At 34.7% G+C, this 72,089-nt stretch overlaps 1 protein-coding gene and 1 long non-coding RNA gene across 4 annotated transcripts; one reads left to right on the top strand and one right to left on the bottom strand.

Annotated features, from left to right (window-relative positions):
• Positions 1–8,466: 8,466 nt before the first annotated feature.
• LOC139518007 (uncharacterized) lies at positions 8,467–30,444 on the bottom strand. 2 transcript variants are annotated; one of them, XM_071309630.1, is made up of 6 exons: positions 30,392–30,444; positions 29,537–29,652; positions 26,494–26,621; positions 12,967–13,104; positions 11,893–11,974; positions 8,467–11,579 (listed from the first exon to the last, which is right to left on the bottom strand). In XM_071309630.1, exons 2-6 carry the CDS (start codon positions 29,598–29,600, stop codon positions 11,296–11,298), a joined length of 696 nt encoding a protein of 231 aa, XP_071165731.1. In that variant the 5' UTR covers positions 29,601–29,652; positions 30,392–30,444; the 3' UTR covers positions 8,467–11,295. The 2 variants fall into 2 exon arrangements, with proteins under 2 accessions (XP_071165731.1, XP_071165732.1); XM_071309631.1 differs by lacking the exon at positions 30,392–30,444 and adding an exon at positions 30,267–30,369.
• Positions 30,445–44,793: 14,349 nt separating this feature from the next.
• Positions 44,794–49,055, top strand: LOC139518008 (uncharacterized). Of its 2 annotated transcripts, none has more exons than XR_011663258.1 (3): positions 44,794–44,830; positions 46,089–46,196; positions 48,897–49,055. It is a non-coding gene; the product is annotated as an uncharacterized lncRNA (long non-coding RNA). The 2 variants fall into 2 exon arrangements; XR_011663257.1 differs by lacking the exon at positions 44,794–44,830 and adding an exon at positions 44,838–44,960.
• The last annotated feature ends 23,034 nt before the right edge of the window (positions 49,056–72,089 follow it).

Consider the following 72,089-nt stretch of genomic DNA (forward strand, 5'->3'; position numbering starts at 1 on the left):
AATACCGGCGAGTTTATCGGCTGAGCACAACTTTAGTGGCATTAGTTAGTTGCCCTGGCAGTGTGCTAACTTTCTGCCGCTATTTATAGGGGGTCGCGTGTATAGTTTGGCCACAATTCATTAAACGGAAGCGACTTTCCAGACTTTCATAGATTTCCGGGAGTGTGCTAAATGCCGAAAGTTGTTACAACAATGCATACATCTACTGGTATGAATTTGTTGCCCTGTTCCTGTGCTACAAGTCGATATCAATTTTTCATATGTGGCCCAAATATTATGCCCGCAACGTCGGTCAACCTAAGGTGTGCGTGTTTACGATAACGTTAACAAAATGACACCTCCGCTAACGCTATTGGGTCTAATCGTTTTCTCCGTTTTTTCAAAAATACCGGCGAGTTTATCGGCTGAGCACAACTTTAGTGGCATTAGTTAGTTGCCCTGGCAGTGTGCTAACTTTCTGCCGCTATTTATAGGGGGTCGCGTGTATAGTTTGGCCACAATTCATTAAACGGAAGCGACTTTCCAGACTTTCATAGATTTCCGGGAGTGTGCTAAATGCCGAAAGTTGTTACAACAATGCATACATCTACTGGTATGAATTTGTTGCCCTGTTCCTGTGCTACAAGTCGATATCAATTTTTCATATGTGGCCCAAATATTATGCCCGCAACGTCGGTCAACCTAAGGTGTGCGTGTTTACGATAACGTTAACAAAATGACACCTCCGCTAACGCTATTGGGTCTAATCGTTTTCTCCGTTTTTTCAAAAATACCGGCGAGTTTATCGGCTGAGCACAACTTTAGTGGCATTAGTTAGTTGCCCTGGCAGTGTGCTAACTTTCTGCCGCTATTTATAGGGGGTCGCGTGTATAGTTTGGCCACAATTCATTAAACGGAAGCGACTTTCCAGACTTTCATAGATTTCCGGGAGTGTGCTAAATGCCGAAAGTTGTTACAACAATGCATACATCTACTGGTATGAATTTGTTGCCCTGTTCCTGTGCTACAAGTCGATATCAATTTTTTATATGTGGCCCAAATATTATGCCCGCAACGTCGGTCAACCTAAGGTGTGCGTGTTTACGATAACGTTAACAAAATGACACCTCCGCTAACGCTATTGGGTCTAATCGTTTTCTCCGTTTTTTCAAAAATACCGGCGAGTTTATCGGCTGAGCACAACTTTAGTGGTATTAGTAAGTTTCCCTGGCAGTTTGCTAACTTTCTGCCGCTATTTATAGGGGGTCGCATGTATAGTTTGGCCACAATTCATTAAACGGAAGCGACTTTCCAGACTTTCATAGATTTCCGGGAGTGTGCTAAATGCCGAAAGTTGTTACAACAATGCATACATCTACTGGTATGAATTTGTTGCCCTGTTCCTGTGCTACAAGTCGATATCAATTTTTTATATGTGGCCCAAATATTATGCCCGCAACGTCTGTCAACCTAAGGTGTGCGTGTTTACGATAACGTTAACAAAATGACACCTCCGCTAACGCTATTGGGTCTAATCGTTTTATCCGTTTTTTCAAAAATACCGGCGAGTTTATCGGCTGAGCACAACTTTAGTGTTATTAGTTAGTTGCCATGGCATTGTGCTAACTTTCTGCCGCTATTTATAGGGGGTCGCATGTATAGTTTGGCCACAATTCATTAAACGGAAGCGACTTTCCAGACTTTCATAGATTTCCGGGAGTGTGCTAAATGCCGAAAGTTGTTACAACAATGCATACATCTACTGGTATAAATTTGTTGCCCTGTTCCTGTGCTACAAGTCGATATCAATTTTTTTAACAGTCAACAGAGATAAACTAAAAGTCAGCATTGATATTATTACAGTGAACAGTGACAAAATAAGTCAAGAGAGACATCCATCCCCACTACCAACAGAGACATCATAACAGTCAACAGAGATAAACTTACAGTCAGCATTGATATTATTACAGTGAACAGTGACAAAATAAGTCAAGAGAGACATCCATCCCCACTGCCAACAGAGACATCATAACAGTCAACAGAGATAAACTAACAGTCAGCATTGATATTATTACAGTCAACAGTGACAAAATAAGTCAAGAGAGACATCCATCCCCACTACCAACAGACACATCATAAAATTCAACAGAGATAAACTAACAGTCAGCATTGATATTATTATAGTCAACAGTGACAAAATGAGTCAAGAGAGACATCCATCCCCACTGCCAACAGAGACATCATAAAAGACAACAGAGATAAACTAACAGTCAGCATTGATATTATTACAGTCAACAGTGACAAAATAAGTCAACAGAGACATCCATCCCCACTACCAACAGACACATCATAACGGTCAACAGATAAAAACTAACAGTCAGCATTGATATTATTACAGTCAACAGAGACATCCATCCCCACTACCAACAGAGACAGCATAACAGTCAACAGAGATAAACTAACAGTCAGCATTGATATTATTACAGTCAACAGATACATCCATCCCCACTACCAACAGAGACAGCATAACAGTCAACAGAGATAAACTAACAGTCAGCATTGATATTATTACAGTCAACAGTGACAAAATAAGTCAAGAGAGACATCCATCCCCACTGCCAACAGAGACATCATAAAAGTCAACAGAGATAAACTAACAGTCAGCATTGATATTATTACAGTCAACAGTGACAAAATAAGTCAAGAGAGACATCCATCCCCACTGCCAACAGAGACAGCATAACAGTCAACAGAGATAAACTAACAGTCAGCAATGACATTATTACAGTCAACAGTGACAAAATAAGTCAACAGAGACATCCATCCCCACTACCAACAGACACATCATAATAGTCAACAGAGATAAACTAACAGTCAGCATTGATATTATTACAGTCAACAGTGACAAAATAAGTCAAGAGAGACATTCATCCCCACTACCAACAGAGACATCATAACAGTCAACAGAGATAAACTAACAGTCAGCATTGATATTATTACAGTCAACAGTGACAAAATAAGTCAACAGAGACAACCATCCCCACTACCAACAGAGACATCATAACAGTCAACAGAGATAAACTTACAGTCAGCATTGATATTATTACAGTGAACAGTGACAAAATAAGTCAAGAGAGACATCCATCCCCACTGCCAACAGAGACATCATAACAGTCAACAGAGATAAACTAACAGTCAGAATTGATATTATTACAGTCAACAGTGACAAAATAAGTCAAGAGAGACATCCATCCCCACTACCAACAGAGACATCATAAAATTCAACAGAGATAAACTAACGGTCAGCATTGATATTATTATAGTCAACAGTGACAAAATAAGTCAAGAGAGACATCCATCCCCACTACCAACAGAGACATCATAACAGTCAACAGAGATAAACTAACAGTCAGCATTGATATTATTACAGTCAACAGAAACATCCATCCCCACTACCAACAGAGACATCATAAAAGACAACAGAGATAAACTAACAGTCAGCATTGATATTATTACAGTCAACAGTGACAAAATAAGTCAACAGAGACATCCATCCCCACTGCCAACAGAGACATCATAACGGTCAACAGATAAAAACTAACAGTCAGCATTGATATTATTACAGTCAACAGAAACATCCATCCCCACTACCAACAGAGACATCATAACAGTCAACAGAGATAAACTAACAGTCAGCATTGATATTATTATAGTCAACAGTGACAAAATAAGTCAAGAGAGACATCCATCCCCACTGCCAACAGAGACATCATAAAAGACAACAGAGATAAACTAACAGTCAGCATTGATATGATTACAGTCAACAGTGACAAAATAAGTCAACAGAGACATCCATCCCCACTACCAACAGAGACATCATAATGGTCAACAGATAAAAACTTACAGTCAGCATTGATATTATTACAGTCAACAGAGACATCCATCCCCACTACCAACAGAGACAGCATAACAGTCAACAGAGATAAACTAACAGTCAGCATTGATATTATTACAGTCAACAGAGACATCCATCACCACTACCAACAGAGACATCATAACAGTCAACAGAGATAAACTAACAGTCAGCATTGATATTATTATAGTCAACAGTGACAAAATGAGTCAAGAGAGACATCCATCCCCACTGCCAACAGAGACATCATAAAAGACAACAGAGATAAACTAACAGTCAGCATTGATATTATTACAGTCAACAGTGACAAAATAAGTCAACAGAGACATCCATCCCCACTACCAACAGACACATCATAACGGTCAACAGATAAAAACTAACAGTCAGCATTGATATTATTACAGTCAACAGAGACATCCATCCCCACTGCCAACAGAGACATCATAAAAGACAACAGAGATAAACTAACAGTCAGCATTGATATTATTACAGTCAACAGTGACAAAATAAGTCAACAGAGACATGATAACGGTCAACAGATGAAAACTAACAGTCAGCATTGATATTATTACAGTCAACAGAGACATCCATCCCCACTACCAACAGAGACATCATAACAGTCAACAGAGATAAACTAACAGTCATCATTGATATTATTATAGTCAACAGTGACAAAATAAGTCAAGAGAGACATCCATCCCCACTGCCAACAGAGACATCATAAAAGACAACAGAGATAAACTAACAGTCAGCATTGATATTATTACAGTCAACAGTGACAAAATAAGTCAACAGAGACATCCATCCCCACTGCCAACAGAGACATCATAACGGTCAACAGATAAAAACTAACAGTCAGCATTGATATTATTACAGTCAACAGAGACATCCATCCCCACTACCAACAGAGACAGCATAACAGTCAACAGAGATAAACTAACAGTCAGCATTGATATTATTACAGTCAACAGTGACAAAATAAGTCAAGAGAGACATCCATCCCCACTGCCAACAGAGACATCATAACAGTCAACAGAGATAAACTAACAGTCAGCATTGATATTATTACAGTCAACAGTGACAAAATAAGTCAACAGAGACATCCATCCCCACTGCCAACAGAGACATCATAACAGTCAACAGAGATAAACTGACAGTCAGCATTGATATTATTACAGTCAACAGTGACAAAATAAGTCGAGAGACATCCATCCCCACTGCCAACAGAGACATCATAACAGTCAACAGAGATAAACTAACAGTCAGCATTGATATTATTACAGTCAACAGTGACAAAATAAGTCAACAGAGACATCCATCCCCACTACCAACAGAGACAGCATAACAGTCAACAGAGATAAACTAACAGTCAGCATTGATATTATTACAGTCAACAGTGACAAAATAAGTCAAGAGAGACATCCATCCCCACTGCCAACAGAGACATCATAAAAGTCAACAGAGATAAACTAACAGTCAGCAATGACATTATTACAGTCAACAGTGACAAAATAAGTCAACAGAGACATCCATCCCCACTACCAACAGACACATCATAATAGTCAACAGAGATAAACTAACAGTCAGCATTGATATTATTACAGTCAACAGTGACAAAATAAGTCAAGAGAGACATCCATCCCCACTACCAACAGAGACATCATAACAGTCAACAGAGATAAACTAACAGTCAGCATTGATATTATTACAGTCAACAGTGACAAAATAAGTCAACAGAGACAACCATCCCCACTACCAACAGAGACATCATAACAGTCAACAGAGATAAACTTACAGTCAGCATTGATATTATTACAGTGAACAGTGACAAAATAAGTCAAGAGAGACATCCATCCCCACTGCCAACAGAGACATCATAACAGTCAACAGAGATAAACTAACAGTCAGAATTGATATTATTACAGTCAACAGTGACAAAATAAGTCAAGAGAGACATCCATCCCCACTACCAACAGAGACATCATAAAATTCAACAGAGATAAACTAACGGTCAGCATTGATATTATTATAGTCAACAGTGACAAAATAAGTCAAGAGAGACATCCATCCCCACTACCAACAGAGACATCATAACAGTCAACAGAGATAAACTAACAGTCAGCATTGATATTATTACAGTCAACAGAGACATCCATCCCCACTACCAACAGAGACATCATAAAAGACAACAGAGATAAACTAACAGTCAGCATTGATATTATTACAGTCAACAGTGACAAAATAATTCAACAGAGACATCCATCCCCACTACCAACAGAGACATCATAACGGTCAACAGATAAAAACTAACAGTCAGCATTGATATTATTACAGTCAACAGAAACATCCATCCCCACTACCAACAGAGACATCATAACAGTCAACAGAGATAAACTAACAGTCAGCATTGATATTATTATAGTCAACAGTGACAAAATAAGTCAAGAGAGACATCCATCCCCACTGCCAACAGAGACATCATAAAAGACAACAGAGATAAACTAACAGTCAGCATTGATATTATTACAGTCAACAGTGACAAAATAAGTCAACAGAGACATCCATCCCCACTGCCAACAGAGACATCATAACGGTCAACAGATAAAAACTAACAGTCAGCATTGATATTATTACAGTCAACAGAGACATCCATCCCCACTGCCAACAGAGACATCATAAAAGACAACAGAGATAAACTAACAGTCAGCATTGATATTATTACAGTCAACAGTGACAAAATAAGTCAACAGAGACATCCATCCCCACTACCAACAGAGACATCATAACGGTCAACAGATAAAAACTAACAGTCAGCATTGATATTATTACAGTCAACAGAGACATCCATCCCCACTACCAACAGAGACATCATAACAGTCAACAGAGATAAACTAACAGTCATCATTGATATTATTATAGTCAACAGTGACAAAATAAGTCAAGAGAGACATCCATCCCCACTGCCAACAGAGACATCATAAAAGACAACAGAGATAAACTAACAGTCAGCATTGATATTATTACAGTCAACAGTGACAAAATAAGTCAACAGAGACATCCATCCCCACTGCCAACAGAGACATCATAACGGTCAACAGATAAAAACTAACAGTCAGCATTGATATTATTACAGTCAACAGAGACATCCATCCCCACTACCAACAGAGACAGCATAACAGTCAACAGAGATAAACTAACAGTCAGCATTGATATTATTACAGTCAACAGTGACAAAATAAGTCAAGAGAGACATCCATCCCCACTGCCAACAGAGACATCATAACAGTCAACAGAGATAAACTTACAGTCAGCATTGATATTATTACAGTCAACAGTGACAAAATAAGTCAACAGAGACATCCATCCCCACTGCCAACAGAGACATCATAACAGTCAACAGAGATAAACTGACAGTCAGCATTGATATTATTACAGTCAACAGTGACAAAATAAGTCAAGAGAGACATCCATCCCCACTGCCAACAGAGACATCATAACAGTCAACAGAGATAAACTAACAGTCAGCATTGATATTATTACAGTCAACAGTGACAAAATAAGTCAACAGAGACATCCATCCCCACTACCAACAGAGACATCATAACAGTCAACAGAGATAAACTAACAGTCAGCATTGATATTATTACAGTCAACAGTGACAAAATAAGTCAACAGAGACATCCATCCCCACTGCCAACAGAGACAGCATAACAGTCAACAGAGATAAACTAACAGTCAGCATTGATATTATTACAGTCAACAGTGACAAAATAAGTCAAGAGAGACATCCATCCCCACTGCCAACAGAGACAGCATAACAGTCAACAGAGATAAACTAACAGTCAGCATTGATATTATTACAGTCAACAGTGACAAAATAAGTCAACAGAGACATCCATCCCCACTACCAACAGAGACATCATAACAGTCAACAGAGATAAACTAACAGTCAGCATTGATATTATTACAGTCAACAGTGACAAAATAAGTCAACAGAGACATCCATCCCCACTGCCAACAGAGACAGCATAACAGTCAACAGAGATAAACTAACAGTCAGCATTGATATTATTACAGTCAACAGTGACAAAATAAGTCAACAGAGACATCCATCCCCACTGCCAACAGAGACATCATAACAGTCAACAGAGATAAACTAACAGTCAGCATTGATATTATTACAGTCAACAGTGACAAAATAAGTCAACAGAGACATCCATCCCCACTGCCAACAGAGACAGCATAACAGTCAACAGAGATAAACTAACAGTCAGCATTGATATTATAACAGTCAACAGTGACACAGAAATCATTTACACTGAATTAAGTTAATGAAATTAAGAGGATGCCAAGCAATGTCAAAAAACTGGATCTATTCATATTTGAATTCTGATTTATTGTCATACTAGGCAGTAATGATGCAATGACTGAACTGACAGGATACCATACTGTAATCTTCTTTGAAACTAATACTATATGAATAGTCTAACATCAGCTCTGTCTTTTTTGGTAGGAATATTGTTGGCAAGTAGTAATACATTATCCTATTAACTTTGTAAACAAAAAACAATTAATTTATGAATCTTATTTTTTATTTCAGTATATATCATAATTAATAGTGAAATTCAACAGTAAAGAGTTAAACAATTATTTAACCTATCTACGTGGTAAAATATACTTTAACCTAACTACATGTAAAATATTCATACAAAATGTTCATAAAACACATCACATTATACCCTGGAAGTTAATCAATATCAAAAAATTTTGATTACATTTTGGAAAGCTTTTAACACAACTCATTGTTTGAAATTTGAATCAAAATCCTTCTTGCCTGTTTACTTCATTGAATACGCCATACATCAAATATAGTTCACCAATAGCTTAAAGTATCTGAGAAACAGGCCTTACTAAAGTAATAGAACTTTGACCAATGAACCATAAAAATAAGGTCAATGTCAGATAAACACTGCTAGACAGACATGTTCACCATACAAACAATATTTCTTTCAGTTTGGAATAACAGATAAAACCATGAAAACTTAGAATTGACCAATTAATCATAAAAATTATGTCAACATCAGATAAAACTAGTAAAAACAGTTTCTGAACCATGAAAATGAGTTCAAGGACAATGGACATATGACAGACAAAAATATAACATAATTTGATTACATGGCATATGCATACAAGGTATGAAGCATCCAGGTCTAATTACCATTGAAAAACAAAGCTATGTACAAACAGTTTACATTGTCGCCACCTAATTGTAATCCCTGTCTTCCATTTTGACTTTCATGGCAGGCGAGACAAAAAATAATGCTTTATTAAAAAAATTACGATGCCTTTTCAAATCATTTTAAAAAAAAAAAGGAAACCATCTTGCCTATTTAAACCAATAAATGTTTGAATTTGCTTATATTTTGAGAGCATACAATGAGAAAAAATATCAAACAAGTACAAGGCAGGCAAAATGTTGGCAAGTTTTGTTGGAGGTAATTTGAAAACTGCCTGATTCTGGTATTTACAACATGTTTAACAGGTTTCGTGCGGTTAGACATTTTACATAACACAACCATGACATTTCATTCTAACAATAAACACAACCATGACATTTCATTCTAACAATAAACACAACCATGACATTTTATTCTAACAATAAACACAACCATGACATTTTATTCTTATAATGAATCTTTGATAAATAACAGAATACGACACTAATCTTGATATAAATGGGAAATATGCAAATTAAGCTGGCCATAAATGTAAACTTCTTTGACAAAAATGTTTGAATCAATGGTTATCTATGGGGACTTTTAAATATGTTTTATGATTGTAGTGTGAAAACTGCTGCCTGTTAATATCTAGTCTAAGCAAATTAAATATATAGAAAAAAAACATTTTTTTAGAAATATTCATGTTTTATAAGTGAATAATTAACCAAAGGGGTCCTATAAATAAATGTATCAAGCTCCCTGAATTCAGTATATGTACAACCCATTCACTATATGTATTTGTAAAAAAATATAAGCTGTGCTATGAAATAAATTTATTTTTCATTCAGTTCTTATAACACGGCCAAAATCACTCATAAGACCAGTATACAAATCTAATCTTAATCGATTATATGATACAATGTATCTTGGTGTCTAACTAAAACAATCTTGTTCAAATTTGAATTTTGGATTAGGTTCAATTGAAATTCCTTCATAACCTTAAAAAACATGATTACAAAGTAATTAAAAGTACCAGGGAAACTTTTTACAAATCCAGTCTGCACATAGTCAAAAATGATTTTTTTTTAATACAAAAGTTTAAGCACTTCCATGGCACTATCTTCAGTATTGCACCAAATATAAATCTAAATATACATTCTTAAAATTAAACATTGTAGCCAAATCACCATAAAACTGAAAAATAAATATGCATATGTACAAAAAAAATCATTTAAATCAATTAAGTTAACTTATCTTATTACACTGAACCCATGTTTGAAGTGTTACACATTTGAGCAACGGTAATTGAAAATAAAAGAAGTCTATACACCTTACACACAATATTTGTCACAATTAAAGAACAGTAAATATGGAGTACATTTAGGAAATAACTCTGCTTCGTGTCACTAGGTAAACTCAATTGCTAAAGTAAAACCTACATTTTACATGGATGAAATTTAATATACAATACAGTTATTGTCATTTTAATACAAATTAAAGACTTCATTTGGGTGAAAAATAGCATCGCTGGAAAATTCTGTGAAACATTGTTCTCTTCTTTGGAATAGTATAACATCGTTGTATCATGTATGCTTTTGGTATCAAATGTAAATATGACATGAATAAGCATTATGTTATAATTTAGAAGAAAATAAAATTTAACCAACAGAAATGAGTTTAAGGTGAGATATATGTTAATTGTGTTACTAAGTGAAAAAATCACAGAAATTCAGAGATTCAAAATGGCAGCTTTCGATTTTTACTGACCAGTTAACATGGACTTTACCCTGACCCCCCATCCCCCTGAAAATACAAAAGGTAATTTATTTAAAATTGTGACTACATTATAATTCAATTAAAATGAAATATTGTTTCCTCTTTAAACAGATTGTTTCCTCTTTGTAAAAATATATAATACACCTGTACTGCTGCATCATGAATAAATGTAATCTTATTCCTTAATGTTAAGTATGAGATTCTTAATAAAATGTTTTACCTATAACTACTATTACTATATCATATAATTCTACAGTATTGTGTGTTATATTGTTGAAAAAATAGGATATGTATCGTAATAAAATCTGTACTTTCACATTTTACAAAATTATTTTAAACTGCCATTATGGTAAAGTACTTAAAACATCTTTGTAATGATAATGTAATGATTACAACAATAAATAGAAATTAGAACCTCTGGTGGTCATTTCTGGTTAGACCAGAATAAGTGACCATGTCTTGAAAATCAGGTCTGTTTTGATAGGTTGTCTCATCAGACATGCCACCATGCATAGAATTAGCATGAAATGTATTTTCTGGGTGCTCTGCATTTTCTACGAGAGGCGGTGTTGATAGGTATGATAATGCTCTATCTCTTCTCTTCTTCAGAATAATCACAACAATAATACCGATGACAGCAAGTCCAGCTAATGTTCCTAGTATTGCTACAGCTATCTTTGCTCTCTCATTTACTGAATAATAAACAGACATTATAATAATATACAGCTATCTTTGCTCTCTCATTTACTGAATAATAAACAGACATTATAATAATACCAAGACAGGGAAGTAAAATAACTATATAGTTAGAATCAGTGTGGAATAAACAGGATAAAAACCATAATTATACAGTGCAGAAACATATGATCTGGACATTCTCTATTATTCGTCCTAAATATATAGAACAATATTTTTAAAAAGTAATTTTTGTGAAAGATATTTTTTATCATGAAATAGATCTTTAATAGGCATAAACCTTTTTTAAATTCTGTATAAAATACTTACAGACAGAGCAGCTCTCTCCATAAAGCTTTAATGTGGAATTCATTATTTCTACATTTTTAAATTTTTCTGATAGAACTGTTACCTGTAATATATTATATAAATATCATACACTTTTCTAGTAGACCTGGTACGTACCTTTAAAGTTATATAAGCAACATACTCAGATTGATTAAAATATTGAATGAATGAATGAATATTTTATTTGCAAAAGCATATAGAACATGCTATGGCAATACATAATATATACATAATGTGACAAAAGACTGGTAACAGAGTATTATATATACATGTATACCTATAATAACCTATTCTAACATAGGGCTCACTTCATTTAAACTGAGTTTTACTGTGCATGTTGCTGTGTGTTTGTTTATAATTGTACATTGGCTAGAGGTAAAGGGGTGGGCTGAGATATCACAAAACATATTCAACCCTGTTGCATTTATGCACCTGTCCCAAGTCAGAAACCTCTAACCTTTGCTAGTCTTAGGTGTTTTTTGTAATTTTGGTTACTTTTATATGTTTAGGGGCCAGCTGAAGTTTACATGCCTGAAAGCAATTTTAAAGCCAATGCAAGAACTACTTTTGGTTAAGCGTGAAGACTGCAATCAACAGAAACAAAAAATGTATTTAAAAGTAAAATAGAAAAAAAATAGCCTGATCAGTGGGTGTAAAATCTATGTCAAAGCCATATGACATATACAAACAAAAGTTTTATATGATCCAAACAGACATTTTTTTTAATTTTCTTCAAAACAAGATTATATTTAGAAACATGCAATTTACAAACTCTTTTGAAATTCTTTTTGTCAATCTCTCCTTTAATGAGTTATTTGAGTTGTCGTTATAACTTTTGAAATGACAAAAGTATGTAATTTAAAAAAAACACCACAAAATTCCTGAAATAGACTTAGAATTGTGTAATAATTAAAGAAGAAAGCATGGTGACAACAACACCGTAGGAATATATATTTTGTGTTATACAAATAACTATTCTAACATTTTCATCCCTCAACATTAATCTATCTTTTGTATATAAAACCATTTTTTTTATGTAAACATAATTTTTGTTACCTGAATGCCATATTTCTTAGAATTTGAAGAATATTGTTGTTTAACCTGTAGGTAAATCTTCTGCCAATATCCTGGCAGTTCCTCTGTATCTATGGCACCTGTAAATGTTCTGCTCCAATCAAGTTTGGGCTTTTCACACTAAAACATGTAAAAATCATTAATAGATAGTGTTTTAACATTTTGGCAGTCTTGAAATTAATATCATCAAAAACTCTTTGATTGGTAAGAGCCCTAGGAAAACTGCTTTCAAGTCATTCAAGATAAAGATTTAAACTGACAATGATAAAGGGTAAAATGATGACATTTTAATAGAGGATATGAAATAATAATAATAATAATAATAATAATTCTTTATTTAAAGAGGGTTACACAGTTAGCTATAAAGCTAATCTTCCCTGAGGCCCTCATGAAATACAATGAAATATAACAAACAATTACAAAATATCAAACAGACACACATACATGAATAATGAAATAAAAATTTGTTATGAAATATTCATTTTTCAAAACAGGTAAAAATTACAAATTCATATAAAAAACACACAGCTTCTAAATGTTCCATCAAGTAATTTTTTAAATCTTTTTTGAATGAGCTTGTACTTGAAGTTGATTTTTTCAGGGATATTGGTAAGTTATTCCATAAAATAGATCCTGAATATATAAAATATTTCTTATAAAGCTCTGTTTTGGCTTTTGGAACTTGTAAGTTTTTGCAAGAGGCATTTCTCAAACAATATTGGTTTATTTATTGCATTTCTTTAAATTTTTCAGTGAGATATACAGGGGCTTCATTCTTAAAGCATTTATGCATCAAAACTGATTTGTGGTATGAGATTCTGTTCTCTACTGTCATCCATCCAAGCTGTTTAAACAGTGGAGCTGATGATGAAAGTGGATCAGCATCTAAAATAAGTTTGATATTTCCATTATTCATTTCGTGTAGCCATTTATCAATAATATTAATGAGGGTAGTTTGACATGAATGGTTGGGTCTAAAACCAGACTGAGAAGGGTGTAAAATTTCAAATTTTGTAAAATATTTATACAGATGTTTAGATACATGTCTCTCAATTAATTTTGATAATGTTGGCAAAACAGATATTGGTCTGTAATTGCCAGCTACATTTTTTTCACCAGATTTGAAAATTGGAGCTACTTTGGCATTTTTTTTTTAAAACAGATGGATAAATACCAGTATCAATCATTCGATTAAAAATGTATGTTAAGGAAGATGCTATGAAAGGAACACTAAGTTTTAAAATCTTTGGACCTATATTGTCAGAACCAGAAGATGTCTTAACATCTAGTTTAGTTAAAAATAAAGTTAAAGTGGTGGATTTTCAAATTGCTTAAATTGTCAAGTTACTGACTTTTCCATTCATAAAACATAACTACTTTCTTTCTCATTTTTAATAGAATAACTCATATATAACAAAAAACTTATTATAAAGTGTTATATTTTAAAGCTTAGTTTCAGTTAAAGGAGAGATAATCCAATATTTCTCTAATGCATTCACTGCAAACATAAGTAATGATGTTTGACAATCTAAGATATTACATTCCTTCATTTGTTGAATGTATGGACTTTTCTTTTTGTTTCTTCTATCAATATAACTTTAGCAATTTCTTATTAGAAAATTATTTTTTTTGAGAATTATCTTATTTGAAATAAAATTGAGAAAGGAAATGGTGAATATGTCAAAGCGACAACCACCCGACCATAGAGCAAACAACAGCCGAAGGCAACCAATGGGTCTTCAATGTAGCGAGAATTCCCGCACCCGTAGGTGTCCTTCAGCTGGCCCCTAAAATATGCATAATAGTACAGTGATAATGGACGTCATACTAAACTCCGAATTATACACAAGAAACTAAAATTTAAAATCATACAAGACTAACAAAGGCCAGAGGCTCCTGACTTGGGACAGGCGCAAAATTGCGGCGGGGTTAAACATGTTTATGAGATCTCAACCCTCCCCCTATACCTCTAGCCAATGTAGAAAAGTAAAAGAATAACAATACGCACATTAAAATTCAGTTCAAGAGAAGTCCGAGTCCGATGTCAAAAGATGTAACAAAAGAAAATAAATAAAATGACAATAATACATAAATAACAACAGACTACTAGCAGTTAACTGACATGCCAGCTCCAGACCTCAATTAAACTGATTGAAAGATTATGTCTTCATCATATGAATATCAGGTACAATCCCTCCCGTTAGGGGTTTAGTATCATACTATCATAAAATATATGAGAAGAACATAACCCGTGTCATGCCAACAACTGTTTTTTATAGAAAAAATGTGTTTAGTTCCGATGCAAAGACCCTATCAGTGAATCAATGTTAAAGCCAAAATATGCAATCTTTAATGACCTGACAACAGTATCGTAACTATATCCCCTTTTAATAAGTCTATTTAAAGGTTTTGTTAGTTTCTGAGGAGAATACTGACATTTTTGTGCTTTATAAAGAATATTTCCATAAAATTTTGGATGTGAAATACCTGAACGTATAAGATGTCTGCATGTTGAGTTATATTTACGAATTATTTCCTTATACCGGTGATAAAATTTAGTAAATGTTTTGACCAGTTTGTGATATCGAAAACCCTGGTGTAATAATTTTTCAGTAATACATAAATTTCTCTCGCTAAAATCTAATACATTGTTACATACACGAGCGAATCGTACAAGTTGAGATATATAAACACCATAAGATGGTGACAAGGGAACGTCACCATCTAAAAATGGATAATTAACAATAGGAAATGAAAAATCATCTCTTTTATCATAAATTTTTGTATTAAGCTTCCCGTTTATGATATAGATATCAAGATCGAGGAAAGGGCAGTGGTCATTGTTATCATTAGCTTTATTTAAAGTAAGTTCTACAGGATAAATTTCTTTAGTATACATACTGAAGTCGTCATTATTTAGAGCCAATATATCATCCAAATATCTAAAAGTATTGTTAAATTTTTGTATCAAATGTTGTTTTGATGGGTCTTTGCTAATTTTAGTCATAAATTGTAACTCATAACAATACAAAAACAGGTCCGCAATAAGTGGTGCACAGTTAGTCCCCATTGGAATTCTAATAACTTGACGATATACGGAATCTCCAAAGCGAACAAAAATGTTATCAAGTAAAAATTCAAGTGCATAAATAGTATCAAAGCATGTCCAATTGACATAGTTCTTTTGTTTATTGCTACTAAAAAATGATCTAAAAGAGTTTGAACATATGTACTCGCATTCCGACTTTTTAAATGCCCAGTTAATTAGGGATGTGAATTTTTTCTTAATAAGAATATGAGGCAAAGTGGTATATAGGGTAGAAAAATCAAAACTTTGAACAGATTCAAAATCACCAATATATGCATGCAATTTATCAAGTACTTCCAACGAGTTTTTGACACTCCAAAAGTAATTAATTCCACTATTTTCAAAGGCCTTATTTGAACAATTTATAATCAGGTTTTTTATTGTACCAAGTGTACTAGTAAGTAAAACAGACAATTTAGTAGTTGAACAATGGCTAGAAGATGAAATAAATCTATATTTGTAAGGTTTTTTGTGCAGCTTCGGAAGCCAGTACATAGTTGGGACTTTCATTGTGTTTGGTTCTGCTTGTAAAGAAGTAGCTAAAAGTTTATGTTTGTTACAGATGTCGTTTTCTGAAAATGAAGTCAGTTGGAATGTTGGTGAATTCGTGATTTCCCTTTGCAGAACCTCTATATAAAATTTACGTCAAACAATAATGATATTATTAGCAGCTTTATCAGCCGGGACAAAAACAAATTCCTTGGCTAGTTCTGTTAGTTTATTTTTGATACGCGAAATAGGGTTTTTATAGTTTTTGTTGAGGGTAAAATATTCTTTAAAATGTTGTATTCGAATATCAACTATCTTCATTACTGAATTAAAAAAAGAGTCCAAAGATTTTTTGTCAGCTTTTTCCCGTTTTACCCATTTCAAACAGTAGGCACGGAGTGAGTCGTTGATGATATTACGACACTCATTCCAGTTAATAGTATGCATGTAAAAAATTTTGCTAATTTCTAATTTCTTAATAGGAAATAATATAAAATCATGTGTGACTTGTATTTAATAAAAAAAAAAATAACAAGTTGAGACAATAGCATACAGACATGCATTTTTAACGGATCTAGATTTCAAAATAGCACATTATTGTATTTTTACCAATTCTAAACTTATGACTATGAAACTTATAAATTACAATGTATGTGATGTCACGGTGGGTATGGTTGTCCTGCGAGAGAACGTACTGTGCTGGTGATTTGGTCCTGACGGGTGCTGGTGATCAATGAAAAAATGTAAACAAAGACGAAAATGATGATTTTTGACGTTTTCACTCATAAAAAATGGAAGAAAACAGTTGAGATTTTTCAATTTTGTTTCTTATGGGTTCATATGTAAACCATTAAAAAGTTGACCCTCTAAACTGTTTCAGTAAGCGTAACACAAAAATGCTCAATTTCAGAAAATCTCGAACTGAAAAAATAAAACAAAAATGCTCGTAGAGACCGCTTTCTATACCGCAATCCACACGACAAAACTATTTTGTGAAAAAAACATTGCAATTTATTAAAATTTAGCATTTTCTCAATTTATTCATGTCCTGATACTGTGCTGGTGGGTCCTGTCATTGTGCTGGTGGGTCCTGATACGGTGCTGGTGATTTTGGATAAGAAGTTGGTCATATTTGAAACAAATGTTACAAAATCAATAAAATTGGGCAGATAATTGTTGTCAATAGGATCTATGACTCCTATTTTAGCTCTTGTGCATCCACTTGGCTGTTTAATGTGTGTTTTCAAATGATTGTAACTTGTATTAAATAATTACATAAAAGGGCAACATCTTTCGTCCAATATCAGATAACAATATATAGTATCTAAAATAAGAATAGTTTATTAAGATATTAAATGCCCCTTACATTGATGCTTCAACAATGATCAAAGCCCATGCCGCATAGACATGTTTGTTAGCGCTCCGCATACCCCTCCCCACTTCCATCCAACCAATCCTCCTCATTTCCTCCTTCATTGTTACAGTGGTGTACCAACACAACAATTTATTACATAAAATAATAACACAAAGACACACATTATTGAATAACGAATGCTTGCAGGTACTGAAAGCTAGTTCAAAGCTGCATTTTCAACTAATAGATAAACCATGTTCTCATATACAAAAATCCCAATCGTGTCGATGAAAAAAGTCTCAAAACTTAAGTTCACATTTCAATGTTTGATAAAGCAGAACTTTAAAAATGTGCAGTGAATCTTGTGCTCACAACATTTATTGTCATAATTATGTTTACATAAGACTTATAAAGGAATTAAGCAGGTACCAAGAAATATTTTACAGTTCAATTTAATGATCATGAATGGAAGGAAATGGTATGGAAGTTACATAGGACAAAAAGAAATTGATAGTATTTTTGGGCGAAAGACTTAAACGCTTCTTTGCATTATATAGTACAGCTCTTCTATAAAAGCATGCAAAAAAACTTTGATTGACTTGCATGCTATGTTTGCTTGGATGTTTTCAAACAATAGGTAGGCGGAGTTTCAATACATACTGGGATTTGATTGGACAAATACAAACTGACAGGAATTGAAGTTAATGTTTATTGTCCAAACAAATTTTAGTATATAGTAAACAGACTACTTACCTGTCGTTTACAAACATCCAAACAATCATAGCAAGCAATTTAATCAATGGTTTGCTTTGCATATATTTATAGAAGAGCTGTAAATTCTAAACTAGAGGCTCTAAAGAGCCTGTGTCGCTCACCTTGGTCTATGTGCATATTAAACAAAGGACACAAATGGATTCATGACAAAATTGTATTTTGGTGATGGTGATGTGTTTGAAGTTCTTACTTTACTGAACGATTTTGCTTCTTACAATTATATCTATAATGAACTTTGCCCATTAGTAACAGAGAACTATATTTGGTAAAAATTTACATAAATTTACCAAATTAATGAAAATTGTTAAAAATTGACTATAAAGGGCAATAACTCCTTAAGGGGTCAATTGACCATTTAGGTCATGTTGACTTATTTGTAGATCTTACTTTGCTGAACATTATTGCTGTTTACAGTTTATCGCTATCTATAATAGTATTCAAGATAACCAAAAACGGCAAAATTTCTTTAAAAATTACCAATTGGAGGGCAGCAACCCAACAACCAGTTGTCCAATTCATCTGAAAAATTCAGGGCAGATAGATATTGACTTGATTAACAATTTAACTTCTTGTCAGATTTGCTCTAGATGCTTTGGTTTCATAGTTATAAGCCAAAAACTGCATTTTACCCCTATGTTCTATTTTTAGCGGTGGCGGCCATCTTGGTTGAATGGCCAGGTCATCGGACACATTTTTCAAACTAGATACCCCAAAGATGATTGTGGCCTAGTAGTTTCAGTGGAGATTTTGTAAAAGATTACTTAGATTTATGAAAAATGGTTAAAGATTGACTATAAAGGGCAATAACTCCTAAAGGGGTCAACTGACCATTTTGGTCATGTTGACTTATTTGTAGATCTTACTTTGCTGAACATTATTGCTGTTTAATACAGTTTATCTCTATCTATAATAATATTCAAGATAATAACCAAAAACAGCAAAATTTCCTCAAAATTACCAATTCAGGGGCAGCAACCCAACAACCGATTGACCGATTCATCTGAAAATTTCAGGGCAGATAGATCTTGACCTGATAAACATTTTTATCCCGTGTCAGATTTCCTCAAAATGCTTTGGTTTTTGAGTTATAAGCCAAAAACTGCATTTTACCCCTATGTTCTATTTTTAGCGGTGGCGGCCATCTTGGTTGGTTGACCAGGTCACGCCACACATTTTTTAAACTAGATACCCCAAAGATGATTGTGGCCAAGTTTGGATTAATTTGGCCCAGTAGTTTCAGAGGAGAAGATTTTTGTAAAAGATTACTTTAATTTACGAAAAATGGTTAAAAATTGACTATAAAGGGCAATAACTCCTAAACGGGTCAACTGACCATTTTGGTCATGTTGACTTATTTGTAGATCTTACTTTGTTGAACATTATTGCTGTTTACAGTTTATCTCTATCTATAATAATATTCAAGATAATAACCAAAAACAGCAAAATTTCCTCAAAATTACCAATTCAGGGGCAGCAACCCAACAACCGATTGACCGATTCATCTGAAAATTTCAGGGCAGATAGATCTTGACCTGATAAACATTTTTACCCCATGTCAGATTTGCTCTAAATGCTTTGGTTTTTGAGTTATAAGCCAAAAACTGCATTTTACCCCTATGTTCTATTTTTAGCCGTGGCGGCCATCTTGGTTGGTTGACCGGGTCACGCCACACATTTTTTAAACTAGATACCCCAATGATGATTGTGGCCAAGTTTGGTTTGATTTGGCCCAGTAGTTTCAGAGGAGAAGATTTTTGTAAAAGTTAACGACGACGGACGACGACGGACGACGACGACGACGACGGACGACGGACGCCAAGTGATGAGAAAAGCTCACTTGGCCCTTCGGGCCAGGTGAGCTAAAAAAGAAATTTTGTTGTCGTAGATGGTTAAATCCTCAGTAAAATCTCAATAACTTTGTTGGAACGAGTAAAGGTTTTAAATCAAATTTTCGTGGACTTTTTAGCTTCCACCCTGACGAGGTATGTTAGCTGTTCTTATGCTGTTGCACCTGACGCACGGAAACTTTCCGTTTCCATCTTCTTTTCTGAAATATTTTACCCAGTTCATACTTGACAGGATTGTTATCCTAGTAAAAGGTGTAACCAATGAATTTTATGTGTCAATTTGTTTAGAAAAAAGTCGAAAAGAAGAGAGTTTTTTTAATGTCATGACTATCTGCCGCTTTCTAGATCTATGCTTAGCATTTATTTCAGATGACATGGACTACTCACCCTGGTGACCCTGCTGCCTTTCATAACTTTATCCGTATACATGTATTAATAGATAAACAAAAGGCTGCAAATGGTATTTTTGTATTTAAAATGATTCGTTGTAACGAGAATATTTGTGGTGAATGGAAACTGTGAGGGTCAAAATCTTAAATTGCTTCTAAATGTTGCTGGACCCAGTTTCGTTATCTGATCTGAATTTTCTGAAATGTGCAAGGTAGATAGACATTTTGATTTTTTTTACTCGGTAAGTTTTGCCCTAATTACTTGAACATTTGCAATATTAAAGCCGATTTCAATGAGTGTGTAGACAAAGGGAATATCTTTGGTTATCTTGCTTGCTGAACAGAAAAGTCATTGTTAGGTTATGTAAACTACCCTACTTTAAGAGTAGACTAGTCCGACAAGTGACACATCTTTCTGTCTGTAGGACCAGGCTACTTCGAAAGGAGGGTAATATACCTTACCTAACAATGACTTCACGGTTTAGCTAACAAGCAAGCTAACCAAAGATATAACCTTTGTCTACATACTCAATGGAATCGGCTGTAACTAAAAACTCGAATACATTTTAACAGACAGTGGTCATGTTTGTTGATGAATATTGTTTTTCCTAGATTCACTCTTGAAAAATCATTTGGTAACATTTAGTCAAGTAAATTGTAATACGGACGCCAAGACAATACATGAACCTCACACGACCCCTCGACGCAGGTGAGCTTATATATGATCTTATAGCGATTCGGGTTGATAATCAGTTGAAATTAAGCCAGCAAGGCCGTAACTAGGCATCTTATTTTAGTAAGGCAAAATACTTGAGCCGAGCGAAGCGAGTCGAAATTTTTTTTTGGAGGGTATGAAATGAATGGTGGAAAATCCTGCATTTTAGGCATTTTTAGAGAGTTTGATAATGTTTTGAATTTGGACACTTTTTATATAAATTTTTCATATTTTAAGACTTTTAACTACTCACATCAAATTTTTAACAACTTTATTTAAATTTATATGTAAGATAATCATCCAAATATCACTGATTTGAGTCTGCTGCCAGAACATAAAACAAATATCGATTCAATAGAGTTTGCCAATTTGTCTAAGGCCGGTTCAGTCAAATCGTTTCAGAATCATAATTTGGTCTACTGATATCCTTATCGCGATGAACATGGAGCATGGCAAGACCGCACAATCTCTCGCCACTCATGCATGCTCTTTTCCAAGTTTTCAGTCGTTTCGGGGCAGTCTGTGTTTCTAAAGGTAGCACATTATCATCAACACAATGATCAATGTCTTCTTCCAATTCCTTCTCCATCAGCAATTCGGTAGCAGCATCGGTAGAAACAGTTTTGTTTGCAAAAGGGAATTAAGCTTTCCTGTAAGCACCATCATACAGTCGCAGTTACAAAATATTAAACTCGCTTTTACGCTGACAAAGAGTAGACAAACTAGGGATAGAATGAGATAAGATACATGTATATGATTCTATCTATAGAGTAAGTATATATGATAAGGGTACAGGGGAATTGGAATTGAGTTTTTGACGTTTACATGTAGTTCCGTAATTTCAAATTATTTCTGAAAATAGTTGGTGGTATTTTAGTTACAGAATCTATAAATTTTTTGGTTAGGGGTTGGGGGTGTCCGATTCCGAAACCCCGAATATAAAGAAACGAAATTCCGTAGTCCCGAATAAGTAAAGACAAAATCCGGTGTTCAAGGTTCTGCCATTCCTCATTAATATCAAATTGGAATATGGAATATTCTTTCAATTTTTAAGGTTAAAGAAACATGGATAAAAGCTAATCCATGCATGCAGTCATGTTTCATATTATTAATATTTTATTTATCTGTAAAGAGAAAAATTAAAGTTCGTGAAATGATTACGTAGACAGGACTGCCCCCTTCCGAAGACCAGTACTTGATTTGTCAGTCTACTTATCATAATGAAGTTATATGCAATACTCAAACTCTGTTCCCAAAAAAACTAGTTTACTTGAATTATTCCTTCTTTACCTTCAGTGTCGCTTTTCCTTTTTCTGCAAGAGCCTGTTTTTAAGTAAAGATCCATGATGATTATCGTTACTAGGTTAATGTAATCGAGAAACATCACCCGTTGAGATGCTGAGTTATATCCAGGAAGAATAGTTAAAAAGGAATGATGACAAGTTATAGAAATTACGGTTGAGACAGAACAACAAATGACTATTATATTTATATATTATGTATAAAAAAAATAATCAGTGTCGAAATTTTAGTGAGGCTAATTGCCTCACTTGCCTCAAGGGTAGTTACGGCCTTGGCCAGTTGTTTGTGTGTGTAGATTTGTATTGTTGTAAACTGTTATGACTTTTTAAAGTTAAATCTAGGTGTTTAATCTAAGAATTTCTTTTTTAAACTTATATACTTGTTTTATACTCAATTGGTAATATGAAGTTACGAGATATTTTAATTTTTGAAATTGAAGGCACAATTAACAAAGCAAACGTTAGTTTCAAATACTTTTAAATAGATTTTTAAGGATAATGTACCCTTGTGTTGATCCCATGCTTTAAACATAACAAAAATCTCTGTACAAAGGTCTGTGAATTTTCTACAAAAATAGTGATTTTATTTTCACCAAATTCTCTTTTTCTACTAAATACAATAATGAACTATAAATAATAATGCTTTGCAAGAAGTTTCCCCTTGATACATGTAAATGTACAAAATTATATCTCTAGTATTCATTGTCTGTGCTGTTTTGATACTATTAGTTTGCACATTTTCGTAATTGACAGGCCACAGGAGGGGGAGATAAACCATAATCGAAAATATAAAATATTGATCTAAGTACTTAATTTGCATCTCTGAACCCCTATCCCGGCCTGTTTTTTAGGAGGGTGTCTAAAAATGGTTGATTACAGACAGTCGAGTACGCATTTTACTTTCCAGGCGTGTTTACGTTGATTGTTAAAGTCCTGAAAACGGATAGATGGAAACAAAAATGTTTGATTTATCTGGCTTTAGATTCAGTTTTTTTAAATATAAATTAAGGCTTCATTTTAATATAATAATACTAAGAATTCACAATATAAAAAAATGCAGAAAAAAAATGGAGAAGTGAAATATCTTAGTAAGGAGTCATTACTACAGAGATGGTGTGTTTGACACACAAAACTTAAAAGCTTGGTGATATTACCAATATTAAGATAAAAGTGTATTTTAGGTGGGTATTTTTTCCATTTACTCATTTTCAATTATACATTTAATTAAGGCACATTTGATTTTTATTCATAAAAATATTTAAATATAGAAAAGTAGGACACATTGTTCACTTCCTCCACTGTAATTCTTTATCAAAAATATTTATTTATGTTGGAATTTTGAAATGAAAAAGCTAAGAAATCTTAGTTTTGTTAGTGTTCTCTAGGTTATCTCGTCTTCATTCTCTGACATATTCTCTGGCATATTCTAGTCTGCCCTTTCATAAAATAGTGAATTTTTTTTAGTGTTCTATCGAACTTTCGAAAAAAAAAAACCTGATAACCGTTCAGACAAAAAAAATATGTTGAAAACATCTTACAGATACAGCAAGTGATTCTTAATAGCTGTAAGATACATTTTTCTTTTAAAATACAACTTTTAAATCTTACGGGAAACTATTCAAAGCTTAACACTTCCACTGTAACCTCGCTCTAACTTACCCACATCCCCTCCAAAAAAAACACAAACAAATCCGCAATACTATTGTCATTCTTATAGTCAGCACTCAATTGTTCACAAACAAATGTGTTTTAAGCTGCTAAAGACATATGATTCAAACGCTCAGAAAGTCCTTTGTTTTATATTTTTTGCTCTCCATTTTTATGCAAAACCTTTTACATTTTTATTTTATGGGTTATTGTTGAAGGTCGTACAATGACGTATGGTTGTTAACACATATTTCCTTTGGTTTCTTATGGAAATTTGTCCATTGACAACAAACATACCACATCATCTACTTTATATAAGTATTGTATAAATTACAACGTATTTTGGTGATCTTGCAAAATGATCGTAATCCCGAAAATCGTAAACATATTTTCTTATCTTCAAAGGGGGCAAGAAGGGTTCCATTAACAGGCCAATAAATAAAATTACAGTTAATTTTAAAAAGAATAAAAAATAGGGGTAATTTTTCTCTCATAATAACAGTAAACAGATTCATAACAATGTCAATTTCAAGAAAGCAGACAACAGTTAATTAGTCAATAACAGTACAGCATCAATGATCTTGAATATATGCCACTTTTAACTAAAATATAAAGGCACAGAACCAGGACATAGGAGCACAGAACCAGGACCGTTTTTCTTATCACCAGCACATCGTCAGGACAATTCCGTTTAACGAACTTGCACGACTTTTGCAATATAATATTGTTGTAATATACTTTGCATGGTACTTATGACGCATCAGAGAAAAATTAAGCAACAAAACAGTCGTTTTATTGCCGTTCTGATACAATGTAAACAAACCCACCAGCACAGAATCAGGACCCACCAGCACCCGTCAGGACCGAATCACCAGCACAGTACGTTCTCTCGCAGGACAACCATACCCACCGTGGATGTATGTGAAAATGAAGTAGAAAATGTCACTCATTTATTTTTATTATGTTCTGAATTAGTAGAATTTCACCTGTTTATGCAACAAAAGTTGTCAGTTTTATTTGATAATCTTGATTCTGACAAAATTGATAATATAGTGTATGAAGAGGTATTTATGTTTGGTTTATTTGGAGCTATCAAAGGCATAAATGTAAGTTTTGTCAATTTGCGAGATATTGTATCTTCATAAGAAGGAATTACTTAAAAATTTAAACAGTAATGTTGATCTTATTAGACTATTTAAATACACTGTAAAACATTATATAACTTACCTGACTGTATGCAAGATGTATGAGAAATGTTTTTGAGAAACACTTTTTAAAGAATAATATTCTGGTACAAGAAACCGAAGGTGTCATAACATTTAATTTCTAATTATTGTGCTAATTATATATGTTATTATACTTAAAAACATTGCCTTGTGATATTTTTGACAGATATGCAATATATCTGTTGAAGAATTGAATAAAGATAGAAAAAAAACAAAAAAAAAAACATGCATTTTTACAATAAAATATGGTTTATTTTAATATTGATTATGAACAAAAAAAAATAACCATGTAAGGGCTTCTTTGGTCTAAATTCTAAAAAGACAGACCTGTACATTTATTAGCATCAGTCTGTATTTATAGATCATTACATTTTCCATATTGGCCCTGGTATCAGACCAAGTCTCTCTTATCAATCCAGAGGACTTAGTCAGATGGCTGATATAATCAAATGGCTAATACCAGGGTCAACATGGAAATGCCATGTAATGATCTATCTAAATGTATCACATTTTTTCTTTATTGTTTTTAATTGACAAATTTACTGGAAGTTAATTTTTTGGAACTCAAAATAGGTATTTGATTGCATATTGGACCCATGGACAAATAAACAACTTCCTTAACTCCTGAAAAACAATGAACTGAACCATAGTATACTGAAGTATAATGTATTATACTTACTGATATTCTTAACGTTATATCAACTGGGTCATTACATTCATTGATTGTGGCCTGAATTCTGGACATGGCAAATCCATCCAGTCTGTAATCACAATCTGATTTCAGATGATAAAACAGACATATTACACCTGAAAAATAAGGACAGGACATAAAAAAACCTACAACACCTGTGCAATAATTAGGATAAATGATAAAACAGACATATTGCACCTGTCATTCATATCTTTATTTCCTCTTTACAGAGATTACATGAATTATATAATCATGAACAATAAATTAAAACATTAATAACAGAACATATAAATGATAAAGTTGTGAGCAATACGCAATATACAGTTCAAGAGCAAAAGAGTTTATATCGCGTGCTGTCGATATTACATGTGCTAGAATTATACTATATTTTTCAATTGACGATTGTATTCGGATGCAGATTTTGTTACATGTGGATGTAGCAAAGTCGCTTGAATGACTCTAAGTCGGGATTCACTGAGCATAGTTGAAGGGTTTTTTCCTAGACAGATTGTATATAAAGATTCATCATCACTTTCACTTAGTTCAACATAGAGGTCGAGACAAAAGTTTTATATTATTAAGTCCATCCAAGTGCTGTGCATATTTGATGTACTCATTCAGCCAAAGCATGCATGTACGAAAACGTCAGTGAACGGACGGTCACAAATTTCACAAAATTTGAAAAACATGGTTTGGAGCGGTAGATATAAGTTTTCCGATAAACAAAGCAGTGCGAATTTCAGAGCTGTTCAAGTGGAATTTCCACACATGAGCTGCAGATACGGATTTATGAATATATTTGAACCTCTTAAAGTCATTGTCCGAATTAATGTGAATCAGCCATGGAGTCATTATCATGTTTTGATTCAACTGCATTTACAACAATGCGTTTCCATTGCAGCTTATCAGTAAAGTTGCCATCACTAATATAGGTGATAAGCAATTCATACAGATTGTACTTACATAGAATGTTTAATATGTCCGGAATAAATCCAATATGGTTTCGTCCATCTAACAGGCACAGAAAAGTCTTTGAAGAAAGATTTGTTTTGCAAGACAAGAGTTTTTCGTTTTACAATGTTTTCCAAAGACTTAAGGTTACGTTTTTCAATGTCACAGGTTATATTACGTAGTCCAACCATGCTTTCACACATATCTGATCTTGTTGACGTCTTAAAACTTTTGTATGTGTTTTACAACAAAATGCTGAAGTCTATTCAGTTATGTAATATCTTGGTTCTTCAGGTCACACTAAACTTCACAGCCATATAAAAAAGTAGGAATTACTACTGACTTGTACAGTTTGACAAGAACTAAAGGAATCGTACTATCACCTCTTAAGTTGGCAATTGCAAAGTTCGTGTTTCTACTCTTCCTACAAGGTTTTGTCGTTCGTGCAAGTGTGTTTAATTTTCCATTTAGTTCAATACCTAGATGAATATGACTGTCTTCAACAGGTACAGATTCATGGTTAATTTTCCAGTCATAGTCTGTTTTTATTGAGGATTTTGAGAATTGAATCATACATGATTTCTTTCCGTTGAACTGAAACCTCCATTTATTTGAATAGTTTGTACATATATCCAGCATGTGTTGTAAACGCTGTGGTGTTGTAGCAATACATGTAATATCGTCAGCAAGTGAGGGTGCGCAACATTTTATACAATTAACACCAGTGACTCTATTATATCTTTCCAATTCATTAATTAGTTCATTAATAAACACTAAGTATAAAAAAAAACAGACAATACCCCTCCTTGTCTAACACCTTCTTTGACTACAAAGTTATTTGATTTTCATTTATTTACAACAACTAAACCTTGTGTTTTACTATACATATCATTAATCAGGGACCATGCTTTCCCTTTGACACCCAAATTGAATAATTTAAACATAAGTGCTTTGCGCCATACTGTATCAAAGGCCTTTCTACTGTCTAAAAACGCTACAAAAACTTTGCTATTTTCTTCTATGTTATGGTAAATTGTTTCAAGGAGGCAAAAGGACGCAGTCAGACATCCAAGACCTTTTTGAAATCCATGTTGGAGAGGATTAGGAAACGTCTCTGGTAATATGACAAATGTTTGTAGACGGATAAGTACTATCTTTTCAAAAAGCTTTAATACACTAGATAATAAAACACGGGTCGATAGCTGTCCGGGCTCAACTCAGACTTATGGCCTCCTTTAAACAAGGGAACAACCAGTCCTTTCTGCCAGTCACTAGGAACTTGCTGTTTCTCTACAACAATATTCAGGAAAATGGAAAGACATTCCAAAACTTTTGGTCCACCATATATCAAGTGTTCGTTTTGGATCATGTCATTGCCACACGCTTTTCTACGTTTTAGTTGTTTAATAACAGAGCTATCATCATCACAAGAAATAATTCCACCAGGTAAGTATAGGTCTTCATCAGCTTTGCATACACGTTCAAATTCGCGGTAAGCTTTATTCATTTCATTAAGCGTCGGATCATCGAACATTAACATATCAGCTGGTGTATACAGATCTTCGAAATAATTCGCAAATGCATTACAAATCGACTCAGGTGATGCATGAACAATGTTATTATGTTTAATTTGCTGACAAACTTTTGAATGTAAAATAAGGACAGGGGATAAAAATCAGACATACATGTACATGACACGTATATAATTATCTTACCTGGGACAATTGACACAGAATTATCTTACCCGGGACACTTGACACAGTATTACAAAATGTATCTTACTTGGGACAATTGATCATACACAATTATTTTACCTTAAACAATTGACACACAATTATCTTACCTTGGACGATACACAACTATCTTACCTTGGACAATTGACACAAAATTATCTGACCTTGGAAACTTGACACAGAATTATCTTACCTGGGTATTAACACAGTACTATCTTACCTGGGACAATTGACCCAGAATTATTTTACCTTGGATACTTGACACACAATTAGCTTACATGTATCTTGGACAATTGGCACACAATTATCTTATAATAACTGGGTCAGTTGACACATAATTATCTTACCTTGGACAATTGACACAGAATTACAGAGTATGATCACAAAGAAAACTGAAAATGCAGGAGACATATTTATTGTAGTTGTCACTTCTGCTGATTACCACTTGACTCAAGCTCCATATCTGAAGTAAAAGCAAGTACTTAATTATGATAAGAACATTAGTAAATGTTATGGCTCAAACTCAAACATAGTGGTACAGTGGCCCAAATTAAATTTGACAGAATTGGTTTTCTGCTTAAAATGTTGAACAGCAAACATATATAATAAAACAAGTGTAATTTTAAGCAAAACTTATGACCTAAATGTTGTCTATGAGATGAATAATCCCTTTTGTGATTATAAATTAAGTCCTCTAAGGGTGGCCGATTGCTCAGGGCTTTGATTTCCAAAAGGGATTTAATCATTTCTACATGAACATCTACATCTACATTCTACGTTGATCTGTCAAACTTAATCAGTACTCAACGCTTCCGGGTGGCGCAAGAAAAGAGTAATTTTGTAAGATACAAAAGTAAAATAACAAAAGTACCGAATATAAACATTTTTTGGTAGAGGGTAACGTGACGAACATCAATAAAACAAATTGAACAGCATCAAATATCTGCATGTTATATTCGTTTAAAGAATGACAAGCGTGTTTAACCAAAACAAAAGGCAATAGTAAAAATCTGAAAATATGTTGTCCCATTTTTGAAAGTTTCGTCTGTCAATACAATACAGGACGCTTTACATTACTTCATGGTTACACAACAGTTATATCTTTTTGGGGGACATTAAGTGTTAAAACTTCTACAATACGGATAGCATTGTGTGTTGAAACACTACAAACAAAAATGAATAAACGAGATGAAGCTACTTACTTTTTGTTTACGGAAATGAATTTTCTAAAATTAACTCTTCACCGGAAAGGATATGAGATATTTTCGGAAATTCTACTAAAATCCATCTTAATGAAGCATCATGAACCTCCGGTTTTCAGTTTGCATTATGATATTGATAGAGCAAGGATTTGCATAGTTATTAACCATTTAATACTTGAATGATACATGGGGACTGTGAGGAGAGTTCCCCTTTTTTCCTAAAAAAACGGCCACTATATTATTTTCGATCTTCTTCTTCTTCTTCTGGAAGTCCACCCTATCTGCAGGGTCACCGCATTTAAAAATTTTGTTTATTTTTAAAATTGCGTTATTTAAAATTCTATCTACTGGTTAAAATTTAAAATAATAGTAACAGAATTAGAATAGGATAAAATAAAAAAAATAGTTAAAAACAGGAACTTGTATGTACACTACATTTTTTTTCTTCTTCTGATATACAGTTACAGCTTCATTGCTTGAAGATTACGAACTTCTTCTTCTTCTTCTTCTTCTTCTTCTTCTTCCTTGCTTAGGACTGGATTCTTAAAAGAATGTTACAAGTCCACAAGACGGAGAATGAGACAGCAATTCTCCTGTAACTAATTACAAATAAAACGTTCCGAATATATACAATTTAAAACTATGTACACTTGGCTGCTGTCTATGGTGTTGGTCTCTTGGGTGCACTATTGTTGGCTAGTGCACTCTGGAACCCCTCTATTGTCAGAGCTTCAGTTGTAACTGTTGGAAGGTGGTTCCACTCTTGTATAGTCCGTGGAAAGTATGAGTACTTATATACTCTCTGGTTTGCTGGTGGTTGATATAGGCGTTGTTTGCCTCTAGTACGCCGATCGTTTGGACGCAAGATGGAACTGGCATCAATGTCCACTAGCTCATGCTGGATCTTGTAAAGCATGACGAGTCGATGGTTGCTTCGTCTGTTAGCTAGTGGTTCCCATCCTAGTGTCTTAACCATAGTTGTCACACATCCAGGTGTTTTATCAGTGTAGTTGTTGTTATAACGAGATTTCATGGTGACGGACGTGTTTTTATATGGTGGTGGAAAATTCTACTTTTATCAACTTTTATCTACAGACAACAGTTGCAGAATATACTTTTATGTCATGAGTGACCCTGCATACACCTAAATATTCATTTCTGAACAACGGTGAAAACGAATTTTACCTTTTATTGAGAACTTTTTATCCGAGAAAGTGAAACACATGTGGCAGCCATTTTGAAAATTCAACAAACTTTTTAAGAAATTTTATGATACATCACTAGCAACCTATATTCATGAACTAATTTCGAAGGAAAGATTAAATATATATTATTTGATTATAATCATCCTGTACTTTTAACTTTTTACACATTACGTGAATATTTCCGAGCTGTGAAGGACCGTGTGTAAATAAATATCCTAGCACAGTGATCAACCACAACACGATTTTACTCATTTTAATATATTATCTGGATTAAACTTGAGTCACAAAATATTTTTAACGCTGTAATAGTACATCAACAGCAGAAGGCATGGGATATCCAAGCCACGCTGCTTGCTGATGGTACTATTTACATACGAACTCTGAACTTTTTATCTTGAAAGTGCGAAACAACTTAGACAAATCATTTATTATTTTTATATAGAAGCTTAGTAGTGGCACAGCTTACTTAGACTATATATATATATATACTGCATAGATAACTGCTTAGCTTGTATAAACCAACTACTTATCCACTAACGCACACTAGCAATATACTATATCTTATCAACCATTCATGACCGAGGCAAAATTGATTAAATACTTACAAATTCCACGCAAACCTCTAACTGGTACACAACATTTAGCGCCAATCATTATATCTGACAGCAAAGGTTCATACTTAAGAGATCAGGTTGTACATTCACTTGACAAAAATATACACTGGCAGTGTAAATCAGGCACGACTATCCAAGATCAATTAAAGTGGCTTAAAACAAATATAAACAACAAAGTCAAACAAGTCGGTGATATCAGTATATACATATGGTCAGGTACCTGTAACCTCACTACAAGGGACAAGAATGGTTACATCTCTCTAAGATCTACAAGTGATGATACAGTTCAACTCATCTTAGACAAATTTCATGAGTGCATTGATATTGTAAAGAAATATCCACATTCCAAGATCACAATACTTGAAATACCACCATATTCCATCATTAAATATAATCAGAAAATAGCCTCAAAGATCAACAATAAAAAACAAAACAACCACAAGGACAGCAATAACAATCACACCGACTTAGTGGCACAATCAGATATTATAGATAAATATACAGAACAAGAAACACAACTTCAACAACAAATAGTCAAAGTCAACGACGGTATTAAATATTTGAATAGTACTCTCGGAACAAAATCTCCCTGCTTCTCTATCCATCTACAAAGTAGGCGACAAAGGTCAAGAGGGAAAAGTAAACCGACTGAAAAATACATAAACTACAATTTATATTCTGATGGTATACATCCAAAAAGACTACTCGCTAAAGCCTGGCTTGGTCAAATTTCAGACTTAATACAGAAAGACTGTTGGTATTAATATCATAGTTGTAAAGCAGACTATAAAAACAGAAGGCATGGGATATCCAAGCCACGCTGTTAAAATATAGTTCTGATTACAACCAAAAGTGAATAAAAAATAACCCGACACGATATTCTTTAAGCAACTACTCAACTTAAGGTAAATAATAACCTTGATACATCATGACAAGCATTAGCAAACAGGGAATACATACAAGTACCAACCCTAGAACTGAAAATTTACGATACAATGACTTTGAGCTAAATTTAGATAGGGCGATTGCTCGGAAACTTCAAGCTGCAAAGCGTCAAGCAAATATCATCTATAAATTTACAGGGGGAGGTATTACAGGAGAAGCTGATGCTGTTTCTTTCGAACTATTAAAGAATGCTTTGATATACTATTATCAACAACTCAATAGTGAGAATAACAACATTACTGTAAAAACAGTACAAGACCAGGATAAAAAAGGTCTTGTTATCAGCATGATATTTCGTATGTACATAGACCAAACCCACATCTATACATTGTCAGCATACTACACGACGTGCCGCTTACTAGTCAATGGGAAAGATACAGAGAGGTTCATGAAAACCGACCTACCTAATATACATAATACCATCAAAAATGTAGTCCTAAATGGTAACCGAGTAAATCTTCAAACACTCAATAACCAATTAGAAGAACAATTGCAACAACTATCAAATATGAGGAACTCGCCAACAAACTCCAGTCAGGACTCTAGCATTAATACCTCCCATACTGCAGTCACAATTAAAGATACTGTAATATCTAAACAAAACAGTGAGACAATCTCTATTAAATGTGTAAAATGCGGACGTAACGTTCAGACAAGAGGGGTTCTTTGTACTACTGGTAAACACTGGATTCACTACAGATGTGACTATTTAAATGAAGATGACATTCACAAAATAGAAAATAATACTAGTGACAATACCTACACATGTAAAAAATGTACAGAACCATGTGTTAGTAAAAATAGAATACAAAATCTGATGTTAAAGCCTCCTCCAGAAATTGAATGTTTACACTCTGCAAGGGACATTCTAAACGAAGAGCTACAATTGGATTGCTGCATATGTAATCTACAGATAGATGGTGTTATTATCAACTGTGAAGTATGTACCTTACCCTGTCACCAAATGTGTATTACACGTAACAAAGAGAGCGATGATACAAGCATATGTACCAACTGTATAGGCAATATGGATCAAAGAACTGACTCGTCAAACACCAATGAATCAGATGTTGTTGATATTAGTACTCCAGCTACTCCGCTAAATGTTAATTCTACAAGGAATGATGACGAAGAAAATACAACTGTGAAAAATACATACAGTAGCAACAACACAGCTGTAACACAGAAAGAGAACATCGTAGATCCAAAGGAAATTAAACAAGCTGAATTGAGGCAAAGAGAGACTAAGTTACGTAAGCGTGAGGAAGAGGTAAAACTTAGAGAAAGAATGTTGGAAGAGACGAAGAATGAAAGAACATGGTTTCAATCTCACATACATAAATTAGAAACTAGAATCAAAGAGCTCGAGAGATCAAACGAGATATTACGAAAAGATGTACAATTAATACATAGAACGGAAAGCAGCAACCCGACAATAGTACACACTAACCAAGATGATCAACATGTTAGAAGTACCCCAAAGGATAATAATTTCCTATTAAACAACCTGCAAGACAGAGTCTCCAACTTTATTTTACGTCAAATAGATACACAGTTATCCAAAATGGAAGGAAATTTTAACTTTGAAAATGAAAAGTTTGATAAATCACCACCTAAGGCTACACAGGCACCATCATCAGGTCAAAACCAAAATGTACATATACCACAGCAAAATATAGCGAAACCATCCGTCCAAATTGATACAGATGTGAACTTTGAGGAGCACAACACTCCCATACTACCTAGAAATGGCCATCTACCACAATATACCGGCCCTTTTAATATTCAAAGACCAGAAACACATCATATAATGGGACAACCAATATACTTCCAACCACCTCCGAACATCAACCATCCGCCTCCGAACATTAAACATCCTCTAAAGAAACAAAACATACAGCATCATCCTGCTCAAACCATGACCAACTCTAATGCAAGTCAGGATTACCTAACGACAACTACCAATTCTTTTTTAGAGTTGAATCGCATGGTAAACAGACTGACCTAACCTCTAGTCACCGAGAAAGAAACATAGAGTGCAACAACAACAATCAAGACACTCTAAACATTCTATCGTTTAACTGTAAAAACATAAAAACTACAGGTCAATTCTTCCAAGAAATAGAGAAATCCATAGATATTATATTAATTCAAGAACACTGGCTATTTCATTTCGAACTAGAACAATTAAAAGAACTACACCTGAAATTAGTAGGTGTCGGAAAAGCAGTAGATTCAGATAACCCAATTGCGGCCTCTCATGTGCCTCGCGGATATGGTGGTGTAGCAGTGCTTTGGCAAAAATCAATAGACCGTTATATTAAACCACTGCCTGACGGAGCAACTAGATTACAATGTATCGAATTAACCATAGATAAACCACAGATAATTATATCAGCATACCTTCCTACAAAATCCTCAAATGATAGCTACGACATATTTTTAGACTGTTTAGACCAGATTTACGAAATTGTACAAAAGTATGGTGGGACCCATGAAATTATAGTCGGAGGAGACCTTAATGAAGATCTATACAATCCATCCAATAACAGCAGACGCAAACATAAACTCAACGGTTTAATGGTGGAATGTAATTTGAAAACTAACTCTAAAGGCCTCACTTTTATAAATGTAAATGGTATTGATACATCTGAAATTGACTATTTTCTATATACTGATCCAAAGTGTGAACCATCGAAAAGACTGATTGATTTACCATCTAATGTATCAGACCATCATCCTATATCAATGCGAATCAAATGTAACATTACTCGAGAACAACAATCAAGGAACTCTGAAAAACAAAAACACAAAATTAGATGGAATAAGGTACACAAATCTAGATATGAAGAGACTATCAGCAGAAATATTGGAGATTTTGTAGAAAGGTTAAACTCCGATAAGGTTAATATAGAAGTGATTACCCTTCAAGCAATGGACCTCTTGTCTAATACTGCAAAACAGCTGGACCAGAAGAAAAAGTATGGGAAAAATAAATTAAAACTCAATGTGTGGAACAAAGAAATTTCGGAATCATTAGAAGCAAATAAATTGGCATATAAAAACTGGAAATCAGCGGGTAGACCCCCAAATATTGATAATATACTTTTAACAGAAAAGAAACTCACTAGAAAAAACTTCAGGACAGCCATTAGAAATGAAGAAATCAGAAGAAAGCATAACGAAAGAAATGACATTATTAATTACAATCAAAATGATAAACAGAAATTTTTTAAATTAATACGGAAACAGAGGCAAAACGGAAACACCTTTATCAATGATCTACACGTTGAAAATGAAATATTTGAGAGAAATGATATACTAAAAGGCTGGAACCAACATTTTAGTAAACTTGCAATTCCATCTGAACATCCTGACTTTAACTATCAACATTTAGCACTATGTGAAATGGATTATGTCTCTATAAAAAGGATAAGTGAACATTATGCTACCAGATATGTAGATTTAGACACTATCGAGAAAGCTATAAAATCAATCAATAAAGGAAAATCTGAAGATGTATTTGGTATATCTATTGAAAATGTGTTATATGCCGGACAACAATTTAAAATATTTTTGCATAAACTGATAAATCGAATGTTCCAAGATAGGGTACTTCCTGCTATCATCAAAACAGGGTTATTATCACCAGTATTTAAAAACAAGGGAGACAAAAACGATGCCAAATATTATCGTGGAATAACAGTCCTTCCCATACTTTTGAAGATCATTGAATTTATTTTACGTATAGACCTAAGATCTGGCTCTCTAAAATTACAGTCCATACTTCAAAAAGGCTTCACGGCAAATACATCGCCTTTGAATGCTGCTATTATTTTAGAAGAAGTGTATAGGGAATATATGGACAAAAAATTACCTTTCTATATAGTACTATTGGATGCAAAGTCAGCTTTTGATGTTGTTGTTCTAAAAATGTTATTAAGAAAAGTATATATATCAGGCACTGATCCATCATCTTGGCTACTGATCGATGAAATCCATAAGAACACAGAATCTCGAATAAAATGGTCAACCGAAATCTCAGAAAAATTTTCAGTTCTACAAGGAGTTAAACAAGGCGGTTTATTGAGCGCAGATCTATATAAGGTATATATCGAAGATCTTCTTAGTACATTTGAAAATACTACATCTGGATGTGAAATAGGTGAAACGCTAATTAATGCAGTAGCATGTGCTGACGACGTAGCAATTGTTAGTGAAAACCCACATGAACTACAATACCTTGTGAATATTGCTGCACAATACAGTGAAGACCATAATTACCTCTTACAGCCACAAAAAAGCGTAGTTATACAAGTACAACCCTCAAACCGAAAAAAATCTGAGGATCCAGTAAGAATATACATAAACAACAATGCAATGCCAATTTCAGATAAATCTCCACATTTGGGCATCTTAAGATCAACAACCAGTCAAAAAACGCAAGATGCTACCGTTGAACAGAACATCACCAAATCAAGAAGAGCCGCGTACAGCTTAATGTCAGCCGGTATGCATGGAGAAAATGGACTTGATCCTAGTACTGCTATTCAACTATTCAAAACCTTCGTACAACCCATCTTAACCTATGGTCTCGAAGTCATACTACCAACTTCAAAAAACCTACTTAAATTAGAAACATTTCAGAAGAAAATATTAAAACAAATTTTATCCGTTCCTATATCAGCTCCTGATCCTAGTGTTTACATCATGTCTGGCATTTTACCTATAGAAGCTCAAATTGATCAAAAATCATTAAATTTATTCAACAACATCTGTAACCAAAATGAAAACCATTTAGAAAAGAAAATAGCAAGGAGGCAATTAATAGCAAAAAATCAAGAAAGTAATAGCTGGTTCATAGCGATCAAGAGGGTACTATTCAAATACGATCTACAATCACCAATCGTACTTCTAAACGACCCACCAACAAAATATTCTTGGAAGAAATCCGTTCGTTTAGCAATTGACCATTACTGGAAAAATGCATTAATACAAAAGAGCTGTACTTATAAATCTCTGAAATATCTTGGGACCTCGAACATTTCACCAGGAAAATGCCATACATTATTATCCATTGGAAATACAAGTGACCCAACGAGAGAAGCTGTCCGAATATCTGTGAAACTAAAGGTTATTACTGATACGTACATTTTACAATCTCATAGATCAAGATATAATCTAAATGAGACTCCTACTTGTAAATTATGTGATACAGATATCGAAGATCGTTCTCATTTTTTGCTTACATGTAAAATACTCCAATGCATTAGAGAAAGATATCTTAACCAAATCGATGAAATTATCTCTGATTTCTTGAACTTTAGAATGAGGGACATACCAACTGATGACCAACTACAAATTATCTTGGACTGCACCGTGTTACTTTCTCGGTATACAAATGATAATACAGTACTTCAAAGGATAGAAGATTTATCAAGGCAGTTGATTTATGCTCTTCACGTTGCTAGATATAGAACGTTGGACATTAAGAAGAGATAATTGTGCGTCTTTAACAGGAAATAAGTATATTGTTAGTGTGCCGGGAACATTTAGTGCTAATTTTACCGTGATCGATATTGTGTTTATATATGTTGTATATATATAGTGTATATAAATGTGGTGATGGATATTATTGACATTATTGTGATGACGGATTACTGTTGTCTGTAGATAGTGAAGAAGGAAAACTGTACTCGATTGAGGTTGTCCCAACGTGGACGGAAAAAGAATACCAGAAGAAGAAGTTGGTTACAAACCTGGCGGCCCACCTTTGCACTTGTTCTAAACGGTTAATGTCCTCAGTGGTATGAGGGTCCCATGCCGCACTAGCATATTCTAGTGTTGGTCTGACCAGAGAGATATAGGCTGCATTTCTTACATTCTTGCTGCATTCTCGAAGGTTACGCCTAAGGAATCCGATGGATTTGGATGCTTTTTTGGCAGTAACGTCAACATGATGTTTCCATTGTAGGTCCTCACTGAAATTTACTCCTAAATATTTGCTGGTTGGTATAGTTTCGAGAGTGTGGCCATGTAATTTGTAGAATGTCTCTTTTTTGGATTTACTGTTGGTGCTAATGCGGATGACAGTGCATTTTTCTGGGTGGAATTTCATCTGCCATTTGGTTTCCCAGTCTTCTAGTGCTGAAAGGTCCTGTTGTAGTTTGGCTTCATCCTGGGAATTCTTGATATGGTGGAATAGCAGGCAGTCGTCAGCAAATAGTTTGACAGTTGAATGTTGAACTGTTTCTGGTAAGTCGTTGATGAATATTAGGAAGAGTAAGGGTCCTAGCACAGTCCCTTGTGGGACCCCTGAAAGTACATCTCCCTGTGTTGACTTACAGCCCTCGACTACAACTTGTTGTTTCCTGTTTTCTAAAAAGGCTTGTATCCATTTCAGGTTTTCGTCTCTAATGCCATAGTGGTTCAGTTTGTTGAGTAATCTGCAGTGTGGGACTTTGTCAAAAGCCTTAGCAAAGTCGAGTAAGATTACATCCACTTGATCTTTCCCTGATTTTAGTTGTTTGGCAATTCCTTCTATTGTTGAAATAAGTTGTGTCTCACATGATCTCCGAGCTCTGAAACCATGCTGGATGTCTGTCAAGATGTGATGTTTTTCCAAAAAAGTGATGACTGAACTGTGGATGATATGTTCCAGAACTTTGCAAGAAATAGAAGTTAAAGAAACTGGTCGATAATTTGCTGCTATATGTTTTTCTCCTTTTTTGAATAGTGGGACTATTGTTGCTTCTTTCCAGTCGTTTGGTATTTGCCCGTTGTCAATGGTGGTTTGGTAAAGATGGGAAAGGATAGGAGCCATCTCATTTGCTGCTTCTTTAAGTATAAGTGCTGGAATGTTGTCGGGTCCTGTAGCTTTGTGTTGTTTAAGGTTCTTTAATAGCTTGTATACTCCATTTCTATTTATGTTGATTTTACCCATGGTGGGATATGGGCTTGGGCCTTTGCTTGGTATACTCGTCATGTCTTCCTTAGTATAGACCGATTGAAATTGGTCGTTTAGAATTTCAGCCTTCAGAACTGTTGCATGCGCGGAGTATATGATTAAAAATATGAACAAAAATATATCTTTAAATTTGTCGAATACTTGGTGATATTTACATGTAAGAAAACAACAAGTGATTTAAAAATATGTACATTGTTATTTATAGAATTAAATTATGTTGTGGAGAACAGTTGGTGTCTATATGTTTAAATGGTTTGACATGCTGCCACAACTTGTGGTAACACGTTCCATTGGATGATTGTTTGCGGAAAGAATGACCATTTGTAGCTGTCTTTAGAGATGGATATTTGCCTAAATGTTTGAGTATGTAATTTTCTTGTTCTAGTATCTGATGGTATGAGGACTAGTGATGGGATGGCCATGAGTCCATGGATGACCTTGTAGAACATGATAAGTCTGGTTTTGAGGCGGCGCTCAGTGAGTGAGGGCCATTGTAGTTCGTTTAACATGGATGTAACACTACTGGTGTTGTGGTAATTGTTACATACATATCGGGCCGCACGCCTCTGTACCATTTCAAGCTTATTTTTATATTCTGCTGTGTGTGGATCCCATAAACTACAGGCATATTCAAGTTTTGGTCTCACTATTGATTGGTAAGCACGGGATTTGATACTGGTGTTAGAAATTTTTAAGTTTTGCCTCAGAAAGCCAAGAGATTTATTTGCATTTGATATGATGTTGTCGTAGTGATTGTTCCATTTTAAGTTAGACTGTAGGGTTACGCCGAGATATTTTGCAGATGTTACTGGTTCTAAAATATGGTTATGTAGGATGTAATCGTGTTTAAATGGTTTCTTTTTTTTGTGTGATGGTTAAGATTGTACATTTTCCTGGATGGAAGGCCATGAGCCAATCAGCTTCCCATTTAGCTGCTGCATTAAGATCTTTTTGTAAATTTGTGCAGTCTTGTTGACATGTAATTTCTCGGTATATAATACTATCATCAGCGAAGAGTCGTAATTTGCTGTGTTCGAGGTATTCTGGAAAATCGTTGATGTAAATTAAAAAAAAGTATAGGTCCAAGGACGGTTCCTTGGGGGACCGACCCCTGATGTTACTGGTGCTGTATTTGATGTTATTCCGTCTATTACCACTGTTTGCGTACAATTTTTCGACACATAAGTCTCTCTGCTGAGACACAGTTATAAGGTCGTTCCTAGAACAGTCAACCAAGAATTCTAGAAGATCCTCATCAGAATTAATTATACTGCAATAGTGGATATGATTAATTCTGATGAGGATCTTCTAGAATTCTTGGTTGACTGTTCTAGGAACGACCTTATAACTGTGTCTCAGTAGAGAGACTTAGAACGAATCTGCAAAGACTGGATCTATGCATTGCATGCTAAAAGAACCCAACTTTTGGAAAACAAATGAACAATCAGTTGATCCTTTTGTATTTTTCTGTGCCAAGTTATCATTACATTATCATAAATTTATTAAAAACAACATGTCCTTTTCAATTTGCTATCTAGGCACAGTGCTGTTTTACTTTAATCCACAGCGGTCACTAATAAAATATCAAGGTGACCGGCGTCATGGCCGGATATTCAGTTAAAACTAGAAATTGATAGAAAATCGTTAACTCGTTATATTGTTTCTTGTAAATTTATGTAAGCATCACACATTAGAAAAACAAACAAGAAAATAATTGATATGAAAAAAAACCCACAGAAAACGGGGTTGGAAAAGGGGGAAGGAAAACAAACTTATTGTCCCGTCCCGAGTACCTGGAATATTAGAGAAATAACGAATAACCGTACTCCGAAATTACTCTCATTATTCAATACACTATTGGGACTGATATATATGTACTGGTAAGCGATATGTTTCTAGCGAAAACGGTCGGCTATTTCTGAATTGCTATTTTCGTTCAAAGTAGTCAATAGACAAGTTCCTCTTCCAAATGGGATACTGGAAAAATATATACCAACAAGAAACAATGAAAATTTCATCGTTAAGAGATACAACATCACATGCCTAAACAAGCACATTATTCTACTTGAAAAAGTGTAGGGGGGGGGGGGGGGGGGGGGGGGGGGCTGCACAACAGATTTTTAGGCTAGACAAATAAAGACAAAAATATATACTCAAACGTGTATGTCTCAAGAGAAAAGTTTGACCCAAAATTAAATCCATTGGTGTGGACAGTGAAGATCTGAAACATTTAATCCTATATTGTGCAGAACTAGAACAAATCATATCAAAATACTGCTATTAGATCAAACATAGGCGGATCCAGGGGGAGCTGGGGGGCCCGGGCCCCCTTTCGTTGGAAAAATTTGGTTGATTATATAGGGAATCACTGAAGCATGACTGGAGCGTGCCCCCCTTAGGTTAGTCAGAGCCCCCCCCCCCCCCCACCCCCTTAGGAAACGTTCTGAATCCGCCACTGTCAAACCATGGACATATCAATATATCAAACGGTAAACATTATAAATGATGGCAAACTCCGTCAGCTTTTTATGGACTGTATAGACTTGCATGTCATACAAAATACTAGAAATGTGTGATTTGAGATAAAAGGATGAAATATGACCAAGAATGCAATACACGAGTGAAAAATGTACAGGAAATTTCAACATGAACAATATAAATGATTAGAATAATAAATTCTATATTTCAAAAGATCATAGTTGTGATTTTTAAAAAAACCTTTGATTCAAAAAATGTTTAAATTATCTAATACATGAATTTTAAAACTTGTGAGACTCCATACATGTATAAATTAATTGCATCCAACTTCTTATATACACTCATCACGTGTTTTGTTTAATTTCTTACGATGCAAATCACAGTAGCTCTAAAAAATGAACATATTTTACATGTGCGACATGCTCAGTCAACCTTTGTAACATAATGCACAGTTTGAACTTTTATGTTTAATTACTCTTAACTGAAGTTTTACATGGCCATTTTTCATTTTAATTGTGTTTCAAACAGGTGTTGCCTTTATTGAAGTTGTCTCTTTGACGACACAATCTAATTAATAAGTCCCATAGTGCACTATAAAACAACTAAAGGTTTTCGCTTGACAATATTTACATGTCATTTTTTTATGATAGAAAATATCATAAATAAAACCCATAATATAATAAATAGCTTAAAGAATATGGTTGATCACACACATGAGGAAACCAAATACTATGCTCTTTTAATCAGCCGCTATTCATCATTAACTCCCTATTGTATCGGATCTCTCAATTAAGCACAATTTTCACGCCAATACAAGGCTCTGGGATATAAGGTCAATACGGCCCTAAATAATTTCCTGTACCAAATCATTTTTTTTAGTAGAACTCATTTTGTACTCATGAACCCCTTACTACAATTTTGAAATTTCTCACATGCTTATAACCATATAATACTATTGTGACCATTTTTTTTATTAGAACCATTTTTGTGTTTCCTTTAGCATGTCATAGGTATGCCACAGGACACATTTATATCTTACATGACTTGATGATATTTCCTTAAAAACTTCACCATATATAGTGCCAATTTTGTGTTTGTTCTCAATCATTTGTAAAGTACTACTTTACACATCCTTGCCTTTTCAAAGCATTTACTTTGCATAGGGCAGTGGTATCATTTTTGTGAGAGTTGTGCACAGTGCTACTAGTTGTTTATGTTTTACTGATATAATAGTATGTGTATTTAACATGCAAGTTGCAATAACTTATGTCTAATTCTACTATAAAACATCATTACATTAATGGTATGCGTGCTTGAATGTTCGTGCTCAAACTTACAACTAAAGCCTTTCTTTGTTTTCTTTGTTTTTTAATTTTCTTAAACAATTATAAAATACGTTTTACACGTACATTAATTAATTGGTATATGTTTTATGTCATTTAGAAACTGTAAAGGCGTTTAAAAATGACACAAGAAATGCAATGTAGTTTATATATTCTCAAGGTTAGTCATTGTAATTAACGACAACGATAAGCATATAGGGAGACGTAGGGTAGTATAGATCCATACACAAAGGAGACTGCAAGGATATAGGGAGACGTAGGGTAGTATAGATCCATACACAAAGGAGACTGCAAGGATATAGGGAGACGTAGGGTAGTATAGATCCATACACAAAGGAGACTGCAAGGATATAGGGAGACGTAGGGTAGTATAGATCCATACACAAAGGAGACTGCAAGGATATAGGGAGACGTAGGGTAGTATAGATCCATACACAAAGGAGACTGCAACCAAACGAAATCAAAATACCGACTTATTAAACCAGTGACATATCTTTGATAGAGGTCAACAAACAGCCTTCAAAACTGATACATTTTCTTTTGCAGTGTGTTAAGCTCTCTCAACAAGGTAGGCACTTAAAGTTAACCATCGAGAGACGTTAACCACCGAGAGTCGGTTTTTAGACCCGCCCAGTGCACCTAAGCACGCCTACTTTTGAAGCTCTTTAATATGAAGATAAGAAAAATATACGAAATTACGGAACTATGTACCCTGTTTTATCCTTGTTGTTGGTGTTTCTTGCGCATGCGCACAAAGCACGGTGATAGTTACGGTTACTGACTCAGGAACCTTGTATATTATATACCTCGGTTTACAGACGTTTAATAAACTGGATCACTTATCGATACACTACAATGGAATTACGGACCAGTTTAACATAAACATGGTACAGCTGATAATCATAATTGATTAAGAAATAACCTGGAAGAAGAAATGAGTTAACTATTGATTATAACAGAGACGACAATGCCACCGTGTTTGTTCTGCTAAAAAAAGCAGGAACATTGGAGTTTATGGTTAGATTTTAAATATTTATTGTCTCCAAACTGGGTAAATTTGATATAGTAACAACCCCCCCCCTTTTTTTTAAATAACTCGAGAACCACACATCGCGCTCGCTTAACAAAGTAACAATAAGAAATAATAATGGTTAGTTTCAAGAATAATTGATCGTCAAAACTTTTCCCCTCCCCGACATCAAAGGAAGTTAAATGTCTTAAATGTATTATCCCAAAATTAGACCAAATTATTGTGATATAAGGACGTCTTGACAGGCTATTATTTTATTTTGTTTTGTTGGGTTTTTTTTTTGCTTTGACGTCTTCCTCCTGTATGAAAAAAACATAATAGACCCCCCCCCCCCCCTTTTCCCCCATAATATAGCTTTTTAAGAAGTCATAATTATTTGGACTACCCCTGAATATATTTCAGACAGACTCTTCTCTAAAAAAATGTAAACATGATTTGAGAGAAATCTTTGGAATAGTTTTTTAAATGATTTAATTATTATGTCATGTATATAATTAACATTAACATAGTTATAAACTGAGACTACTAGTATAACACATAGTGTTATAGTAGTCTCAGCTATAAACTTTCCATTGTATTGACCAATATGACTAACTCATATGCTCTTTCCCATAAATGTCACAATATCAATATATTACAGTAAAACTGATAGTTTGATGACATTGTTTAAGACTATTGACCTCAGGTCAGCCTAAACTGAGTTTAAAACTGTAATTTATTCATTAAAACAGTTCAAGACATGTACCTTCTGAAATGTGATTGCATCAAAATTAATCCTAAGGCATAACATACTTAGTGTGCAGGAAGTGCCACCAAATAAATACTGATTTGTAAAATTAGATGATGATATTTGTGAAGTCAAAGATATTATAGCTAGTTATAACTGGTTTTAGATATAAATCTGAGTAAAAGGTTGATTTATATGTGCTCTTTCATGTTTAGATTATAATTTAAATTTAATCTTTTGAATTTTTTTTTATAATATTAAGACATTAAAATCACAATTATTTATTTATACACAAAAAAATAATTTTTGTCCTTTTTTAGTTGAATGACTGTACACAAACATTATACACACATAATTTTGATAATTCTGTAATGTTTTTTTTCTATAGCCCCAGAATGTGACAAAAGACTTATTAATCCAGATTTACAAAAAATAGAAATAGTTCAGCTACCATAAGACTGCTATGACAAAAATTCTGCAGTTTCCAGAATTTGAGGTAGAGTATAGTTAGGAATAGTTTGATTATGCAGATGCTTAGTTTGCCATAAACAATTATGCCCTTGATACAAAAGCAGAGGAAACAAAAAAGTATGAAAATAGTTGAAAAAAGTAATCATTATTACCTAGTCATATACTGTAAATAGAAAAAGAGAAAAGCACTGGTTATGATTTGGTATTTTTAATAGCATTATCATTTGTCCATAACTTGGAATATATACTGGATTGAGCTTGACATTTATTTAATATCATTGACACATGGTTGCAAGAAATGAAAGATGGTAATTTAAACCTAGCAATTTTATTAAGATTTAAAAAAAAGTTTTTGATTTGGTAGAATATGACTTTCTTTGTTTAAAGCTCGACATGTATGGATTTAGTGAGACTACTGTTAGTTTTTTTAAGTCGTACCTGAATAACAAAAGGTATACATTTGTAATGTTAACTCTGAACAACAACATGTAAAATTTGGTGTTCCCCAATGTTCTATACCTTGTCCTCTATTGTTTTTGCTATTTATAAATGACGTTCCCTTATGCATTAAAAATTGTGAAACAGACCTATATCGTTGTATATGCTGATGACACCACTATTCATAAATCAGGGGGAAACATCTAGAAAATATAAATGATGATGTTCAAGAAGATTTATACAGGGTTGAAGAGTGGTGTAAAATGAATAACATGTTCATAGATGCAAATGAAACAAAATGTTTGATTACTGGAACAAAGCAGAAACTATTCAGACTTTTCAACCAAACTTGATAATAAATTAAAGTATTACAAAATTCTTCATGTGAAAAAATATTAGTTTCAAAATTGACAGCCCACTAAGTAACTGGAGAAATCAAATTGACCAAGGTTGTGCTAATATATCATCCAGAATATACCATCTTTCTTAAATACATTTTTTTTTATATATAACTGCAAGAAAACATAATACAATGGGTGTTCTGCCCCTAATTGACTACTGTTGTATTATTTGGGATGAATGTAAAAATTGAGGGATAACAAGAATTTTAAAAATCCAAAAAAAGGGCAGCATGATAAATTCTAGATGCAGATCCGTTATCCCTCTTGGTATATAGGAGCACTATATTCTATGTTAACCTCCGACAGTACTGTAGGTATAAACAAATACTGTTGATAGACGGTATATAGGAGCACTATATTCCATGTTAACCACCGACGGTAGGTATAGACAAATACTGGTGATAGACAGTATATAGGAGCAATATATTCTATGTTAACCACTGACGGTAGGTATAGCCAAATACTGTTGATAGACGGTATATAGGAGCACTATATCTTATGTTAACCACCGACGGTAGGTATAGACAAATACTGGTGATAGACGGTATGTAAGAGCAATATATTGTATGTTAACCACCGACGGTAGGTACATGTATAAACAAATACTGTTGATAGACGGTATATAGGAGCACTATATTGTATGTTAACCACTGACGGTAGGTATAGACAAATACTGTTGATAGACGGTATATAGGAGCACTATATTGTATATTAACTACCCACAGTAGGTATAGATTAATACTGTTGATAGACGGTATATAGGAGCACTATATTGTATGTTAACCACCGACGGTAGGTATAGACAAATACTGTTGATAGACGGTATATAGGAGCACTGTATTGTATGTTAACCACCGACGGTAGATATAGACAAATACTGTTGATAGATGGTATATAGGAGCACTATATTGTATGTTAACTACCGACAGTAGGTATAGACAAATACTGTTGATAGACGGTTTATGGGAGCACTATATTGTATGTTAACCACCGACGGTAGGTATAGACAAATACTGTTGATAGACGGTATATAGGAGCACTATATTGTATGTTAACTACCCACAGTAGGTATAGATTAATACTGTTGATAGACGGTATATACATTGTAGGAGCACTATATTGTATGTTAACCACCGACGGTAGGTATAAACAAATACTGTTGATAGTAGGTATATAGAAGCACTATATTGTATGTTAACTACCGACAGTAGGTATAGAGAAATACTGTTGATAGACGGTATATGGGAGCATTATATTGTATGTTAACCACCGACGGTAGGTAAAGACATAAACTGTTGATAGATGGTATATAGGAGCACTATATTGTATGTTAACTACCGACAGTAGGTATAGACAAATACTATTGATAGACGGTATATGGGAGCACTATATTGTATGTTAACCACCGACGGTAGCTATAGACAAATACTGTTGATAGTAGGTATATAGAAGCACTATATTGTATGTTAACTACCGACAGCAGGTATAGACAAATACTGTTGATAGACGGTATATGGGAGCATTATATTGTATGTTAACCACCGACGGTAGGTATAGACAAATACTGTTGATATACGGTATATAGGAGTAATGTATTTTATGTCAAACATCGACGATAGGTATGGACAAAATCCAACAAATACTGTATACAGACAGTGTATAGAAGTACTGTATTGTATGGTAAACACTGACGGTTGGTATGGACAATTTCTGTATCATGCATCAATTGTAAATAAAAGTATCATGTGAGTGACACAGGCTCATTGAAGCCTCTAGTTTTGATATTATTAATGTGGAGATCTGGTCTAATTTATCATTTTCTCTATTACATGCATGATAACTGCAACAATTGAATTGAAATAAAAGTGATAATATATCTGTTGTAGGTTATCAAGATTTAGTGTTTCCATACAAGTGACAAAGATTGAACAACAAAAACATCTCAAACTTTACAGGACAGAGTAGACTTTTTTCACTGTGCTTAGTTTTGTCTTTATGTCTAAATTATGATACCTTTAAAAAAACCAATAAAATATGGAATAACATTTATTTCTATCTTATAAAGTGGAGTGAAGAAATAAGGGGTCATTGAAAACATAAGAATATATTGCTATCATATATGCAGATCAGCAGCCCATACACTTGCTATAGCACATAAATATGGGACCAATAATTTCAAGTTGCCTTTTAAAAAAGACCTTATTAATGTTATGCGAGATACCACCAAAGACCACTAGGTGTTGATCAAATGATATTGTAAATAAGAGGGTTGTCCAAAATATTTCCAACAGCTGTTTGATATACACTACCTTAATCAAACCACAATGGTAAAAAAACAGTTTTGGTCAGTCTTAAAAGAATCAAATATAATTTAGAAAAAGTGCAAGCTGTTGATAAAAACTACAAATAACTGCCAGTCCTAAATGTGGGTGGAGATTACCATTTAGCACAAATGAGTTTCTGGACTAAAGAAAGTAATTTCGGCACAAACCGATTATACCCTTTCAAAAACTATGTGTAGTCCCTTTTATAAAAGTGGCAGATTATCTTTCTATCTAGAGTATCAATGACAACTAACTGCTGCTCCTAGTGACGTTTTTGAAAAGATTGGATATATTGTCACAATTCTTTTCTAAGGTACCGGTCTGATAAACAGGAAGTAGCTAGATTAGCTACTAAATATATGCACACTGAAATATAGTCCCTTAAAATTCCCATGGCTGTGTACATGTTCAGATACGAACTATGAAAATTTTGTTTATATCTTTAGAGAAGTAAAATCAAGTATGTATGTCTTTAGTTTTGTCAAATTGCTGTCTTGTTTTGTCCTGTTATTAGGTAACAGTACTGATACAATACTGTAAAAATACGGAGATGTGGTATGATTGCCAATGAGACGCCTACATGTATCCACTCAAGTTCAAATAAAGTGGATGTAAGCAGTTATATGCAACCATACAGCCTTCAACAATGAGAAAAATCATATCAAATAGACCCTTGTAAATAGGTGTTGATCAAATGATATTGTAAATAAGAGGGTTGTATATTTCATGACGGTATAATACTAAACCCCTAACAGGAGGGATTGTGCCTGATATTCATATGATGAAGACATAATCTTTCAATCAGTTTAATTAAGGTCTGGTTCTGGCATGTCAATAACTGCTAGTAGTCTGTTGTTATTTATGTATTATTGTCATTTTGTTTATTTTCTTTTGTTTCATATTCTGACATCGGACTCGGACTTCTCTTAAACTTAGTTTTACTGTGCGTATTGTTTCGCGTTTGTTTTTTCTACATTGGCTACAGGTATAGGGGAGGGTTGAGATCTCAAAAAACATGTTTAATCTCGCCGCAATTTTGCGCCTGTCCCAAGTTAGGAGCCTCTGACCTTTGTTAGTCTTGTATGATTTATAATTTTAGTTTCTTGTGTATAATTCGGAGCTTAGTATGACGTCTATTATCACTGAACTAGTATACATATTTGTTTAGGGGCCAGCTGACGGACACCTCCGTGTGCGGGAGTTTCTCGCTACATTGAAGATCTATCGGTGGCCTTCGGCTGTTGTCTGCTCTATGGTCGGGTTGTTGTCTCCTTGACACATTCCCCATTTCCATACTCAATTTTATAGTATGATTTACATCTGCAATAATCACGAAACAATCAGAGACAAGTTTGGGTCTAAATCTGTATGTCCCACATAATCAAATTGACCGAAGAGAGAGGCGAAAGATACTAAGGGCTTATTCAAACACATAAGTCAATAATAAACTGACAAAACCACGGAAAAAAAAGAGAAAGATTAAAAAACAAACAACAGAATGCAAAACACAACAAAGAACATCACAGACTGAACAAAACGAACCTCGCCAAAAACCTGGTATGACCAAATGACTAATTTATCTCAGCCTTATATTATTTAGCAGACCCTTTATTATACCAAACCAAACAAAGTTCTTTATGGTACAATGTTTTTGATCCATCGGTCTGTCAGTCCTGTTCTCGTTATTGCAACTCCTCTGAAACCACATAACAGAGTTTTATAAATCTTTGTAGATAATGAGGAAATTATGAAATTATCAATTCATTGATTTTCTATATACTCCTACAACAGTTTGTCATAAAATCTGTCTAAAGACCACAACAGAGTTTCATGAATTTTTTAGATAGTTAGGACATGCTATGTAAATGTGCATATTGGCAGAAAATCATGATTAATTTTTTTATGCCGCACCTACGATAGTAAATGGGCATTAGTTTTCCGGTCTATGCGTCTGCTCCTTCGTCCGTTTTCTCGCTTCAGGTTAAATGTCTTGGTCAAGGTAGTTTTTGTTGAAGGTCAGGTCCAATAAACTTGAAACTTAGTACATATGTTTCCAATAATATGTTTTTTTCTAAGCTTAATGCCAAAGAAGGTTTTTTTCCCCTATTTCACGGTCCACTGAACAAAGAAAATGATAGGGCAAGTGGGGAACGGTGTACGATGGACACATTCTTGTTTTTGTCGAGCCTGCGACTTTTGTCGCAGAAAGCTCGACATAGGAATGGTGATCCGGCGGCGGCGGCGACAGCGTTAGTTCACTTCTTAAAAGCTTTATATTTTAGACGGCGAACGACCTGGATGCTCCATACTTTAAATACAGATGCCTTAAAATTGGAAGTTTCCGTCTGTCACATGTCCATTGTCCTTGAACTCATTTTCATGGTTCAGTGACTACTTGAAAAAAAGTTAAGAGTTTTTGTAATTTCTCTCATATTATGGGTAACTATGTTTAGTATTTGCGTACCTTGGTCAGCATGCCCATCAGACAGTTTTCACTTGACCTCGCCATCATTTCAAGGATCAGTGAAAAGGGTTAAGTTTTTGGTGGTCAAGTCTATATCTCAGATACTATATGAAATATGTCTTGTATATTTGGTGTATGGAAGGATTGTAAGGTGTACATGTCCAACTGGCAGGTGTCATCTGATCTTGACCTCATTTCCTTGGTTCAATGGTCAAACTTAAGCTTTTGAGTTTTGTTCGTTTTTTCTAATACTATATGCAATAGGTCAACTTTATTTGGTGTCTGGAAATATCTTATGATGTCAGCCTCGCAAGTCTCATTTGACCTTGACCTCATTTTCGAGGTTCATTGTTCAGTGTTTAGTTTTTGTGCCAAGTGTCATCTGACCTTGACCTGATTTGTATTGAATGATTGTAAGGTGTAAATGTATTCCTCATTTTGGTCATATGACCTTGATCTCATTTTCTTTGGTCATGTTATTAATAAGTTTATGTGATAATTGTAGTAAAACTTTATATTTAGGTCTATCAACATAAATAAGGAGAGACATTTCAACGTGTGTACTCTTGTTAGGAATTAGGAACTATGCCTTCTGAACTTAGAATTTCGGCCTAAATATACTTCTGCATATCTTCTGAAATTACACAACAGAATTTCATGCGTGTTTGAACTAAATAATCTGTTGAAATTTTGTTTGCTTAGTGACAATGTCGGGCTGTGAAGTATGTCAGCGTGCTCACAAAGGTTCTTTGATTACACACAGTCAATGCATTGTCTGTGCTTCCCAGATACAGGCTGTATGCATTTTCTTTGTTGTAAATTAAATTAAGTTTATGTATTGTACGTCGTTCTTAGTCTTTATACATTGTTTATATGCTTTGACTATGAGTCTAAGATACTTCTATTGTCGGTATATCTTAGATTTGGTCGGTTAACACTGTCTATGGATCAAAGACACAGTATGTATGCATTGTAAGTTGTTCCAAGTTGAAATAAAAGTCTGTATGTTTTGCCTGTTACTGCAAGATAAAGTGTTTCACTCCCTGTGGCTCTTATATACAGTCTGTATGCATTTTCTGTATACTTTATCTATGGGTCTAATTTTTAGATACAGTCTGTATACAAACTGTATCTCTGACCCATACACAGTGTCCAAAAAAACTCTGTTTTAAGATCTCTAACCCATATACAGTGTGAAAATGATCTTTAGTTCTAAGATGCATTTTGTTTGATTGGCTGAATGCTTAGTATATATTGGTTTCGATATATGGTCTGTATGTATTGTATGGATCTTATATATTTGTATTTTTTTCCATCTGATGAGTAAGCTTTTTTCAACTGATTTTTATAGTTCGTTCTTATGTTGTACTGTTACACCCTAGTCCCAGATTGTTGGAGGTTTGGGATCCCGCTAACATGTTTAACCCCGCCACATTCTCTATGTATGTGCCTGTCCCAAGTTAGGAGACTGTAATTCAGTGGTTGTCGTTTGTTTATATGTTACATATTTGTTTTTCGTTAATTTTTTGTATATAAATTAGGTCGTTAGTTTTTTCGTTTAGATTGTTTCACATTGTCATTTCGGGACTTGTTATAGGTGACTATGCGGTATGGGCTGTGCTCATTGTTGAAGGCCGTACGGTGACCTATAGTTGTTAATTTCTGTGCCATTTTGGTCTCTTGTGGAGAGTTGTCAGTAGTGTTTGTGGGACAGAATGAACCCATAAAGGTGGACGTCGGACGCTAACGCTATATTTGGACCTGGGTGTGAACGCCGACGCCATATTTGGGCCTTAACGCGGACGCCATGGTCGACTATGAAATCGGGACGCGAATTTGAGGTTGGACCGTATGATTCGGACATCGAGACACCGACGCCATATTTGGGCTTTAAACTTGACGCTATACCTTAATGTTGCATCAGACTACCCTTTAAAGTGACGTCATACCCTTAAAAGTGGACGGTATATTCTCGAAAATGGACGAGAATTTGTCTTTGATAAACGCTTACCCAACCCCTAGGTAATAAGTCTGTGATAATTCTGAAAAGAATCTTCTACCTCTTAAATAATTAACTGCTTATACATGTTTATAACAACTGTAATAATTCTCCAAGATATACTATTTATATTAATCAGAAAAACTGTCACTCAATGCAGTAGGCGGAACTATTCCCGTGTAAAAAGAATTGGATTAAAATGTTTGATATCAATACATAAAATATTTGTCTTTATCTTTTTAATTTTTGGATTTCTTATCTTATTAACATGACAATCGTGAAACATTCAGTAGTATTGCTTTCTACTGAAGCCCATTTAGGACCTCCCAAAAGTATAAAATTATTTGAATTCGAAATCACGAATTTAAATTGTTATCTCGAATTTTATAATTCGTTTTAACAGATTAAATTTGTGATAATGAATTGGTGAAAATCGTTATAACAGATCTTGTAATTCGTTATTAAGAATTAAATTCCTTATCACAATTTTTTGTAATTTGTGATAACGATAAATTCGTTATAACGATTTTATCGTTATAACGAATTGTAGAATTTGTTTAAACTGATTAAATTTGTGATAACGAATTTGTGGAATTCGTTATCACAGTTTTTATTGTAATTGGTAATTTCAGATTAAAATTCATTATCACAGATTTTTAGCTCACATGGCACACAGAATTAAGAGAGCTTTCTACCTCACTCTGCACCCATCGCTGTTTATTACTTTTACAAAAATCATTAAAACCTTTTTGACAAAGTGAAACAAACTTGACCGCAATCAATTTAGTTTTAACGCATTTTACACTATACCTAGAAATTTTTGTCGTGTAAACGGGTGGGTTTGTTAACCAGCGACCCAGTTTACACACCGAAACTCTCCGGGGGAAAACTTGTCTAATTCTCATATTTCTTGACCGAAATATTTTTATTTTTTATTTTCTACCAAAGTTTTTTTAAGCGGTGAATATCATTAGTGTGTGTACCTGGATACATTTTACACAGATGCAACGAAAATAGTTTCGCCAACATGGTTTATCGGAATGTAAACCTAGGGATGAAAATCTTAGGTTTTACACTTCGATTAACACACGAAGGAAATCGCCTGTCTAAGAAGACTTTAAATTAAGAAAAAGGAATACAAATGTTACTGTCACGAATTATGGGTATCAAACACATTTTTTATGCCCCCGCCGCTAGGCGTGGGAGAAGTTTAGTCTAGCCCTTGTCCGTCAGTGCAGTCCGTTTGTCGGGTAAGTTCCCAGAAATGGTTTCCGCTTGCCGCAACCAAATGTTATTAATTCAACTTATACACTATGCCAATTACTAAAACACACAGATAAAATTTGAAATTGAACGGCGTCTCTTTTATAGTTCGTGAGTTATGCCCCTTTACAAATGGTCAAAGACGTAGTGTTTATTCTGTAATTTCCGCTCTCTACATTTAGTTTGCCTCAACCAAATGTTATTGAATTAATACACAATGTTTATTAACACAAAACACTGAGTCTGATGATCAAGTTTGAAATTGGGTGACGTCACTTTTACCGTTCTGAACTTGTGCCCATTCAGCGCTAATTTACAAAAACAAAACAAAACCAACAAAGAACCAAATTAAGTGTCCAATCAATTTTGCTAATTTTTAAAATAGAAATCGTTAAAACTAAATTGCTCGTGGTCAAGTTTGTTTAACTTTGACCAAAAGGTTTCAGTAAAGAGAAAAAAGCTCACTTAACCCTGTGTGCCAGGTGAGGTAGTTCAAATTTAGGTGAAAATGTTTTTAATCTGGAATCACAAATTACATAAAAAAAATGTGATAACAAATTCCACAAATTCGTTATCACGAATTTAATCCGTAATAACCATTTATACAATTCGTTATAACGATTTTAATTCGGTATCACACATTACAAAAAATTGTGATAACGAATTTAATTCGTAATAATTCGTAACGAATTACAAAATCTGATATAACGATTTCCAACAATTCGTTCTCACAAATTTAAGCTGTTATAACGAATTATAAAATTCGTAATAACGATTTAAATTCGTGATTTCGAATTCAAATTATATTTGTGGGAGGTCCTATGGGCGTCCGTAGCTTTCCGACTTATTTGAACCACTTAATTAATATCCTATGGTCCTGTTTAACATGACATCTCAAATAATTAGATTAAGAGATAAAGCACATCTGGTGATTAAAAATAAGTATCGTTATACACTTTCTTTCAATCACATGTTAACAGGTGTACACTTTTTTATTTGGTTCTAATTAACGGACACCAATTATAAAAATATAGTCTGTGACATTAAATAATTATCTTTATCTTTTAGATAAGCATGAGAACCGTAAACATTGAGTAGTATTGCATTCCAACTCATTTCAACCACATATAATTACTATCATATGATTAGGATTTCAACCCAAATGATTAACTAAAACCACGTCTGGTCATTTAAAATTGTTTCTCATTTAACATAATCTTAACTATATATTTGAAAATTCCACGTTCGTAGTTGGTTTTTATCTTCAAAAATACACTGATAATATATTTAATCAATCAATATTTATATACAAGGAGTTTGGATTGGGTTTACAGAATAGAGAATAATGGACGAAAAAATAAATAAAGAATGATATGGGCGAGTTTTGTTTATTTATTAATAGCGAAAACTCGCTTTCATCCATCGTTTGAAAATAACGTACGTGGCAATTTCAAAGTTCGCCTTGCAAAACGCTATACGTTGGATGGATCGTGGGAATGTGCATTGAAGGTGTCGTTCATACCGGAATTAGAAGCCTAAACGAGACGTATGTACTTCTGTTTCGATTTCGTGCACCAGTCGTACGTTAGGGAAAATCTCTCCATATTCTCCAGTAGATACGATTAAATGAAGATATCACGGACGTGACGTTTGGGAAACCAGTCTATTTCACGGTAACCAGGAATGAATTGTATCACATCGAATTTGTTTTGAGATACGATCATCTTCAAATATGTCGTCTAAAAGATGACCATGTATTTCTCTTGCTATATTTTCGAAGGAAGTGAAGTAAATCTATAAGAGGAAACTTCTCACTGTCATTTAGGAAATTACGAGTATGTTTAATTGCAATATTTGCTGTAAAGTGTATGTGTGGCCGCACGATCTTCAAAGACATATAAGAAGTAAGCATTCTTCCGATGAGCCACTATACCACCCAGGTGTTACCCAGCAGCAGCAAAAGCAGCAACAGCAGCAGCAGAAAAAGAAGCAGCAGCAGCAAAAGCAGCAGCAGAAGGCTTTCGTGTTTAGACACCCTTTCACCATGATTGTGTCCGGTCCAACCTCCTGCGATAAAACTTATTTTATTTTATTTGTTTCAACACATAAAAAAACTGTGAAGTCCTAGTCCAGACAGAATCGTTTGGTTGTATAAAAGGTGGCAACCTCATTACGAAGAAATACAACGAACATGCAGTGCTTCCACGCGTTGAATTCATTCGTGGAATTCCTTTTGATCTCGATCCCAACATTCGAAACATGATCCTATTAGGGACGACATCAAAAGTTCAATGTAGGATAAAAAACTTAATTCACATAGTTTTTTCGCTGACCCCCCTACCCCCCTTCTTAACTTAATTTGGGAAAAATTGATTTACCTATATGGATATATGTAAAATCGATTTTAGATTAACAAAACTTGCAGCAATGTTGACCCCCCCCCCCCCCCCCACCCCCAAACTATTCGATTTAAGTTTTTTTATCCTACATCGATCTTTTGATGTCGTCCCTTAGATGACCTCATGTCGACATCGGACAAAGACTCCAGAATAAATGATTTGTTTACGGAAGGATGTCACCATAGGAATTTATCGGTCGTCGTTTTTAATCAGAATTTATACTTTGGCAAAGACCCCACCCAGAGACGAAACTGTCATTATCTCATTCTCTTTAATAACCGCATTGATCGACAGCCCATCGTGACTCTTGGCCGACAGATGTATCCTTCTCGAGGGGACTTCTTTCTCCGGAAATTTGAAGAGGCAAAGAGGACACCTTTCGGGTACTTTCTTGTTGACCTAAAAGCTAGAACCCCAGAAGCCTCCAGATTGCACACAGAGGTCTTGCAGGTCGGTCAAGGAGAGACACCAGACGGACAGAGGGATGACGACCGTCTCTCGAATACTTTTGAAGACGATAGTTCGGTCTCATCAGAAGAAGATATTGCCGACGAGACAACACATAGTTCGTCAGAGGATGCTGAAACACGGAAAGATCTCATCGCCTGTCAGGATTGCGGAGTACTTAGTGTTTGCTCACCTACGTGGATTAGAAGCCCAACGTCAGCAAGGTTGTGGGAATAAAAACGGCATTGCCCTTAACGATGACCGGGAAAGATGTAGAGGATGCTTTGAGTGGATTGCCCGTGACCGTTTGCTGTGCAGAAGACTTGCCTAGATATGTGAGCGACAGGCTTAGAAGGTTTGTGGTCAATACGGACAACTGTGATCAAAAGGGGAGTCATTGGGTTGCATTTCATTTCCCCGCATCGGGTCCATCAGAATTGTTCGACTCCTTAGCACGATTACCGGAAAAGTACCAACGCTATTTCAGAAATGTACTCATCGTCAATGGACGGAAATACTGTGTGGTTTGCAATCAAATCCAACCCGATGATTCAGATACATGTGGCCTGTATTGCATTTATTACGTCAAATTGAGATGTCGGGACTCGAGATGAAGGACATTATCAACAACTTTTCATCCACTGAGACGATTCAGAATGACAGTAAACTCGTAGCTCTATTTGGTTAAATGAAAAATAATGATACAAAAAAAAATAATGAAAAAAGGAAGAAAAAAAAACAGAAGAAAAGAAAAAAAAATCTTAAAACACGTACATGGATGTATAGCAGGTCTCAAGTCTTGAAAAACTCTTTCTAGGGTCACTAAAAGTATCCACCCTGGAGGGTAGCCTGGTCAAACATTAAGATATAGCGTCCAGGATTTAAGCCCAAATATGGCGTCGGCGTCTCGATGTCCGAGTAACATGGTCCAACCCGAAGTTTGCGTCTTGATTTCAGGGTCGACTATGGCGTCCGCTTTAAGGCCCAAATATGGCGTCGGCGTCTGCGCCAACTTTCGAATATGGCGTCAGCGTCCGATGTCCACCTTAATTGGGGTCATGCTGTCCCACAAACACTACTGTTGTCTCATTGGCAATCATACAACATCTACTTTTTTATATTATATATATATTATCTATACGTATATATTTTCTATATACGAATTTTACATGTTTAGATAATGCAATGAAAATTCAGAAGATATGTGGTAATATTGCCAATGGGAAACTTATCCACCAAAGACAAACGAATGTGAATCAGCCATGAGTTACACATATGTATTCATGTAAAATGCTATTAAAACCCATTCCTGACTAGATGTGACGAAAAAAGGAAACTGACAGCCCGATTAATGCTGAAACGATAAACGTAAAATCAATATCAAAGACAGCAACCAATAACAATACAGTGCTCCTATATATCGTCTACAAACAGTATTTATCTTTACCTGCCGTCGGTGGTTAACATACAGTATAGTGCTCCTATACACCGTATATCAACAGTATTTGTCTGTACCTACCGTCGGTGGTTAACATACAATATAGTGCTCCTGTATACCGTCTATCACCAGTATTTGTCTATACCTACCGTCGGTAGTTAACATACAATATAGTGCTCCTATATACAGTCTATCAACAGTATTTTTCTATACCTACTGTCGGTAGTTACCATACAATATAGTGCTCCTATATACAGTCTATCACCAGTATTTGTCTATACCTACTGTCGGTAGTTAACATACAGTATAGTGCTCCTATACACCGTATATCAACAGTATTTGTCTGTACCTACCGTCGGTTGTTAACATACAATACAGTGCTCCATTACACATTCTATTGACAGTTGTCTATACCTACCGTCGGTGATTAACATGCAATATAGTGCTCCTATATACCGTCTATCAACAGAATTTATCTATACCTACCGTCGGTGATTAACATGCAATAAAATGCTCCTATATACCGTCTATTATTATTTTTTTTTCTAAACCTACCGTCGGTAGTTAACATGCGATATAGTGCTCCTATATACCGTCTACCAACAGTATTTATCTATACCTAATGTCGGTAGTTAACATACAATATAGTGTTCCTATATACCGTCTATCACCAGTATTTGTCTATACCTACCGTCGGTAGTTAACATACAATATAGTGCTCCTATATACAGTCTATCAACAGTATTTGTCTATACCTACTATCGGTAGTTAACATACAATATAGTGCTCCTATATACCGTCTATCACCAGTATTTGTCTATACCTCCTGTCGGTAGTTAACATACAATATAGTGCTTCTATATACCGTCTATCAACAGTATTTGTCTATACCTACCGTCGATGATTAACATACGATATAGTGCTATTATATATACCGTCTATCAAGAGTTTTAGCCTATACCTACTGTTGGTAGTTAACATACAATATAGTGCTCCTATATACCGTCTATCAACAGTATGTGTCTATACCTACTGTCGGTAGTTAACATACAATATAGTGCTTCTATATACCGTCTATCAACAGTATTTGTTTATACCTACCGTCGGTGGTTAAAATACAATATAGTGCCTTAATACCGTCTATCAAGAGTTTCAGTCTATACCTACTGTTGGTAGTTAACGTACAATGTAGTGCTCCTATATACCGTCTATCACCAGTATTTGTCTATACCTACCGTCGGTAGTTAACATACAATATAGTGCTCCTATATACCGTCTATCCACAGTATTTGTCTATACCTACTGTCGGTAGTTAACATGCTGTATAGTGCTCCTATACACCGTATATCAACAGTATTTGTCTGTACCTACCGTCGGTGGTTAACATACAATATAGTGCTCCTATATACCGTCTATCACCAGTATTTGTCTATACCTACCGTCGGTAGTTAACATACAATATAGTGCTCCTATATACAGTCGATCAACAGTATTTTTCTATACCTACTGTCGGTAGTTAACATACAATATAGTGCTCCTATATACAGTCTATCACCAGTATTTGTCTATACCTACTGTCGGTAGTTAACATACAGTATAGTGCTCCTATACACCGTATATCAACAGTATTTGTCTGTACCTACCGTCGGTGGTTAACATACAATACAGTGCTCCATTACACATTCTATTGACAGTTGTTTATACCTACCGTCGGTGATTAACATGCGATATAGTGCTCCTATATACCGTCTACCAACAGTATTTATCTATACCTAATGTCGGTAGTTAACATACAATATAGTGTTCCTATATACCGTCTATCACCAGTATTTGTCTATACCTACCGTCGGTAGTTAACATACAATATAGTGCTCCTATATACCGTCTATCCACAGTATTTGTCTATACCTACTGTCGGTAGTTAACATGCAGTATAGTGCTCCTATACACCGTATATCAACAGTATTTGTCTGTACCTACCGTCGGTGGTTAACATACAATATAGTGCTCCTATATACCGTCTATCACCAGTATTTGTCTATACCTACCGTCGGTAGTTAACATACAATATAGTGCTTCTATTTACAGTCTATCAACAGTATTTTTCTATACCTACTGTCGGTAGGTAACATACAATATAGTGCTCCTATATACAGTCTATCACCAGTATTTGTCTATACCTACTGTCGGTAGTTAAGATACAGTATAGTGCTCCTATACACCGTATATCAACAGTATTTGTCTGTACCTACCGTCGGTGGTTAACATACAATACAGTGCTCCATTACACATTCTATTGACAGTTGTCTATACCTACCGTCGGTGATTAACATGCAATATAGTGCTCCTATATACCGTCTATCAACAGAATTTATCTATACCTACCGTCGGTGATTAACATGCAATAAAATGCTCCTATATACCGTCTATTATTTTTTTTTTTTCTAAACCTACCGTCGGTAGTTAACATGCGATATAGTGCTCCTATATACCGTCTACCAACAGTATTTATCTATACCTAATGTCGGTAGTTAACATACAATATAGTGTTACTATATACCGTCTATCACCTGTATTTGTCTATACCTAATGTTGGTATTTAACATACAATATAGTGTTCCTATATACCGTCTATCAACAGTATTTGTCTATACCTACTGTCGGAAGGGAACATACAATAAAGTGCTCCTATAAACCGTGTATCAACAGTATTTGTCTATGCCTACTGTCGGTAGTTAACATACAATATAGTGCTCCTATATACAGTCTATCAACAGTATTTTTCTATACCTACTGTCGGTAGTTAACATACAATATAGTGCTCCTATATACAGTCTATCACCAGTATTTGTCTATACCTACTGTCGGTAGTTAACATACAGTATAGTGCTCCTATACACCGTATATCAACAGTATTTGTCTGTACCTACCGTCGGTGGTTAACATACAATACAGTGCTCCATTACACATTCTATTGACAGTTGTTTATACCTACCGTCGGTGATTAACATGCAATATAGTGCTCCTGTATACCGTCTATCAACAGATTTTATCTATACCTACCGTCGGTGATTAACATGCAATAAAATGCTCCTATATACCGTCTATTATTATTTTTTTTTCTAAACCTACCGTCGGTAGTTAACATGCGATATAGTGCTCCTATATACCGTCTACCAACAGTATTTATCTATACCTAATGTCGGTAGTTAACATACAATATAGTGTTACTATATACCGTCTATCACCTGTATTTGTCTATACCTAATGTTGGTATTTAACATACAATATAGTGCTCCTATATACCGTCTATCAACAGTATGTGTCTATACCTACTGTCGGTAGTTAACATACAATATAGTGCTTCTATATACCGTCTATCAACAGTATTTGTTTATACCTACCGTCGGTGGTTAACATACAATATAGTGCCTTTATACCGTCTATCAAGAGTTTCAGTCTATACCTACTGTTGGTAGTTAACGTACAATGTAGTGCTCCTATACACCGAAAATCAACAGTATTTGTCTGTACCTACCGTCGGTGGTTAACATACAATACAGTGCTCCATTACACATTCTATTGACAGTTGTCTATACCTACCGTCGGTGATTAACATGCGATATAGTGCTCCTATATACCGTCTACCAACAGTATTTATCTATACCTAATGTCGGTAGTTAACATACAATATAGTGTTCCTATATACTGTCTATCACCAGTATTTGTCTATACCTACCGTCGGTAGTTAACATACAATATAGTGCTCCTATATACCGTCTATCCACAGTATTTGTCTATACCTACTGTCGGTAGTTAACATGCAGTATAGTGCTCCTATACACCGTATATCAACAGTATTTGTCTGTACCTACCGTCGGTGGTTAACATACAATATAGTGCTCCTATATACCGTCTATCACCAGTATTTGTCTATACCTACCGTCGGTAGTTAACATACAATATAGTGCTTCTATTTACAGTCTATCAACAGTATTTTTCTATACCTACTGTCGGTAGGTAACATACAATATAGTGCTCCTATATACAGTCTATCACCAGTATTTGTCTATACCTACTGTCGGTAGTTAACATACAGTATAGTGCTCCTATACACCGTATATCAACAGTATTTGTCTGTACTTACCGTCGGTGGTTAACATACAATACAGTGCTCCATTACACATTCTATTGACAGTTGTCTATACCTACCGTCGGTGATTAACATGCAATATAGTGCTCCTATATACCGTCTATCAACAGAATTTATCTATACCTACCGTCGGTGATTAACATGCAATAAAATGCTCCTATATACCGTCTATTATTATTTTTTTTTCTAAACCTACCGTCGGTAGTTAACATGCGATATAGTGCTCCTATATACCGTCTACCAACAGTATTTATCTATACCTAATGTCGGTAGTTAACATACAATATAGTGTTACTATATACCGTCTATCACCTGTATTTGTCTATACCTAATGTTGGTATTTAACATACAATATAGTGTTCCTATATACCGTCTATCAACAGTATTTGTCTATACCTACTGTCGGAAGGGAACATACAATAAAGTGCTCCTATAAACCGTGTATCAACAGTATTTGTCTATGCCTACTGTCGGTAGTTAACATACAATATAGTGCTCCTATATACAGTCTATCAACAGTATTTTTCTATACCTACTGTCGGTAGTTAACATACAATATAGTGCTCCTATATACAGTCTATCACCAGTATTTGTCTATACCTACTGTCGGTAGTTAACATACAGTATAGTGCTCCTATACACCGTATATCAACAGTATTTGTCTGTACCTACCGTCGGTGGTTAACATACAATACAGTGCTCCATTACACATTCTATTGACAGTTGTTTATACCTACCGTCGGTGATTAACATGCAATATAGTGCTCCTGTATACCGTCTATCAACAGATTTTATCTATACCTACCGTCGGTGATTAACATGCAATAAAATGCTCCTATATACCGTCTATTATTTTTTTTTTTTCTAAACCTACCGTCGGTAGTTAACATGCGATATAGTGCTCCTATATACCGTCTACCAACAGTATTTATCTATACCTAATGTCGGTAGTTAACATACAATATAGTGTTACTATATACCGTCTATCACCTGTATTTGTCTATACCTAATGTTGGTATTTAACATACAATATAGTGCTCCTATATACCGTCTATCAACAGTATGTGTCTATACCTACTGTCGGTAGTTAACATACAATATAGTGCTTCTATATACCGTCTATCAACAGTATTTGTTTATACCTACCGTCGGTGGTTAACATACAATATAGTGCCTTTATACCGTCTATCAAGAGTTTCAGTCTATACCTACTGTTGGTAGTTAACGTACAATGTAGTGCTCCTATATACCGTCTATCACCAGTATTTGTCTATACCTACCGTCGGTAGTTAACATACAATATAGTGCTCCTATATACCGTCTATCCACAGTATTTGTCTATACCTACTGTCGGTAGTTAACATGCAGTATAGTGCTCCTATACACCGTATATCAACAGTATTTGTCTGTACCTACCGTCGGTGGTTAACATACAATATAGTGCTCCTATATACCGTCTATCACCAGTATTTGTCTATACCTACCGTCGGTAGTTAACATACAATATAGTGCTCCTATATACAGTCTATCAACAGTATTTTTCTATACCTACTGTCGGTAGTTAACATACAATATAGTGCTCCTATATACAGTCTATCACCAGTATTTGTCTATACCTACTGTCGGTAGTTAACATACAGTATAGTGCTCCTATACACCGTATATCAACAGTATTTGTCTGTACCTACCGTCGGTGGTTAACATACAATACAGTGCTCCATTACACATTCTATTGACAGTTGTCTATACCTACCGTCGGTGATTAACATGCGATATAGTGCTCCTATATACCGTCTACCAACAGTATTTATCTATACCTAATGTCGGTAGTTAACATACAATATAGTGTTCCTATATACCGTCTATCACCAGTATTTGTCTATACCTACCGTCGGTAGTTAACATACAATATAGTGCTCCTCTATACCGTCTATCCACAGTATTTGTCTATACCTACTGTCGGTAGTTAACATGCAGTATAGTGCTCCTATACACCGTATATCAACAGTATTTGTCTGTACCTACCGTCGGTGGTTAACATACAATATAGTGCTCCTATATACCGTCTATCACCAGTATTTGTCTATACCTACCGTCGGTAGTTAACATACAATATAGTGCTTCTATATACAGTCTATCAACAGTATTTTTCTATACCTACTGTCGATAGGTAACATACAATATAGTGCTCCTATATACAGTCTATCACCAGTATTTGTCTATACCTACTGTCGGTAGTTAACATACAGTATAGTGCTCCTATACACCGTATATCAACAGTATTTGTCTGTACCTACCGTCGGTGGTTAACATACATTACAGTGCTCCATTACACATTCTATTGACAGTTGTCTATACCTACCGTCGGTGATTAACATGCAATATAGTGCTCCTATATACCGTCTATCAACAGAATTTATCTATACCTACCGTCGGTGATTAACATGCAATAAAATGCTCCTATATACCGTCTATTATTATTTTTTTTTCTAAACCTACCGTCGGTAGTTAACATGCGATATAGTGCTCCTATATACCGTCTACCAACAGTATTTATCTATACCTAATGTCGGTAGTTAACATACAATATAGTGTTACTATATACCGTCTATCACCTGTATTTGTCTATACCTAATGTTGGTATTTAACATACAATATAGTGTTCCTATATACCGTCTATCAACAGTATTTGTCTATACCTACTGTCGGAAGGGAACATACAATAAAGTGCTCCTATAAACCGTGTATCAACAGTATTTGTCTATACCTACTGTCGGTAGTTAACATACAATATAGTGCTCCTATATACAGTCTATCAACAGTATTTTTCTATACCTACTGTCGGTAGTTAACATACAATATAGTCCTCCTATATACAGTCTATCACCAGTATTTGTCTATACCTACTGTCGGTAGTTAACATACAGTATAGTGCTCCTATACACCGTATATCAACAGTATTTGTCTGTACCTACCGTCGGTGGTTAACATACAATACAGTGCTCCATTACACATTCTATTGACAGTTGTTTATACCTACCGTCGGTGATTAACATGCAATATAGTGCTCCTGTATACCGTCTATCAACAGATTTTATCTATACCTACCGTCGGTGATTAACATGCAATAAAATGCTCCTATATACCGTCTATTATTATTTTTTTTTCTAAACCTACCGTCGGTAGTTAACATGCGATATAGTGCTCATATATACTGTCTACCAACAGTATTTATCTATACCTACCGTCGGTGGTTAACATGCACTACAGTACTCCTATTCACCGTATATCAACAGCATTTGTCTATACCTACCGTCGGTGGTTAACATACAATATAGTGCTCCTATATAACGTCTATCAACAGTATTTGTCTATACCTACTGTCGGTAGTTAACATACAATATAGTGCTCCTATATACCGTCTATCAACAGTATTTGTCTATACCTACTGAAGGTAGTTAACATACAATATGGTGCTCCTATATACCGTCTATCAAAAGTATTTGTCTATACCTACTGTCGGTAGTTAACATACAATATAGTGCTCCTATATACCGTCTATCACCAGTATTTGTCTATACCTACCGTCGGTAGTTAACATACAATATAGTGCTCCTATATACAGTCTATCAACAGTATTTGTCTATACCTACTATCGGTAGTTAACATACAATATAGTGCTCCTATATACCGTCTATCACAAGTATTTGTCTATACCTCCTGTCGGTAGTTAACATACAATATAGTGCTTCTATATACCGTCTATCAACAGTATTTGTCTATACCTACCGTCGATGATTAACATACGATATAGTGCTATTATATATACCGTCTATCAAGAGTTTTAGTCTATACCTACTGTTGGTAGTTAACATACAATATAGTGCTCCTATATACCGTCTATCAACAGTATGTGTCTATACCTACCGTCGGTGGTTAACATACAATATAGTGCTCCTATATACCGTCTATCAAGAGTTTTAGTCTATACCTTCTGTTGGTAGTTAACATACAATATAGTGCTCCTATATACCGTCTATCAACAGTATTTGTCTATACCTACCGTCGGTGGTTAACATACAATATAGTGCCTTAATACCGTCTATCAAAAGTTTCAGTCTATACCTACTGTTGGTAGTTAACGTACAATGTAGTGCTCCTATATACCGTCTATCAACAGTATGAGTCTATACCTACCGTCGGTGGTTAACATACAATATAGTGCTCCTATAAACCGTCTATCAACAGTATTTGTCTATACCTACTGTCGGTAGTTAACATACAATATAGTGCTCCTATATACAGTCTATCAACAGTATTTGTCTATACCTACCGTCGGTGGTTAACATACAATATAGTGCTCCTATATACCGTCTATCAAGAGTTGTAGTCTATACCTACTGTTGGTAGTTAACATACAATATAGTGCTCCTATATACAGTCTATCAACAGTATTTTTCTATACCTACTGTCGGTAGTTAACATACAATATAGTGCTCCTATATACAGTCTATCACCAGTATTTGTCTATACCTACTGTCGGTAGTTAACATACAGTATAGTGCTCCTATACACCGTATATCAACAGTATTTGTCTGTACCTACCGTCGGTGGTTAACATACAATACAGTGCTCCATTACACATTCTATTGACAGTTGTTTATACCTACCGTCGGTGATTAACATGCAATATAGTGCTCCTGTATACCGTCTATCAACAGATTTTATCTATACCTACCGTCGGTGATTAACATGCAATAAAATGCTCCTATATACCGTCTATTATTATTTTTTTTTCTAAACCTACCGTCGGTAGTTAACATGCGATATAGTGCTCCTATATACCGTCTACCAACAGTATTTATCTATACCTAATGTCGGTAGTTAACATACAATATAGTGTTACTATATACCGTCTATCACCTGTATTTGTCTATACCTAATGTTGGTATTTAACATACAATATAGTGCTCCTATATACCGTCTATCAACAGTATGTGTCTATACCTACTGTCGGTAGTTAACATACAATATAGTGCTTCTATATACCGTCTATCAACAGTATTTGTTTATACCTACCGTCGGTGGTTAACATACAATATAGTGCCTTTATACCGTCTATCAAGAGTTTCAGTCTATACCTACTGTTGGTAGTTAACGTACAATGTAGTGCTCCTATATACCGTCTATCACCAGTATTTGTCTATACCTACCGTCGGTAGTTAACATACAATATAGTGCTCCTATATACCGTCTATCCACAGTATTTGTCTATACCTACTGTCGGTAGTTAACATGCAGTATAGTGCTCCTATACACCGTATATCAACAGTATTTGTCTGTACCTACCGTCGGTGGTTAACATACAATATAGTGCTCCTATATACCGTCTATCACCAGTATTTGTCTATACCTACCGTCGGTAGTTAACATACAATATAGTGCTCCTATATACAGTCTATCAACAGTATTTTTCTATACCTACTGTCGGTAGTTAACATACAATATAGTGCTCCTATATACAGTCTATCACCAGTATTTGTCTATACCTACTGTCGGTAGTTAACATACAGTATAGTGCTCCTATACACCGTATATCAACAGTATTTGTCTGTACCTACCGTCGGTGGTTAACATACAATACAGTGCTCCATTACACATTCTATTGACAGTTGTCTATACCTACCGTCGGTGATTAACATGCGATATAGTGCTCCTATATACCGTCTACCAACAGTATTTATCTATACCTAATGTCGGTAGTTAACATACAATATAGTGTTCCTATATACCGTCTATCACCGGTATTTGTCTATACCTACCGTCGGTAGTTAACATACAATATAGTGCTCCTCTATACCGTCTATCCACAGTATTTGTCTATACCTACTGTCGGTAGTTAACATGCAGTATAGTGCTCCTATACACCGTATATCAACAGTATTTGTCTGTACCTACCGTCGGTGGTTAACATACAATATAGTGCTCCTATATACCGTCTATCACCAGTATTTGTCTATACCTACCGTCGGTAGTTAACATACAATATAGTGCTTCTATATACAGTCTATCAACAGTATTTTTCTATACCTACTGTCGATAGGTAACATACAATATAGTGCTCCTATATACAGTCTATCACCAGTATTTGTCTATACCTACTGTCGGTAGTTAACATACAGTATAGTGCTCCTATACACCGTATATCAACAGTATTTGTCTGTACCTACCGTCGGTGGTTAACATACATTACAGTGCTCCATTACACATTCTATTGACAGTTGTCTATACCTACCGTCGGTGATTAACATGCAATATAGTGCTCCTATATACCGTCTATCAACAGAATTTATCTATACCTACCGTCGGTGATTAACATGCAATAAAATGCTCCTATATACCGTCTATTATTATTTTTTTTTCTAAACCTACCGTCGGTAGTTAACATGCGATATAGTGCTCCTATATACCGTCTACCAACAGTATTTATCTATACCTAATGTCGGTAGTTAACATACAATATAGTGTTACTATATACCGTCTATCACCTGTATTTGTCTATACCTAATGTTGGTATTTAACATACAATATAGTGTTCCTATATACCGTCTATCAACAGTATTTGTCTATACCTACTGTCGGAAGGGAACATACAATAAAGTGCTCCTATAAACCGTGTATCAACAGTATTTGTCTATACCTACTGTCGGTAGTTAACATACAATATAGTGCTCCTATATACAGTCTATCAACAGTATTTTTCTATACCTACTGTCGGTAGTTAACATACAATATAGTCCTCCTATATACAGTCTATCACCAGTATTTGTCTATACCTACTGTCGGTAGTTAACATACAGTATAGTGCTCCTATACACCGTATATCAACAGTATTTGTCTGTACCTACCGTCGGTGGTTAACATACAATACAGTGCTCCATTACACATTCTATTGACAGTTGTTTATACCTACCGTCGGTGATTAACATGCAATATAGTGCTCCTGTATACCGTCTATCAACAGATTTTATCTATACCTACCGTCGGTGATTAACATGCAATAAAATGCTCCTATATACCGTCTATTATTATTTTTTTTTCTAAACCTACCGTCGGTAGTTAACATGCGATATAGTGCTCATATATACCGTCTACCAACAGTATTTATCTATACCTACCGTCGGTGGTTAACATGCACTACAGTACTCCTATTCACCGTATATCAACAGCATTTGTCTATACCTACCGTCGGTGGTTAACATACAATATAGTGCTCCTATATAACGTCTATCAACAGTATTTGTCTATACCTACTGTCGGTAGTTAACATACAATATAGTGCTCCTATATACCGTCTATCAACAGTATTTGTCTATACCTACTGAAGGTAGTTAACATACAATATGGTGCTCCTATATACCGTCTATCAAAAGTATTTGTCTATACCTACTGTCGGTAGTTAACATACAATATAGTGCTCCTATATACCGTCTATCACCAGTATTTGTCTATACCTACCGTCGGTAGTTAACATACAATATAGTGCTCCTATATACAGTCTATCAACAGTATTTGTCTATACCTACTATCGGTAGTTAACATACAATATAGTGCTCCTATATACCGTCTATCACAAGTATTTGTCTATACCTCCTGTCGGTAGTTAACATACAATATAGTGCTTCTATATACCGTCTATCAACAGTATTTGTCTATACCTACCGTCGATGATTAACATACGATATAGTGCTATTATATATACCGTCTATCAAGAGTTTTAGTCTATACCTACTGTTGGTAGTTAACATACAATATAGTGCTCCTATATACCGTCTATCAACAGTATGTGTCTATACCTACCGTCGGTGGTTAACATACAATATAGTGCTCCTATATACCGTCTATCAAGAGTTTTAGTCTATACCTTCTGTTGGTAGTTAACATACAATATAGTGCTCCTATATACCGTCTATCAACAGTATTTGTCTATACCTACCGTCGGTGGTTAACATACAATATAGTGCCTTAATACCGTCTATCAAAAGTTTCAGTCTATACCTACTGTTGGTAGTTAACGTACAATGTAGTGCTCCTATATACCGTCTATCAACAGTATGAGTCTATACCTACCGTCGGTGGTTAACATACAATATAGTGCTCCTATAAACCGTCTATCAACAGTATTTGTCTATACCTACTGTCGGTAGTTAACATACAATATAGTGCTCCTATATACAGTCTATCAACAGTATTTGTCTATACCTACCGTCGGTGGTTAACATACAATATAGTGCTCCTATATACCGTCTATCAAGAGTTGTAGTCTATACCTACTGTTGGTAGTTAACATACAATATAGTGCTCCTATATACCGTCTATCAACAGTATTTGTCTATACCTACCGTCGGTGGTTAACATGCAATATAGTCCTCCTATATACTGTCTATCAACAGTATTTGTCTATACCTACCGTTGGTGGTTAACATGCCATACAGTACTCCTATATATCGTCTATCAACAGTATTTGTCTGTACCTACCGTCGGTGGTTAACATGCCATACAGTACTCCTATATACCGTATATCAACAGTAC

This window comes from Mytilus edulis, chromosome 3, assembly GCF_963676685.1.
Source record: "Mytilus edulis chromosome 3, xbMytEdul2.2, whole genome shotgun sequence".
NCBI lineage: Eukaryota > Metazoa > Mollusca > Bivalvia > Mytilida > Mytilidae > Mytilus > Mytilus edulis.

Excerpts from the sequence above, each read along its gene's own strand:
- LOC139518007 (XM_071309630.1), bottom strand. The coding sequence starts at position 29,600 with ATGTCTCCTGCATTTTCAGTTTTCTTTGTGATCATACTCTGTAATTCT. Across the intron at positions 13,105-26,493 it reads ATATAACGTTAAGAATATCA|TGTGAAAAGCCCAAACTTGA; the intron begins GTAAGTATAATA and ends TACATGTTTTAG. Across the intron at positions 11,975-12,966 it reads CTAAGAAATATGGCATTCAG|GTAACAGTTCTATCAGAAAA; the intron begins GTAACAAAAATT and ends AATATATTACAG.